Source organism: Carcharhinus amblyrhynchos, chromosome 13, assembly GCF_965287045.1.
Source record: "Carcharhinus amblyrhynchos chromosome 13, sCarAmb.v2.hapA, whole genome shotgun sequence".
Lineage (NCBI taxonomy): Eukaryota > Metazoa > Chordata > Chondrichthyes > Carcharhiniformes > Carcharhinidae > Carcharhinus > Carcharhinus amblyrhynchos.
In genome coordinates, this window is record NC_137336.1 from 22475864 (window position 1) to 22547952 (window position 72089).

Consider the following 72089-nt stretch of genomic DNA (forward strand, 5'->3'; position numbering starts at 1 on the left):
CCAAAAACAAAATAATGTAGACGCTGGAAGTCTAAAATGAAAACAGAATATAATGGAAATTCTCAGTATGTCCTACAACATCTGTAAACTGAGAAATGGAGTTAACAATTAGGTCTCTGACCTTTCGTCACAAACTCATTAATTTTGTCCTTCAATATTCAATAACAGTGGGTCCAATATCAGACTTGGTGCAGGCTGGAATTGCTGATAAACTCGAACTTGAAATGATTATATTTGTGCTCATAATCTTGAAGAATTTTAATAAAAATGTATTTATCAGATTTCTATTGCATGTGCAAAGATTGCTATAGCTTCCTGTGGCGAAGGAAAATAATATTAAATATTATCCATAATAAGAATTTTTATAGAATTATCTGAGCCAAAATAATCCTGGAGACAAGATGCACAACAAAACTCAATGTGCAAACTTATATTAAACTGGGTTTGTAAGGAACAGCTAAAATTAACTGCTTGAGGCAAACGGATGAGACTGGGATGTTAATAAGAAGCAACACCAAAGAGAATTGAGTTTCTTTCAGAATTCAGGAAGAGTTTTTATAAATACATCCTCCCTGCTCTCAAAGAACAGAATTAATATTTCCAACTTCCATCTTAAAAACCTTTGTTGTCCTTTTGATTATTGTCATCTATGGCCTAGTAACCTATTTATTTTTCTTTTATTTTTCCCAGCTATTGACTTAACCAGTTATTTATCAATAACTACAGAGTGATCAGTTATATATTTTTTATTCATTTGTCAGGCATGGGCATTTCTATCCTCCAAATTTCTGAGGAATTAAAATGAGGTTGGAAGATTCGCCTAGCTTGCGCTAGAGGAACAATCTCCAATAATGCTCTCTCCATGAAGAATAGTTCTGGAGTTAGAAGCTACCATAAAGGAAATGCACAGAAGTAAACCACTGAGAGCTAAAAATCATTTTGCACTGATTCTGGGAGAATTGAATGTCTACTTAAAGAGTAGTGTCTGATAATAGATTTTATTGGCTGTGTTAAAAGTTCTGTTCTGCAGTTAAAAGTACAAGTTGCCTATAAAAATAGCATTTAGGCAAAAGTGTTTTTACTCTGTTTGTGACAGTAAATATCTTATAAATTAAATCTTGATGTGTAATTTTTTTGTTATTAATTGGAAATTTGAAGTTACTATTAAAGTTCACTTTCTGCTATGCTAATCATAACAATACGCCTTTTGGCAACACTATACATTTCTTCCTTGAAATCAATACTATGTTTAACTTCTCTTCTTAACCACAGTTGGATGGCTTCTTCCATGTAGTTTTATTAATTGAGGGAATGTACATTCAAAATGAAATAGAATGAATTATTTAAATATTTTCCATTGCTTATCTACCATTATATCTTTTAACGTAGTTTCTCATTCTACCTTTGCCAATTCGCCTCTCATACCTAAGTAGTCCAGAATTAAGCCCCTCGTTTACATAGAAACATAGAAAATAGGAGCAGGAGTATGCCATTTGGTCCTTCAAGCCTGTTCTGCTACCATTCATTATGATCATGGCTGACCATACAACACAAAAGTTTCATATTTATGTTAAAATCTCTGACTCAATGCAAAATTGCATTTCATTATGATTATTCTTCCCCAGAGACTCATTTATCATAAAATTATTAATTAACCTTGTCTCATTGCACAATACTGGATTTGGAACAGCATTCCCTAGCTGAACCTTTAGCTTATTGATCAAGAAAACTGCATTCCTTGCATTTGTTCTCAGCAATGACTGCAAATTTGATTATGTCCACTCTACATGCAGATTAAAGTTCTTTATGAATACTCTATAACCCTTGTTACATGAGTCCTTAACTTCCTGATTTATCTTCTGTCCAGCACTGCAGCTACTTTTTAGGAACCAATAAAGTCCCACCAATATTTTCCATCCTATGTTATTTCTTAGCTCCGCACAAACTGATTCGATATTGCATTATGCCAAGCTTCTGAATGCTTTTTTTTATTGTTAGGGCTATTTATCCTCTTTTGTCACTTTGCCTATCAGTTCTAAAAGTCATGTTTCCTGAAATTTTATTTGTTAATCTTGCTCATGTTGATACAAGGGGGCACTCTTGAGCCCACTCCTACCATCTGCGGGGATGTGGCTGGGGGCTCAAGGTCTCGAAGTCATAGATATCTCCACCCTGCGCCATAACAGGCATGAACCTGATTTACATACATTTCAATACATTTTAATATTATTAACACATCCCTCACTAGATACTGACCATCTCCTGTATTTTCAATTATGTTTGCAACAAGTTCATCCAGACTTGAATCTGTTGTGGGAATTCCCCCCAGGGGTACAAAGAGGAGAGGTACATGGCCCAAGCATTGCCAGTCGGGCAGTAACTATCTGTTCCAGTTGTGCCATGCTGTGGACCACAGTGGGAGCCTCATGGGGGAGGGGGTGTGTGCATTCATTTATATGTGGTGGTGGGCTGGAGTGGATGGGGGAATCTGGTGATACCAGCAATGACCACGTGGAGGGGAAGGGACGAATGATGGTGGGGGGTGTGGGTGCCAATGGTCGCAGTGGGGAAGGGGCCAATGATTGTGGTGGTGAGATTTGGAGTTGAATGCCAGTTCCAATGGGGTGTGGAGAAGCCGGGGCGGGGGTATGTGGGAAGGGAAACCCCTGAGCCCTCTGTGGTGGGCTGGGGGGAGGTTTATTGCTGTTCCGGTTCGGACGCTATTTATACATGGCCCCCTATCTCAGTGCAGCCAGGCTTTGCCAGCATGTTGTCGTCCCATCCACCAACCCCCCTTGCCTCCACCTTCTGTGTGATGGATTGGAACATGCCTCTTTGATCTTTTTTGGCAGAGTGTCATCAGATCTGGAAAAAAATTGGCCTGTTCCTCTAGAGAGAAATATGTCAGTTTTCTCACCAGAAACAACATTGCTGTTTTTTGGTAAGATTTCGCCCTAAATCTCCACAATGATTTTTAGACCAGACCTAATTATTTCAATTGGATATTAATTTGATTTTTTTAAGTATACCGCCTAGATTTGAATATACTGCCTTTAGTTTTTCTTTTATTCTATTTTTTCCTGATGTCACCTTTGTCAATAAAATCCTATTATCTATGTTAAGCTCTCCATCTATTCCTGACTCACTCTGATTATTTTATATAAATTGCTATTCTCCTCTACAGTCATGACATTTCTCTTTGGAATTTGCCTTTTCCAAAACCCACCCACCTTTTATTAATTTAGAAGTCCATCAAATATTCTGATTATTCAGTTGGACAGGCAAAATAAATAGGATCAGAGTAGGGTGATTTGGTCTCTCAATGGCTCCACTATTCGACAAGGTCATGGCTGATCTTATTGTGATGCTGACTTCACTTTTTTGTGTTCCCCATCCCCATTATCTTAAACAAAAATCTATCTAACTCAGCCTTGAATCTATTCAAATAACCCAGCCTCTGTGAACGACTGACACGTCGATGGAAGAGTAGGGGGGGGGGTGTTCAAGTGGCAACTCTTTTCCCGTTTCCCCATTCCCGCTCTCCTTCTTGCCTCCTTCCCACCCCCTCCTTTCAGGCCAACTGCCTGAACCATCTGTACCTCTGCTCTGCCATTCCCACATCCTGATTCTGAATGGACACTTTTATTACCTGTCTCAGTCATCTTTGTCCTCATTTCCATTCCCTTTGTCCCATTCCATAGTATAAATCTTTTCTAGCACTGCTGCCTCACAGTGTCAGCAACCTGTGTTCAATTCCTGGCTTGGGTCTGTGTGGGGTTGCATGTTCTCCCTCTGTTTGCGTGGGTTTCCTCCCACAGTCTGAAAGATGTGCTGGTTAGGGGCATTGAACTGGACAGACACGGAAATGTGATGACTAGGGGAATTTCACAGTAACTTCATTGCAGTGTTAATGTAAGCCTTACTTGTGACTGATACATAAACTTTAAAAACTCTGAGAAGGAAATATATCAATCAATAGGCAGAGCTCCAATGTATTTAGGATGTTATACTTTAGAATTGAAATAGGCGACATATATGCAAGTGTAGCCATTTTTACCCAGAAATCTTAATCCACATACATGGCCAGCATTTGCTGATAACTTTTGTTTCAGCTAGACTACTAATCCAGGTTTCAAATTTCACCACGGCAGGTGGTGAAATTTGCATTCAATGAAAATCTGGAATTAAAAGACCACCAATGTCTATGAAACTATTGTTGATTGTCATAAAAACTTGTCTGGTCCTTTAGGGAAGGAAATCTGTTATCCTTCTCTGTTCTGCCCTACATATGACTCCCGACCCACCACAAAGTGGCCAAATGCTCCCTAAAATGGCCTTTCAAGCCACTTAATATTTAAAAAGTTGTTAAACAGACATCATCTGTGCAACTCATAAAGTTGCCTTTCAATATTAGGGCCTTTCAATATCTCTTTGCAAGATTAAAATAGAGCTTTAAAGTCATTTTTGAAGGAACTTAAAAAAACTTTTATGACGGTATTGTCTCTCATTATCAATTCAAAGGACACTCTGAATACGTACCTCAGCAGATTAGAAAAATAAACCTTAAAAATGTATGCTTCTATAAAAAGGTTAAATAATTTCTCTAGAAATAGAAACAATTGGAGGTAAATCAGAAAGGTATTAAGGGGATATTTTAGAGCATTATGACAATGTCTGGCTTACAATGTGGATACTAAAACCATTTTAACAATTAAATAGTTGAGAATATTAAGAACACTTCTAAGGGGTAGTTCATCAAGGGGGTAACATCTCTTGCTGCTAAGGAGTAATGCAATCTGATTTAGGAAGGTATAATCAGGAAGGTTTGAGGCAGGTACAATTTTAGTCTTTTAAAAAACATTTAGAGAATTACATGGGTAAGATGAGTATGGAGGTATATGGGCCAAATGCAGGCAATTAGGATTAGCATAGTAGTTAAAAAAAGGACAATTTGGGCTGAAGGCATTTTTCCATGCTGTAAATCTCTATGACTCTAACTCTATAACTGTTCTAGTTTCCTTTCAGAACATCAGAAATGGTGTAGAAGGGTATTGGGAAAGGCTCTTCAATGTTTCCAGTTGTTAGATGTTGGATATTGTAAAACTTTTGTGTCCGGAAGACTAGCAACTGATTTACTTGAGGAATTCAGGTGAAATATTACTTTGAATGTTGATGAGCATTCTTAAATCGATATTAGCTTTAAAGTTTTATTGGACCCTGTATTTGAACTAAGACTATGGCTGGAACCTTACCATGCCGCCCGCTACAGGAATTGGAGTGGGCGAGGGATGGACTATGGAATGGCCCGTTGATCTTGAGCAGGATTTTGCAGTTTCAAGATGAGCGAGGCCATAAAATCCCACCCTATGTTTTTTATTTTTCATAGTCTTCAATGTTGTGAAGTACTTATCCACTTTGAAGTGCATTTTATACTAAATGGTTCCGCAAAAACTTGTAAGTCAGTTGGTAGAATATGATGTTTTTTATACGTGTTATATGAACTCACCTTTCTTGTATTTTCTGGAAATGGGAAACTTGAAAAGGGACGCTTGGACCCTTACAATATCCGATAGTTGTCACTTTCTTAGTAGTCACTTTCCTTGAGGGAGAGTTGTTTCATTTTCTCAGATCTGCCTGTGCAATGTGGCTGCATTGAGCCCCGGTGACTGTTGAAGGACTGCTCCTGATCTAGGGTATTGTATATTTGGGACTTGTGTTATAATACTCTTCACCTCCACTGCTCACTGTAGTAGAGAATTCCAAAGTTTGATGATCCTCTATAAGAAGGAATTCCTCCTTTTTTCCACCTTAAATGGGAGACTCCGTATTAAGAACCTGTGCTCCCAGATCAAGTTGCCCTTATGAAGGGAAACATTGTCTCAGCATCTACCCTATCGAGCCCCTTCAGAATCTTATATATTTCAACAAGATCACCTCTCACTCTTTGACACACAATATACAGGACAATTTTTTTCAACCTTTACTCATAAGACAATCCCGTCATTCCAGGAATCAACCTAGCGAACCATCTCTGATCTGTCTCCAATGCAAGTATGTCCTGCTTAAGTAGGATATTCAAAATTGTCCGCAGCGCCATAGATACTACAGGAGAAAGAGCCAGTGACACAGTAGTCATGTCACTGGAGTAGTAATCCAAAAGGAAGAGGCTCTGAGGATATGGGTTCAAATTCCACCTTCAGCCCATTTGATTAACTCCATGTGATACCAAGAAATGACTGAAGGCGCTGGATACTGCAAAGGTTATGAGCCCTGACATTTCAGCAATAATACTGAAGACATATGCTCCAGGATATCTGTGGCCCTAGCCAAGCTCTTGCAGTGCAGCTACAATACTGGCATCTACTCAGCAATGTGGAAAATTGTCCTGATTTGTCCTGTGTACAAAAGACAAATCGAACCCAAGCCAATCAATTATTGCCTTATGAGTCTATACGTTCATTAATAACATGATGGAACAAGTTGTTGACAGTGCTGTTACACAAAATACCTACACAATAATTATGCTCACTAATGCTTAGTATGTCTCCAGCTCATGGCCACTCAACTCTTGACATGGTCCAAAGACGCAATAAAGTCTTGGGGTGAGAATGACTGCTGTTGACATCAGGGCAGCATTTGTCTGAGTGTGGCTTTAAGAAGTCCTCACAAAACTGGAGTAAATGGGAATCGGGGAAAACGTTCCATTTTTTTGGATTCAAATCTGGCACAAAGGTATGGAAGAAGGAAGCAGGAGGCAGAGGGAGATGGTTGAAGGTTGTTTTTGTGACTGGAAGCCTGGGTCCAGTGGTATCCCGCAGGGATTGGTGCTTGGTCCCTTGCTGTTTGTGGTGTACATTAATGATCTAGACCTGAAAGCAGGAGGTATGATCAGTAAGTTTGCAGATGTCGCAGAAATTGGTGGTATGTTTAAAGTTAATTTATTAGTCATAAGTAAGGCATACATTAACCCTGCAATAAAGTTACTGTGAATTCCCCTAGTCTTCACACTTTGGTGCCTGTTAGGGTCAATGACCTGACCAGCATCTCTTTCAGACTGTGGGAGGAAACCAGAGCACCCAAAGGAAACCCATGCAGATACAGGGAGAATGTGTGGACTCCGCACAGACAGTGATCCAAGTCGGGAATCAAACCCAGGTCCCTGATACTGTGAGGCAGCAATGCTAATCATTGTGCCACCGTGCCACTATGGTAAATAGTGAGGAGGAAAGCATTAGATTACAGGATGATTTAGATGGGCTGGTCACATGGACAGAATAGGGGCAAGTGGAATTTAACCCTGAAAAGTGTGATATGATCCATTTTGGGGGGACTAAAAAGGTAAAGAAATACACAATGAATGTTAAGATGCTAGGAAGTAAGGAAGATTAGAGGGACAAAGAACAAGGACAAAGAATAAAGAAAGTTTGAGCACAGGATCAGGCCCTTCGGCTCTCCAAGCCTGTACTGACCATGCTGCCCAACTGAACTAAAACCCTCTACCCTTCTGGAAACTATATCTCTCTATTCCCATCCTATTCATATATTTATCCGGACACCCCTTAAAATTGACTATCATATCCGCTTCCACTACCTCCTCCAGCAGTGAGTTCCAGGCATCTACCATCCTCTGTGGAAAAATACTTGACTCGTACATCTTCTTTAAACCTTGCCTCTTGTATCTTAAACCTATGCCCTCTAGTAATTGACTCTTCCACCCTGGGAAAAGACTTCTGACTATCCACTCTGTCCATGGCCCTCATAATCTTGTAGACTTCCATAAGGTCGCCCCTCAATCTCTGTGTGGAAACAAACCAAGTTTCTCCAACCTCTTCTCATAGCTAGCATCCTCCAAACCAGTCAACATCCTGATAAACCTTTTCTGTACACTCTCCAAAGCCTCTACATCCTTCTGGTAGCGTGGCAGGCGCAGACACAATGGACCAAAGGGCCTCTTTTTGTGCTGTAAAACCATGATTCTATGATAAAGGAAGATAGTTGTGGTTGTTGGAAGTCAATCATCTCAGTCCCTAGACATTGCAGCAGGAGATCCTCAAGGTGGTGTCCTAGAACTTACCACTTTCAGCTGCTTCATCAGTGACCTTTCCTCCACCATAAGGTCAGAACTGGAGATGTTTGCTGACATTTGCACTTAGCTCAGTGCCATTCCTAAATCCTCAAGCACTGAAAGAGTTTGTGCTCATGTGCAGCAAAAACATGAATAACATTCAGGTTTGGGCGGATAAAAGAAAGAAACATTTGTGTCATGTGCATGCCAGACAATGACCATCTTCAACAAAAGTGAATCAAACCATCTCTCCTTGACAATCAATGACATTACCATTGTTGAATCCCCCACTATCAACATCCTTGGGATAACCATTGACAGAAACTGAAGTGCCCCAACCAGCTAGTCCCAATTGCCCATGTTTGGTCCATATCTCTCATACCCATCTTACCCATGTAACTGTCTAAATGCTTGTTAAAAGCCAAAAATGTACCCATCTCTACTACTACCTCTGGCAGCTTGTTCCAAACACTCACCACCCTCCGTGTGAAAGAATTGCCCCTCTGGACACTTTTGTATTTCTCCCCTTTCACCTTAAAGCTACGCTCTCAAGTTTTAGACTCCCCTACCTTTGGGAAAGGCATTGACTATCATGCCCCCATTATTTTATAGACCTCTATAAGATCATCCTAAGCCTTCTACGTTCTAGAGAAAAAAGCACCAGTGTATCCAGCCTCTACTTATAACTCAAACCATCAAGTCCTGTTAGCATCCTAGTAAATCTTTTCTGCACTGTTTCTAGTTTAATAATATCCTTTCTATAATAGGGTAACCAGAACTGTACACAGTATTCCAAGTGTGGCCTTACAATGTCTTGTACAATTTCAACAAGATGTCCCAACTCCTGTATTCAATGTTCTGACAATGAAACCAAGCATACCGAATACCTTCTTCACCACGCTGTCCACCTCTGACTCCACTTTCAAAGAGTTATGAACCTGTACCCCTAAATCTTTTTGTTCTATAACTCTCCCCAATGTCCTACGATTAACCGGATAAGTCCTGCCGTGGTTTGATTTACCAAAATGCGTCACCTTGCATTTATCTAAGGTTAACTCATCAACCATTCGTCAGCCAAATTGATGAAGATCCTGTCACAATCCGAGATAACCTTCCTCACTGACCACTATGCCACCAATCTTGGTGTCACCTGCAAACTTACGAATCATGCCTCCTAAATTCTCATTTAAATCATTAACATAAATGACAAATAACAGTGGACCGAACACAGATCCCAGAAGCACACCACTGGGTCCAGTTTGAAAAACAACCCTCTATAATCGTCTTCTGTCATCAAGCCAATTCTGTAGGAGTGTGATAGATTACTTTCCATTTGCCTGGACGAGTGTAGCTTCAACAACACTCAATAAGCTCAACACTGTTCACAGCAAAGTTTGATTGCATCCTATTAAAGTCACTCTAATATATTGGGTAAAGGATGAATCTGAAACCAGCCAATCTTTGCCTTAATGTTGATTCACTTTCAAAACCACAGAGCACAGATTCCCCTTTTCTTTTCCCCTACACTTATGTACAGTGGTTCTTATATACTTAAAAATAATTCTACAGTCTTTCCCCATTAGTAACAGCTGCTCTCAATTTCAAACAAAAGCGTGCACTTCATTGTAACAGGATTCCAATATTGACAACCCTATCATTGACAACTCTTAAACATTCATTCCTTCCAAGACAATGCACAGTGGCAGCAGTGTGTACCATCTACCAGATTCACCAAAAACCCTTCAGTAGCACCTTCCAAACCCGTGACTTCCCATCTTGAAGGACAAGGACATCAGCTATTTAAGAACCCACCACCTGCATGTTTCCATCAAATCCACACCCTGTCCTGACACGCAATTACATCATCATTCTTTCACATGACAAAATCATGGAAGCCCCTCGCTAACAGCACTGTGAGTGTATTTACACCACATGAACTGTGGTGGATCTAGAAGGCAGCTCACCATCATCTTGTCAAGGACAATTAAGGATGAGCAATAAATGCTGACCCAGCCAGTGACACCCACATCCCATAAACATATAAAAAAAGATGTCTCACAAATGCCTTTTACAGTTCTAGCAAGACTTCTCTACCTTTACACTCCATTCCCCTTGCAATAAAAGCTAACATTCCATTTGCCTTCTTAATTACTTGGTTTATCTGCAAACTGTGACCTTAGTATACCTTTAAATCTGCAGTTATCAGCAGACCTTTTTCAGTTTGGTTTCGTTGCTGCCAAGTTGTCTCTGAGGAGTCATTTTATTGCTAATTCAGCAGATTAAATGTGGTCTGTTTATTATAACTCTTGTTGTTTTATGGTCCTGCATTGTTAGGAGGTCGGTCATGTATTTTTGGACATTTTTCTTTCCTTTCCACTGAGTTTAAAGTTTCATTTCCTGTTTGACTGCAGTTGAGTTTAGCTTTTTAGAAGGGACATCAAGCTGAAAAGAAGTGTTTTCTCTCTCTCTCTCTCTCTCTGTCTCTCCCGGTTTTGGAAATTCTGTGGGTTAGCTGAAAACCTTCCTGGGGTAGAAAATCTGCCTTTGGTGGCTTGACCAGAGTCTACCTGGGGTTCTGGGAAGCTGTTCTGACTTCAAACTGTTCTGGGTGTGTCAAGAGGACTACTAGAACTTACAAAACTGAGAGTTTTCAATTCTCCAACCAAAGGACATAATTGCAGTATCACGTGAGCATTAGTCTTTGCCGTGTTGAACATGTTTAAAGAATTTTGTCTATGGAAGGTTTTGGTTTGATTAGGACAGTTCCTATATTCATTATCGTAGTTCTTCTGTTTTTATTTGTAATTGATAGAAGTTATTGCCAATTTTCTTTCCATACATGTTAACTGCATTCTTAAATAAACTTTGTTTGATAAAAGCTCCCTAGTGGGTCATTTAAATCATAGCTGAAGTGAACCATATTATGCTTATCCTAGCCAAATTCAAGGGGCAAAATGTATGATCCAGGTGGGCTCTATAAAACACTTTGGAGTTTCTGACTTGAACCATAATGATACTGACTAGAGGGCACAGCCTCAAGATAAGGGGGGGCACTTTAGATCAGAATTGAGGAGGAACTTCTTCACTCAAAGGGTGGTGAATCTCTGGAATTCTCTGCTCGTTGAAGTGGTGGAGGCTACCTTGCTAAATATATTTAAGTCACGGGTAGATAGATTTCTGATAGACAAGGGAATTAAGGATTATGGGGAGAGAGCGGGAAAGTGGAACTGATCTACTTTCGATCAGCCATGATCTTATTGAATGGCGGGGCAGGCTCGAAGGGCTAGATGGCCTACTCCTGCTCCTATTTCTTATGTTCTTATGACTTTTTGGGATTCATGTACAAGGGATCTTCTACCGCATTCTATAATCTCTCTTCATTTAGATAATACCCTGTTTTCCTATTCTTCCTTCCAAAATTGGGCACAAATTCTACCACATTATGTTCCATCAGTTAAATTTTTGCCTGCTCACTTAACCTTTCTACAGCCCTTTGCAGACTCTAACCTCCTCAGAATTTGCTTTTCTGCCGGTCTTTGTAACATCAGCAAATTTGGTTACACTTCACTTCCTAGTCATTAATATAGGTTGCAAATAGTTGAAGCCCTAACACTGATCCCTGTAGCACTCTGGTTACAGCTTGCCAATCTGGTAATGACCCATTTATCCTGGGACGCTGGTCCTGGCCTGGTTTAAGTGGAACCCGTTCCAATTAAACCGCTCCTTCTTCCTGCACAACTGGTGCTGATGTCCAGGGATTGAAACGACTGCCTCCCACACCACTGTTTCAGTCAAGTATGTAACCTTCTAATCTGTTTGATCATTTGAGCCTCGGGTAACAATCAAGAGATTGTTACTTATCAGATCCTGCATTTTAATTTTGACTTTTGGTCCTCAAACTCTCTCAGCACAGCATTGTTCATAGTTCTGTCTATGTCTGGGTTTACCAATCAATAAAATTCAATCCAGTAAGTCTGGCCTTCCCCTAAGAACATATGCCATTACAGACCACTCTGTCTACTCTACCCATTTAATTTCTCGAGGAAAAATTATGCTGTCTCCCAAAATAAATCAAGTGATATTCTGAAATAAATATCTTCACTTACATCAGTTATTCTTGACTGCTCAGATTCTTGATGTCGTACAAAATAGATTTGCTGTCAGTATTAAACCTGAAAAACCTATTCAGTCAAAACCTTCCCTTCGCTCAGCCTCTTATCTCTTTTCTGATTCAACTGAATCCTCTGGGATGCTTGTAAAATTTTATACGTGTTTGTTTAGGCTTGAGAAATGGGCTCCAATTGATATCCTTCTTTTGTTTAGCATTTATATCCATCGATAAAATGTACAAATGCTTTCAACAGAGCGTAGGTGTGGGGGGGTGGGGGTTCTCATAAAACAAAAGGCTTGCCCACTGCCCTCCATTCACCACCTCTGACCTTTCGCCCATAATGTAATGTGCGGGATGGCATCAGTTAATGGCCATTGGAAGGCCATATTCCATCTCTGCTGCTTCATGCAGCAGGAGCGAGCAGAAGCAAGACAGTTAGCCCGACAACTTTCACCGTTTGGGCTGATGTTGGGCAGCAAGGGGCTACCCCTTCTGTGTGCCTAGAGACCAACTTGGTTGCACTTGGGAGGATCCACCACCCCTCCAACCCCTCCTCACCAAAATTACAAGAATTAACCCTAACCCTTATGGTCCCCAACACACAGCACCCGCCCTGCTCCCCCCCCACATCCCCCCACCAACCCCCAACCACCTTCCTTCTCTTTGGTGGGGTCTGACCTCTGGGACTCAGGACACTTCCTCTTGGGGACTGCTTGTAGTTCCGGCTGTGCCACTACTCACTCCCGGTGCTGCTGGGACGGCAGAGCTGCGAGTCAATCAGATTGATTGGCAGAATTCCAGGCAGGACTTCCTCCCAGATACAGGGGAAGAAGCCTCACCCTGATCTAATTAAGGCTGTTCCCAGTCTCTTATCAATATGGGACAGTGGGGGTTCTGGTTGGCGTGGTGCAAACAGGCTTTTCAGCCAGTGGGCAGCAGAAGGGCTGTGGACAATCTCTGCATCCATACAATCTATCCCAATGACTTTGATCTTCCCAATGTTTAGTTGTGGAAATTTCTGCTCATCTAGTATAGGTTATCACACTAGCGGCATGATAAACCAGAGATGGCGCACAGGTTGGGAGGGGTGGAGATGAACCGGAGTTGAGCATTATTGGCACATGTAAAATACAAGTTTGTCTTTCTGGTTAATGTTTCCAAGGTACAGCATGTTGGTGACAAATGGGACGGAGCCAAGCATAGTTGCCAGCCAAAAGGAGCATGAGAATAAATGTGTTAGGGTGGTTATTCTTCACATCATCAACATGGTAAATTAACTATCACCGACGCTTGAAACTTCCTATTGGCACGGTGGCACAGTGGCTGGCATTGTTACCTCACAATGCCAGGGACCTGGGTTCAATTCCAGTTTCAGGTGACTGTGTGGAGTTTACACGTTCTCCCCGTGTCTGTGTAGTTTTCCTCCGAGTGTGCCGAGCCTGAAAGACGTGCTGGTTAGATACTTTGGCCGTGCTAAATTCTTCCTCAGTGTACCCGAACAGGTACCGGAATGTGGCAACTGGGGGCTTTTACAGTAACTTCATTGCAGTGTTAATGTAAGCCTAATTGTGACTAATAAATAAATAAAAACTGCCCTGGCTGATAATTCTGAAGTCGCCTTGTAGGAATGAATCACATTATTTTGCCTTGTCATGACAGGGGAAATATGTTTTCATCTCAGTGCTATTTTTCCCTATTAGTGTTACAACATTGAACTGTCTCATGCATTCCCCTTATATGCATGCACATTTAGCACAGAAAACATTTTGGGATTTATCGTGTGGAGAAATTCGCAATGACTTATTCACTTTTCAGCAAAGACTTTTTTCTGAAGTCATGAATAATACTTCAGCTTTGTGGTACCTGCAGTGAAATAGATGACGTGGCAGCCACTGTGGTATGGTCAGGCATTGAAGGTGCATATAATCCTCACACAGAGACATAGATCATAGTGTGCCTCAGAAAGTGCTCAAATGAGCCATGACATCCCATATGGATGGTAATTAAATGACAATAAAGGCACCAGTAAGATTTCCCATCCACTGTTCTTCGCTAATTAGCTGTGAATGATTTTCTTCCACAATTTGACATTGAATGTCTTGACATTGAGGCGTAATTAGACAATGATCTTTGGTATTGCACTGAGGATTCAGTTTATTGCTTAAGTTATCATGTTTTCGCACAGCACTTGTCAGGCTAGAAATTTGACCATGCCATAACTATTTTACAGAATAATGTAACAGGGGCAACAGAAGATACTTTAAAAAAAAGGTAGCATGCAGTAACAAGTCAGAAAGCCTGACTGGAAAGGAACATAGTTTATTACAGAAGGCAAGATGAACTACATATTAGTCCCAGTCTGGGTTAACAGTTCAGCAGGCCCAGTCCTGGGCCTGCCTAATGAAAGGCTCAGGTAATGAGTTCCAGCTATGCTGGCCATTGCCAGGGGAACTCATACCCAATGAGCCCCACAGGGATATCAGTCAGTGATTCCCCATGGACCTTGTGGGGGTTATCACACATGCTGAAAGTGCTGAATGCTAGATAAGGGCCTTTTTAAATGTTTTTAGTGAAATATTTATATTCAGAAGGGATTTCAATATAATGTTCCGATTCAAAGAACTTACATGAAAATATAAGATTTGGACTTGAACTTACTGTCAGTGTAAGTGAAATGATGTCCTGAACATTGTTTTTAATTACTGTTTCAACAATTATTCATCGTAAAAAATATATACAGGCTGTAATATTTAGTCAATTAGCTATCAAAACACTGCTTGTTGATTTACGTGGTAAAATGCATTTATTTTGTCAAATTACACATGGCATTTACGTGGCAACCATTGGTAAGATCACTGTCTGCAGGGAAAAAGTTAAATATTTATTAATCTACATTATGTATGTTACAAACATTAGCACATTGTGCTGTAGTGTTACAACAGCTTTGATAAACTATATAAAACCCTGTGGTGCGAAAGTTGGGATGGTTATTTTGTCATGATATTTTAGGAAACTTGGGACAATCATATTAAATCCATTTCAGCTCATTTAATGAAACTATTATTCTTCCAAATTCCTTTTAAATTAGCTTTAAGAAATTATTTTATGGGATGTGGGTGTTGATGGCAAGGCCAGCATTTGAGTTAAAGTTTATTTATTAGTCACAAGTAAGGTTTACGTTAACCCTGCAATGAAGTTACTGTGAAATTCCCTCAATCGCCAGTGCCTGTTCAGGTCAATGAACCTAACCAGCATGTCTTTCAGATTGTGGGAGAAAACCACAGCCCTGAAGGAAACCCATGCAGACATGGGGAGAATGTACAAACTCTGCATAGGCAGTGACCCAAGCTGGGAATCGAACCGAGGTCCCTGGTGTTGTGAGGCAGCAGTGCGAACCATTGTGCCACTGTGCCTCAAATTAAGGATTTATTTCTCATCTCTAATTGCCCTTGGCTTGCTAGGCCACTTCAGCAGGCATTTAAGAGTCAACCACATTGGAGTCACATGTAGACCAGACCCGATAAAGATGGCAGATTCCCTTCTCTGATAGACAACAGTGATCATGGTCATAGTCGCGTTACTGCGGCCCCTGAATTACTAGTTTAATGACATTACCACAGTGTTACTTTTTATACTTCTCTCAATTAATTTTCGGATGATCTGAGCTAGGAGTGGAGATGGCCGATGTTACAGAGATCTTGAACTTGGGGGCATAGTTTCAGAATATGGGATTACCCATTAAACATTGATGTGAGGAGAAATTTCTTCCCTCAGAAAGTCATGAATCTTGGAATTCCTTACTATTAGAGCTGTGTAAGCACAGTCATTGAATACATTCAAGGCTGAGATAGACAGATTCTTCCACAAGATGGGAGTCAAGGTTTATGGGGAGCAGGCAGGAAAATAGAATTTGGCAAAGATCAGATCAGCCACAATCTTATCGAGAGGCAGAGCAGGCTCATGCAGAAGAACACACGCCCTCCCACCACACGGAATACCTAGTGGTGCCTGATGTTGGAACAAACACTCAGGGCGGGATTTTACGGCCTCCCTCAGGCAAGAATTTATGGCCTCACTCAGCTGGCAATTCCCACCCGAGGTCAATGGAGATTTCCCTTGTCGGATCTTCGCTCGTGCCGATTCCGTGGTGGGTGAAGTGGTAGAGTTCTGGCCTCATTGTCTTGGTTTACACAGAAAGGACATTTGCTTTTGGACTATTAAAGGGCAGCCAGGATCTTTGCAAAACCAACATGAATCTGTGTGGGAGGAATTAAACTCTGTAGCACTCAGGATATTGCAATGTGCATGCACAAGCAATCACAATCGGCGACATGCAAATTATGTGTTTAAAAACTTTCCTACACTTGGAAAAGATTCAATAGTCTACAGGGAGCACTCTGGTTCATGCAAAAGTCCTTTTTAGTTTTTTTCAAAGCTTTTGTTGAGGCAAGTTTCTTACAGACACAGATGGTCTGGTAAATGCTCCTCTTAGAATTGAGCACGACTAGGTCAATGAACAAAACTTACACGGAGCAGCTAATCTGCGAAACGAGACAGTAGGAAGGGAAGAAAGGTTCACAGTAGGAGACTACAGGGGGGAGTTTTATGACCATTCACACCCCGCCACACAAGCAAGGGCAGAGAATTTGGCGCTCAGCCAAATCCCTGTTCACTGCAGCGGGAGCAGAGAATCCTGTTGGCCGGAAAATTCTGGCCAATATCTTTTCGAGATTCTTTTGTGAACCGTTTTCTTAGCAGAGTTTCAGTGAGGACGACTATCTTCACTTTCTTAAAGAAATGGCAATTGAACCCTGTCAATAGCTATGGACATAATAGTATCCACCAATCAGAGCAGCTACTGTATTGCCTATAGTTGTCAAGGTGACTGTGACTCTAAACCTTTATTTTTCTGGCTCCATCTAGGTAGTTGCTTCAGATATAAGTAACATCTTGCAGTTTGCACTGCACTGTTGTACACGGGAGGCCACTGTGCATACAGGGGCAACATCATCTCACTCCCTCTTGCAAGACACAAGTAAATGCAACAAGCATGAGATTACGCATGGATTGCAGGGCCCCAAATGTGCAGGGTGCCATTGAGCCAGCTTGGGTCACTGTCTGTGTGGAGTTTGCACATTCTCCCCGTGGTCTGCATGTGTTTCCTCCAGGTACTCTGGTTTCCTCCTACAGTCCAAAGGTTGATTAGCCATGCTAAATTTCCCTTTAGTGTCAGAGGGACGAGCTAGGGTGAAAGCATGGGGTTATGAGGATAGAGATGTGGTCAGTGAAGACTTGATGGGCTGAATGATCTCCTTCTGCAGTGTATGATTCGATGGATTCTATGGAACACATGCACATGTGTACCTCGCATAAACTTGACAATTTCCACAAGCCACAAGGAATTTCACAGCTTCAGTGTGCTCCTGATAGGTGTGTGTTCCTCTGAGGTATTTCTCCAACAGCTGCAGCGTGGGTGGTGGTAGAAAGTTGTTGATCTTCAATTAAGAAGAATGCAAATGATGTTGGAGGGTGATGGTGAAGATGTCTGAGCCTGAAAAACCTGGCTTCAGACTATACTGTTTTGACCTGGGCTACAGCTGCCTGGGTTGATGGGTTGACTAAAGTTCTGACAGAATGGCAGCAGAGAAACATGAATGTTATCATCCCAAGAGATCCAGGGAGCCACTGCCACTCGCCTCAGCAATTCTGGCAGTGTGTTGGAGAGCAGATTGATGATCTGCTGTCACAACAACAATAAAGGTAGCTTGAAATACAACAGGACAAAGTTCTACGACAATACCCAGACTTATGATGGATGTGATGGAGTTGGAGTTTCCACTCTGCAGTAGTGTGTTTTGTGATGGTCGAGGCAGCTGGCTGGCATTGGGATCCTCAGGTCCCACCGCTGTCAATGGAGTTTCCTGTTGTTTGCACCCTCCACCATTGGGAACCCGCGGCAGGGGCTCACCATTGGTGGGGCCAGATCAGCCCACTGGCAGGGACAGCCAGAAAACCCCAGCACTGATGTCAGGTGAGGCATCATGGTGGGTTCCACAGATCTGCTAATAGAGGTGACCAAGAGCTCCATGTTGGAAAGGATAATCACCAAGCTCAGTACCAAGGTCTGTGCCATGTTCGAACACTTGATTACATAAATCCAACAACCTTCATTTCTTCCATTAACAGCTCTTGGGCATCTGAAATGAAAAAGGGTCAAGTGAGAGCGCAGTGAATGGAAATTATTTATTTATTTATTAGTGTTACACGTAGGCTTACATTACCACCGGAATGAAATTAATGTGAAAATCCCTTAGTCGCCAAACTCTGGCACCTGTTCGGGTATACTAAGGGAGAATTTAGCATGGCCAATGCACCTAACCAGCACTTCCAAACTCTGGGAGGAAACTGAAGCACCCGGAGGAAACCCACGCAGACTCGGGCAACACACAGACAATAACCCAAGCCGGGAATCCAACCTGGGTCCCTGGCACTGTGAGGCAGTGCTAATCAGTGTGCCACCATGCAGCCCAATTAAACAGTAAGTAGCATGCACTGAGTCCATCAGTAGTTTCTAAGACAGAGAAGACTGTAGGATAAAGGAGAAATGGGTAGAGAGACAGTTGAAATACCCTTGTCATTCATTGTTTCAGTCCTGGTACTGATGCCCCTGGTCAGCATCATCCCTGTATTGTATGGGTAGGAAGTACAGGAAACTTGGTCCTCATCCAGTCCTTCCCTGCAGGCCATTGTTTGTGCCACTTTCTCTTGCAAAACAATGGAAGGGAAATCAGTGAGTGTCATACAACATGTTTGGGTGGGTGATATTGTTTTTATGAAGTAGCTGCCAGGGTGTAAGAACTGTGAGTTTAAGAGTGTGAGATTATAACAGGGTATTATAACAAGTACATGAGGGTGAGGTAAAGCATTTGTATTTTAGGGTTGAGTCTGACAGATAGAGATTGTTGGCAGGTGGAAGATGATGTCGAAAATAATGGTAGATGAAACCAGTTATATAATTAGCTGAATATATCAATTGAAGATTTGAAGAGTGGCATGGTGGCACAATGGTTAACTCTGCTGCCTCACAGCACAAGGGACCTGGGATCAATTCCAGCCTTGGTATTCGGTCTCTGACTGTATGGAGTTTGCATGTTCTCCCTGTGCCTGTGTGGATTTCCTCCAAGTGCTCTGAATTACTCCCACAGTCCAAAGATGTGTGGGTTAGATGGATTGGCCATGCTAAATTGACCCTAGAATCAGAGGATGAGCAGGGTAAATATGTAGGGTTATGGGAATATGGCTTGGTTGGGATTGTGGTTAGGCTTATATCTGCAGCAACAATCTAGATGGAGACATTGTAGGGAGTCTATGGATTCTATGAACTCATTCTCCTTCCTGCATTGCATCCACGTTCTAGGAAAAGCACAACTGACAATGACTTCTAGCACTACTTGTTTCCATCTATCTGGAGGAACCTCCTATAGTTCCGCCACCCTGGAAATACAGGACATCTCTTCTTCTCTCCGCCTCTTCCATGAAGACCTCTAGTGTCTCCACCTAGAGATCTTCAGCAGACTTTCTGAAGATTTTGGTGCATGCTTCCTCACATTTATAGCTATTGTGAAACTATCAGATTCAGTTTGCAAATGACTCCCACCTCATCTTACAGCCGCTATGCACTTCTCTTTTTTTAAAGTCGTTCATGGGACTTGGGTATCGCTGACTGGCTAGCATTCTGAAATATTTTTCTAGCCCTTCCAGAGGATAACACAATGTTGCTGCCATGTTTGATACTGTGGCATTTGTGGTATCATGTGCTGGTGAAACTAAAGACGATAATAATTGGTCCTTTTTCGTAGAATCTAATTGTTTCACATCATAGAATCCTATAGTGCAGAAGGAGACCATTCTGCCCATTGAGTCTGCACTGACCACAATCCCACCCAGCCCCATCCCAGTAATCCAATGCATTTACCCTAGCTAGTCCCCCTGACAGATAGAGGCAATTTAGCATGGCCAATCCACCTAACCCGCATATCTATGGATTGTGGGGGAAAACCTGAGCACCTAGAGGAAATTCATGTAGACACAAGGAGAATGTGCAAACTCCACACAGACAGCACTGTGAGGCAGCAGTTCTAGGGTCTGTATGCCAAAGAAGTAAATCCATGTGTTTCCCCAACCCAAAACCATGGATGAATAGGGATACCCACTACTTGCTGACGTCTAGGTCTGAGACACTCAAGTCAGGTGACCCTGACCTATACAAGAAAGTAAGAAGTCTCTTAAGTCCAACAGATTTATTGGGTAGCGCAAGCTTTCAGAGTGTTGCTCCTTCTTCAGGTGAACAAAGACTTGTGATCACAAACAGGGAATATATAGAAACAGGTTCAATTTACAAGATAATGATTGGAATGTAAATCTTTACAAGTAATCAATAGTTACAGGTACAGACAATGTGAATGGAGAGAGGATTAAGCACAGGTTAAAGAGGTGTGTATTGTCTCCAGCCAGGACAGTTAGTGCGAGTTTGCAAGCCCAGGCAAGTCGTGGCGGTTACAGGTAATGTGACATGAACCCAAGATCCCGGTTGAGGCCGTCCTCATCTATGCGGAACTTGGCTACCGGTTTCTGCCCAGCGATCCTGCTTTGTTGTGAAGGTTGTGAATTTCTTCTGGTTGGGATTCTTCCAGACCAGAGCAGGCAACATATGTAACATTTCCCAATCGGTCACCCACAGATGATACTCTTTATGCCTGGAGATAGGAATTCATTATTTACTCCAACCAGAAAGAAGCAAAGGATGTATATGGTTTTGTGAGGATGGCAGGTTCCCCATGGTGGAGGCTGCCATTGATTGCACACATATTATTTTGCTGAATCTAAATGCTGAGATGCACCCCCTGGAAATACAGCTGTTGAGGAACGCCTGCTACCCTGATAGCAGACATAATGTTTTTATTTTGCACCATTCTGCTTCGAATTCTTCCATCAGCTTTGGGTATCATTGGTAAGGCCCTTATTTGTTGCTGGTCCCTAATTGCCCTTTCAACAGGATGGCTTGCTAGGCCATTTCAGAAGGCAGTTAAGAGGCAATGACATTGCTGTAGGTCTGGTGTCACAGGTAGGCCAGAGCAGGTAAGAATGTAAATATCCTTCCCTAAAGGATATTCATGAACCAGATGGGTTCCTACAACAATTGATGATAGTTGTCATGGTTACCATTATTGAGATTTAATAATTGAATTTTAATTACGCCAGCTGCCAAGGTGGATCTTGAACCCATGTCCCCAGAGCAGTGATGTGCAACCTCAGCGAGTGAGTGAGCTGCATGAGTGGCCCTCCTTCATCTCAGTGGGCCACAAGGTTGAAATCGAACTTGTTTGCTAACCATGATCCCATGGCTAAGATCAAGTACGTTTAATACATGCCAAATATTTCATAATGAGTTTGAGAAAATGCTTAGACGTTCATATATTAATGGAACTATCATCAACTGCAAATGGTAAACACAAAGGAACTCTTTCTGCTTTGGATGCAGAGGGAGTAAATGGCTCTCACAGTCAATATTGTGAGCAATCAGCATGAACATCACTGGCCCTTGCTTTATGTTCAAATCACCTCAGCCATACTGGTGGGAAAGAAACTGTGTGGACAGAAATCGGTTGTAAGTAGCAACCCTATCCTGTGGGCAATGAACAACAATACATGACTCTAAAATGTCTCATAGGCCACACTCAGAAGTCAGATGGGCCACATGTGCCCCCCATGCTACAGGTTGCCCACCAATGCCCCAAAGCATTAGCCTGGGCTTCTGGATTACTGTGCCAGTGATATTACCACCATGCCACCATCTGCCCCCGTTTCTGCTGCCAAGTTGAACCAGGGAGTGGCTGCTAGGTGTTTCTTTAGGCTAATAACTCTCGGCAAAGATAAAGAGGAGCAAATTTACTGAGAAATCACAGAATGGTGAAAGGTCCATACTGTAATGGTGATGTGAGATTTTAATTATCCTTCTATATACTGGCATAGCCAGAGAGCAAATGGATAGAAAGCAGCAAGAGTTTCTGACATGTGTTCAAGAGAATTTTTACCATCAACATGTTTCTGGCCCAATGAGGTGGGGGGTGGAGGGTGGGGGGCGGTGTCAGGTGGGGAAGCACATTACCAGATCTGGTTCTGGGGGAATGAGGTAGTAAAGTTTATAAAGTTTATTTATTAGTCACAAGGAAGGCTGACATTAACACTGCAGTGAGGTTGCTGCAAAATTCCCTTAGTTGTCATAGTCCGGCCCCTGTTCAGGTTAATGTATCTAAACAACACGTCTTTCAGAATGTGGGAGGAAACCAGAGTACCCAGAAGAAACCCACGCAGACATGGGGAGAACATGCAAACTCCACACATACAGTGACCCAAGCTGGGAATCGAAGCTGGGTCCTTGGCACTGTCAGGCAGCAGCACTAACCACTGTGGCAATGTATTGCCCCAAGTGAATCAAATAGGTCAAATGGATCAAGGGGGGGATGATTTAGTAACCAGTGTTCCTAGTATCATAATGTTAAGGAGCAATCGCGAGCAAAATATTTCATTAGGGGAGGGCCAATTTCAAAGGATTGAGAATAATCCTGGGTAAATTGGAGTCAAAGATTGGCAGTCAAAACTGAAATGGAACAATAAGCTGCCTTTAAAAAGTTTAGGTACAATTAGGGTACTAGCACATGAGGGAGAACAGTATGACAACAGGCAGAACTCTAGTATGATGTTTATGTATGATTGATATGTATTTAAATTGGTTGCATCTCTTCTGGTATAACATCATGTGATCTATAGTGACAGATATAAATTGTCCCATTGATAAGACACAGCATGGGTTCATGTAGGGCAGTCATGTTTGACTAATTTGGTGGAATCCTTTGAGAACATTACATGTGCACTGGACAATGGGGAACCTGTGGATGTCGTGTATCTGGATTTCCAGAAGGCATTTGACAAGGTGCCGCACTAAAGATTGCTACATAAGATAACAGTGCACGGTGTTACGGGTAATGTATTAGTTTGGATAGAGGATTGGTTAACTAACAGAAAGCAAAGAGTGGGGGTAAATGGGTATTTTTCTGATTGATGATCAGTGACTGGTGTTGTGCTTCAGGGATCAGTGTTGGGATCGCAATTGTTTACGATTTACATAGATGATTTTGAGTTGGGATCAAGTGCAGCGTGCCAATATTCACAAATGACACTAAAATGGGTGGAAGAGCAAAGTGTGCAGAGGGCACTGAAAGTCTACAAAGGGATATAGATAGTCCAAGTGAGTGGGTGAGGGTCTGGCAGATGGAGTACAATGTTGGTAAATGTGATGTCATCCATTTTGGTAGGAATAGCAGCAAAATGGACTATTATTTAATGGAAAAAAATTGCAGCATGCTACTGTACAAAGGGACCTGGGTGTCCTTGTGCAGGAATCTCAAGGAGTTGGTTGCAGATGCAGCAGGTAATTAAGAAGGCAAATGGAATTTTGTCCTTCATTGCTAGAGGGATGGAATTTAAAAAGAGCGAGGTTATGTTGCAGCCGTACAAGTGCTGGTGAGGCCATACCTGGAGTACTGGGTACGGTTTTGGTCTCCTTACTTGAGAAAGGACATACTAGCACTGGAGGGGGTGCAGAGGAGATTCACTAGATTGATTTTGGACTTGAGAGGGTTGGCTTATGAGGAGAGACTGAATAGGCTGGGGCTATACTCATTGGAATTCAGAAAAATGAGGGGAGATCTTATAGAAACATATAAGATTATGAAGGGAATAGATAATATAGAAGCAGGGAAGTTGTTTCCACTGGCGGGTGAAACTAAAACTAGGGGGCATAGCCTCAAAATAAGGGGAAGTAGATTTAGGACTGAGTTGAAGAGGAACTTCTTCGAACAAAGGGTTGTGAATCTGCCCAGTGAAGCAGTTGAGGCTACCTCATTGAATGTTTTTAAGGCAAGGACAGATAAATGTTTGAACAGTAAAGGACTAAAGGGTTACAGTTAGCAGGTGGATAAGTGGAGCTGAATCCATGAAAAGATGAGCCATGATCTTATTGAATGGCGGAGCAGGCTCGAGGGGCCAGATAGCCTGCTCCTGCTCGTAGTTCTTATGTCCTTATGTAAGGAGAGAGATTCATGGGTTTTGTGGCTCTCCTATCTTAGGCCTGGAATAAGCAGCATCTTCTTAATAAACCTGCACTGTGTTTGACTACAACCCACACCTGTAGCACCTTGTTACTCTTCTCCTTTGTGGTAGCTACTGATCGATACATAACAATGATAGAGATTATGTTAATAATAAAAGTGAGACCGAAACTGAATTAAAAAAAGTACAGAGGGGGAGTGAAAAATGAAACCAGAGAAACAAAGAAACAGTCTGAGAAAGGCCTGACAACTAAAATGAAAGGGTGATCAAAACATTTTCTGGCAGTCAGGCAGCATCATAGTCAGCATGGTGGCACAATGGTTAGCACTGCTGCCTCACAGCGCCGGGAACATGGATTTGATTCCAGCCCATTCTACGTTTTCTCCCCGTGTCCGCATGGGTTTCCTCCAGGAGCTCCAGTTAATGGTAGGAGCTAGGATTACAGCAGGACAACAGCTTTCAGTTCTGGCTGGGGTTTGTTTAAAGGCAGATGTTTGCAAGCTGCTGTCTCCACAAAATCACTCTGAAAGCTTCAAGGCCATTTACGCTCATTATAGTAAATATAAATTATAGCAAATTAGATGATTGCTAACTGTATTTAAAGTGGTTTTTGAGTCTGTAAGAAGAATGTTGCTTTTTTGGAACTGAAAGAGTGAGAAGTTAGAAATTAAGGTTGTTTCCTTTCATTTGTTCAATTGTTAAGAGTTGTTACTTCATTTTTGTCAGAGTTCCACTTAAACTGTGTTTTTGAATAAAGTTAGTTTTTACTATAAAGATCTCTAATTTGTCAGTGAAATTACTCCCTGGTCTGAAGCATCCTATCCTCACATTAATATCAAATTAGAACATTTGTTGGGGTCTAGTCTGTCTTCCTTGTGTAAGTTAGGATTCTGGTCCAGGGCCCCAGTGTGGCCAATGGCTCAGAGTGAATGGTAATTCTGCAACTTGCTGGGATTTCATTGTCATGAGAAACCTCTGGGACTGACCTGCTGCCATGTGATCTTTACCAGATAATGAAGAGAGGCAAATGCAAAGGCTCTCGTACATTCCATACAGATTATCAGGGTCTCCCTTGTATTGTCCAGTTGTGCTAACTGTGACTTCCATCCGCCTGAGCAGACTATCCTTCCATCTTGATGTTTTGCAGTTGGACATTGGGGGTATTGCCTTGGTCTGGAGCTGGCTCTGTCTCAGGATGGTACATGTTTCTTTTCAAAATGTTTCCACCACCTTTTACCCTTCTACTGCCACCCAACTTCTCGCAACATTGCCTTCACTCTCACCTCGGTTTCTTTGAACTTCTCCACATCACCCTGGACCCTGTCACTGTTAATGTGCACATGCCTTTGACTCGCTGAGCCTAGCACAGCAACTATTCTTATGTCCACCCTGATCCTCCCAACTCCTGTGGTCCATCTCATCATCCTTGTGCCCTCTGTGATAGCCTGCATGAGAATTATACCTGTGACACCCAGATCCTGAAACTCTCACCTTACTGTATGCCATTTCTCCCTCTCACAGTCACTGCCACCTCTTAATATCAGAGTCCCTAATTTGCCTCCCATGATCCCAGAGTTGACTTGACTATCTCCTCCTTCTGAGGAACTCTGTCTCCACCTCGTCGCTCCCCCTCTCCATTCCCCCTGAGGCCTTCACCCCCCAACTTCCCCTTCATGACGTCCACTTTCTATTCCCCTTTATGCTTTCCTACTCCCCTGCCTGAGATGGGATGGGCTGTTTTGGCCCTTTGTTTTGTGTGTGCCTCTGCCTGGCCTTGTGTTCTAACTCAATAGCTGCAGAATGATTGGTGAAATGACAGCTGACTTCCAATGGGTTAGACTGCAGATGGCCTTGCAGGACGACATCAAATGGCTTTTGGCCTTGAAAGCTGTGCCAACTTGGCATGGGCGATGGTACTTTGGGCTTGTTGGCTAGCAAACAACAACAGTGGCATTGGGGGAGTGGTAATAGTGGCTTCATGAATGCTGTCATCTTAAGAGGCCATTACAGGATGATGGTTCATACCTCTGGGTTGTCCCCTCAGCAACCCCAAAAGGAGGTTCTTCATTTCCCAGCATTCATATCCCTTTCCTAATTGACATGCCCAAAATTCTGAATAAAGTTGTAAAGCAAAATTTATCATCTACTTTCATTTCCGCTTTCTAGAGCCAGCTATCTCTAATACAACTTCAGATGTGATAGCTGACTTCTGCTATTTCCCTCATCAATTGTCCCTTGTTTTTATTACCAGTTGGGTGCAATCGAGTGTTGTGGAGGCAGTAGTATTAGGAACGGAATTGTGATTAGACAGGAAGAAATATCGTTTTCAGTGCTGAAGGAGGAAATTTTTCAGATGTTATTTTATTCTTCAAACGTATTGGGTGGAATTTTATCATCCTGGAGATTAAGTACGGTGTGCAGGTGGAAAGGTCAGCACACATCCCGTTGGACGGCCGGACACATTCAATCTTCTGTGTTTCTGTAATTCCGGAAGATTGACCTTTGAAGAGAGCATTCGTGAAATGCAAATAAATGCAGTTGTGGGGACAAATTTTTTTAGCCCTGTCATGGAGGGGGTGGGACTGAAAACTGCAGTGAGCCATTCCTGTGGAGTGGAAAAATCCGCAGGAGGAAAATTGCACCCATTGTTCCTGACACATATCAGAAGGCAAGTCTTTAACGTGCCTTCGGAATTAGGAGAACAAAATTCCAAACTATTTTCCCACTGGGGGGAAACTGATTTTATCCATCAAGACAAATCTTGAATCTCCCGCCTGCCATGGCTCCCACTGCCGGATTTGATTCCCAGGAATGGATTTGGAATTAATCAATTTGCCTTTATAAAATCTGAAAATTCATGACTCAATAGTCATCAGAACAAAGTAAAAAGCTTGGCAACTGATGTGTGCTGATGTAGGTTTATCTGTGACTCTCGGATGATGAGTTATTGAGTAAATATTCAGCCAGAATGCAACGTGAATAGTTGGTGTCCTTGACAATATAACTTATGAAGTTTGTCTCATGTGCATCTGCCTAACAGCATTACTCTGAGCACAACCACAGTTAATAAGTGTGCTTCAATTACATAAAAGCTACATCTACAACGTGCATGGTTTACTTGGCTTTTTAATTTATTAGTTAAAGGACAATGCAAGGCAAGGGCAGTTCAGTTGGTTTATTTTAGTTTGAAGTTTATTTATTAATGTCACAAGTAGGCTTACATTGACACTGCAATGAAGTTACTGTGAAAATCCCCTAGTGGCCGCACTCTGGCACCTGTTTGGGTACACTGAGGGAGAATTTAGCACGGCCAACGCATCTAACCAGCACATCTTTCGGACTGTGGGAGGAAACCAGAGCACCAGGATGAAACTCTAGCAGACATGAGGAGAGTGGGCAAACGTCACACAGACAGTGACCCGAAGCTGGAATTGAACCTAGTTCCCTGGCACTGTGAGGCAGCAGTGCTAACCACTATGCCAGTGTGCAGTGAAATGAAATGTGAAATCAGTGCTTCAAACCAGCCTGTGATGACTGTCTCTTTGGGGGCAACTAATTGGGATTTGGAGTGTGGGATCACCCCATGGTGAAAGAGGCTGCCAGGCAGAAACATTGTGGGAGCTGCCCGCAGCTGTGAGACTGCTGTACAGTACTTATTAATAAGTACCTTTTGTGTTCACTGATGAAGGCTGTGAAATTGTATCTTTTCACGTGTAGCACATTACAACTGCAGTCAGAGTTATATAATTTTAATGATTGCCATGACACACTTCACTGACAAGAGAAACAACAATAGTTATCCGAGGGTACAGTGGGTTCTATGTTTGATTCTTGAACACAAGAGTTTCTTGAAAAGTTTTGGTATAATTTATATGTGCAATGGTGTGCCAGTTCCTTTGAGGAGCGTTATGTGTAACAGCTAAATGCCATTCTTTATTAAAACATTGCCATGTGCAAATTTCCTCCATCATTTGCACATCTGGGCTATGTCAGCTGAAACTCTCTTCTGTCTATCATTTACATAGCTCTCCCAGGCCACTCAAAAGACCAACCCAAGCAAGTTTCCGAGATTTACACAAATTATATGTTGCTGTCAGCTTACGTTTCAAAGTTTAAATGCGCAAGGTTCTCATGTGTATTGGGAAAATAATAGCCTGATCGTTGCCTGCGGATCTTGGCAAATTAAGACACTACAACACATAATTTGAATGCAATTAGAATTTTCCTCTAATGCAGAGGAGGCCCTTTGGCCCATTGAGTCTGCATCGATGCATGAAAGGCCCTGATCTGCCCACCTAATTCCACTTGCCAGCACTTGGCCCATAACCTTAAATGTTATGACATGCCAAGTACTCATTCAGGTACTTTTGAAAGGATGTGAGGCACCCCACCTCCACCACCCCCACAGGCAGTGCATTCCAGGCTGTCACCACCCTCTGAGTAAAGGGTTTTTTCTTAAATCCCTCTAAACCTCCCACTACTCACTTTTAAGTTGTGTCCCCTTATAACTGATCCTTCAACTAAGGGGAACAGCTGCTCCATGTCTACCCTGTCCATGCCCCTCATAATCTTGATGTGGGTATGCCGGCGTTGGACTGGCGTAAACACAGCAAAAAGTCTGACAACACCAGGTTTTAGTCCAACCTATTTATTTGATAATATACTCACTAGCTTTCGGGGTCTCTAAACTGTCTGTGCTTTATATGCTCTGTCTGAGGCCAGAACTCTCCATTCACCTGACGAAGGGGGTAACCCCGAAAGCTAGTGAGTATATTATCAAATAAATAGGTTGGACTAAAACCTGGTGTTGTCAGACCTCATAATCTTGAACACCTTATCTCACCGTATGGTCAGGTCCCTGAAATTACTAGATTTAGATGGAACAGTGGGTATGTTTGAGTTTAACAGTCACCTTAACTGAGACCATGTCTCAGATCAACACCAGATACAGTGGAGGGGGGTTTTCCACCCCTATTTTCAGTGGGCAGGAATGGCAGAGGGGGCAGAGAATCGAGTAGGAGTCCCAAAACGGCTCAATTATCCCTCCACTACCGCACCCCCCCCCACCCCCCCGCACCAACCCCGCCCCCGGACCCTGTCAATGATGTAACAGGGATCTCGACTTTAAATGTTGGGATCCTCATTTACACCTGTTTTATTAAGCAGATAGATCCCACATTGAACCATTGAACTGTCCATTCACTTTGGTGTGAAGACACATTGATGTGAATGAAGAATTAAGGAGAACAGCAGGGATTCTAAGAGAAGATGCCAGCTTAATTATTATTACCTGTATCCGAGGTGCTGTAGTAGTGCTTATTTTCTGCTGGTTTTTAATGAATGAGCTCTGCAGTCTCCTTTAACTCATTCACCATCTTTATTGGAAAATGCATTGCCATTCCTTGACTGTCGCTCGGTCAAAATCCTGGAATTCCCTCCCCAACAGCACTGTGGGTGTACCTATACCTCAGGGACTGCAGCTTTTCAAGAAGGCAGCTTACCACCACCTTCTCAAGGGCAACTAGGGATGGGCAGTAAATGCTGGTCAGCCAGTGACGCCCATATGCCTAACTGAATTCAAAGAAGGAAATGTGGGCATAAATTTCTTTTGACAATTTTGGTATACAAATTTCCATGTACATTTAGCATAACTTTGCTCCAAGAAGTTTGGGGCCTCGATTTATTCTGACCTCAACCAGGTGGCTGTTTAAATCAATGCAACTATAGATTTTGTAAATTGAGTTAGTGTCTTTATATGTCCTGTTTGTGAATAGAACTCCCACTCACCTGATGAAGGGGCAGCGCTCCAAAAGCTAGTGGCTTTTGCTACCAAATAAACTTGTTGGACTTTAACCTGGTGTTGTGAGACTTCTTACTCATTCAACTATCCCCATTGCTCCATGTGAATCTAGTAATACATATCTCATTAGAATTATGCAAATGAAGTATATTAATTTGTCAAGATATGCAGGTGATGAACAAGCTGACTTGTCTACTGGGACTTGATGGATTGAGTTATAAAGAGAAGCTGAATAGACTGGGATTTTTTTTCTCTGGAGCATAGGAGGCTGAGGTGTGACCTTATAGAGGTCTATAAAATAATGAGGGGCATAGACAAGGTAGATAGTCAATATCTTTTTCCAACAGTAGGGGAGTCTAAAACTAGAGGGCATAGGTTTAAGGTGAGAGGGGAGAGATACAGAAATGTCCAGGGGGCAATTTTTTCACATAGGGTGGTGATTGTCTGGAACAAGCTGCCAGAGGTAGTAGTAGAGGTGGGTACAATTTTATCTTTTAAAATCAATTGGATAGCTACATGGGTACAATGGGTATAGAGGGATTTGGGCCAAATGTGGGCAATTGGGATTAGCTTAGGGTTTAAAAAAAAGGGCGGCATGGATAAGTTGGGCCGGAGGGCCTGTTTCCATGCTGTCAACGTCTATAACTCTAAGTTATTATTTGCTTATATTGATTTTGGCTATTAATTCTATTCTGAATTACCCACATTAAAAGAAATTTTGGTGGCTGGCCGTACAATCTGCTTGCTTGTTAGTAGCGTTGATGCTGAAAGTAGAAGAAAAATCATTTATTCCCCAGGACTGACATGCTTTGTTGAGATAAGTGCAAAATCTAACGCCTCACTCAAATCAGAATCAGGCAATCTTAATGGTTTCCAGTGCTTGCTGCAATCTGATTGATTGAGTTGCTACCTCCCTATCAACAGCACCGAGTGCAAAGAACATACCAGCCAGAAGTAGAACCGGGGGAAAAAGAAACTTTAATTGAGTTACTTTGAAAATAGAAAGCCTACTACTGAATGCAGAATAAAAGATAAGGGTGATAGACTGCCAGGATTGGGGAGCTGACCTCCAGCACCTTTTCATTGAGTTCTCAATCAACAGAATGGCAAAGGCAGATCCTTGAGGATCTCCACTTAATAAACTGTTGTGTTTTTTTCATCTTGTTAATCTACTAAAAATACCATTGTCTATTGATGAATAAACCATCTGTGCTTTTACCAATTTCAGGTCATTATATTCAATCTTTCAAATGGAGTTTGTCTGGGCTTGTGGGTTAAAAGTTATTTATTGATGATACCATCTTAGCACCGCAGGGAACTATTCAATTCCCAAAATATATAGGTCACATTTTGCGAATGATATCTTGCTTTTACTTATCCAAAGCAGCTGTCAATCAAATGCCATTTTCTGCACGCTATGAAATGAATTAAAATTTGGCCAAATAAGTCACTGATGTGACCATGTGCAGCTCACATACAAACCATCATTACGAATAAGAAGTCTCACAACACCAGGTTAAAGTCCAACAGGTTTGCTCCTTCATCACCTGATGAAAGAGCAGCGCTCCAAAAGTTTCTGATTCCAAATAAACTTATTGGACTTTAACCTGGTGTTGTGAGACATCTTACTGTGCCCACCCCAGTCCAACATTGGCATCTCCAGATCATTCCAAATAAGAATATAGGGATACTGCTCAGTCAGTCTATTTACTTTACGGAAGTGGAAATGAGGTTAAGTAAAAAAAAACCTTGTGTCTTTTTCCTTCTTCAGGTTCACTTTTGAACCTTTGATCAGAAAAGGGTCTATTGTCCTTTGTGCACAATAGGCAGTCGATTTACTTTTTCTTTTACGCACATTGTGCATTTTTGTTTGAACATTCAACTGAGATTTGATAGCTGGTACCCACCTTTCCCATTTCTGAAGCCATTGCTTATATTCTTGAATTAAAATAAGTCTGCTGCTGGTTTTTTTGGTTAACAATTTGCCTTCTCTTTTTGGTGATTCTTGCCTTAAAGAGATGAAAGCTACCTTGGTGTACAAGAGCTTGGATTGATGACAGAAGTATTTGGAGGAAGCTCGAGCTGTATCTATCAGTATAAATTTGTTCCTCGAGAATATGAACCTAGATGGGTAAACATTTTCTAATATGGGACACAATAGGGTTATACAGCTGTGAGATTCTTCTTAATCTAACATCCGAGCAAGGAGCTGAGAAGGGCAGAAGATGGGTGTGAGTGGCAGGGTGCAGTGTCCGGTTGGAGGGTTGTAATATCAGCCTTAGTGTCAAAGATGCCATAGAATCCTAATCTATTCAGCAAAAATAATATTCAAACACGTACCTGTGCTAACCTTTGGGACCAAGAATGTATGACATTGGAAAAGACTTCTGATTTGGTGAAGATAAGACTATTGTGGGCTAAAGCGCAAATCAAATGTATTTTTCTCCTAATATGTCAATACATTTGAAAAATGTTTTATTTTTCAAGAAGATTCCAGTAACTATTTGCATACACTTCCTACAATATTCTTGCAATGAAATGTTCATAAGCCCAATAAGGATCCAGGTTAATCATTTTATCCATGACTATCTGCTTTTGTCACAGTAAATCTTACAAGTTCTTTAGTCACTTCCAAGTGAACATTATACGCTGCTTATTCCCAGTGACCCTTTCGGAGACCTTTCACTGAACACTCCTCAAGTTTGAACAGATAATTCCATTGCCAATATACTGCAATAGTTTCAAAGCTACATACTTTGCAATATTCTTTGACTACAGTTATTTCTGTTTCTGGATTGAACATATAAGTCAATATTTGCAGTAGCGAAATGCCGATGTTTTGAGCTCGTGTGTTTTTGCACTTTATCAATATTATCCAATAAAAATCTAACATTTTAAAATTTAAGTTAATGTTGTGAAGGCAAAATCACTTAAATCGCATAGTCATCTACTCAATATCACATTTTTGTATGGTGTTTGGAGTAACTGGGTTTATTTTTCTCATTTTCGATTTATAACTGTCACTAAATTGTCTATCTCTGACAGGATTCAAGGACATCAGATAAGAGAGTTTGGAGAGAGTGCAGTAAGGCTTGTTTTTCTGAAGTTGAAATTAAAGTAGATAGTGGGCTGTGTATAGGGGCTTATTGTGCATTGAAAGCTTCTTTGCTTCAGTCAGATCTTGCTCTGGGATTCAAAAGCAGAATTGATGACCTGCTCATTGACCCTGAGGTCTGCTGACAGTCATTGTCAACAGCAGCCAGTGTTCCCTGGATCATTAGTCCAATGACATAACCTAACCACTGTCATATTATGTACTTACTGAGGGTTCTTTATGTTGCAGTGGGAATGACTCATTGATGAGAATGTGAGGCTTGCGTGTTTAAATATGAACACTTTATAAACACTCTATTCAAGAGGTGGCTAGATATGGCACTTGAGGCAAAAGGGATCAAAGCTTATGGGGAAAAAAAGCAGGATTAGATTTGAAACCATCTCCCTTCTGCATTTTTAATATTGATGCCATTGGGAGGGAATAGCTAATGGGCTGTTTCCAAAGCCTCCACTTCAAGGTGCGACTTCTCCGATCAACATCAGCAGCAGCTTAAGCTCCTGGGCCTTCTCTGCATCCCTCTGATCAGAAATGGATGGGAAACAGTAACCAGACCAGCCCGTTGGCAGTGGAAGGTTATTGGAAGGTACCAAAAGAATGATTGTTTTCCGGAACTCTACATCTCAGGGAAAAGATTTCAGGAAATAGGATGCAAGACTGGGCGGAGATGTGATAGATAGACTTCAATGCGGATAAATGTGTAGTGGTCCATTTTGACAGGTCCAGTGGGATGAAGGAGTACAATATCAAGGGTAGGACTCTTAGCTGTGTTGAGGAGCAGAAGGACCATGGGGTCCGGGTCCATAGGACTCTTAAATTGGCCTCGCAGGTGGACGATATGGTCAAGAAGGCGTATGGTGTACTGGCCTTCATTAATCGTGGGATTGAGTTTAGGAGTCGGGAGATAATGCTGCAACTTTATAAGACCCTTGTCAGACCCCACTTGGAGTACTGTGCGCAGTTTTGGTCACCTCACTACAAGAAGGATGTGGAAGCTATTGAGACGGTGCAGAGGAGATTTACAAGGATGTTGCCTGGATTGGGAGGCATGCGTTATGAAGATAGGTTGAGGGAGCTAGGTCTCTTCTCCCTGGAGAGATGAAGATTGAGAGGTGACCTGATAGAGGTTTATAAAATGTTGAGAGGTATAGATAGGGTGGATTCTCAGAGGCTATTTCCCAGGGCTGAAATGGTCACTACGAGAGGACGCAGGTTTAAGGTGCAGGGGAGCAGGTACAGAGAAGATGTCAGGAGTGAGTTTTTCGCTCAGAGGGTGGTGAGAGAGTGGAATCGGCTGCTGTCGGTGGTGGTAGAGGCGAACTCGCTGGGGTCTTTTAAGAGACTTCTGGATGAGTATATGGGATTTAATGGGATTGAGGGTTATAGATAGGCCTGGTAGGTATGGATATGATCGGCGCAACTTGTGGGCCGAAGGGCCTGTTTGTGCTGTAGTGTTCTATGTTCTATGAAATGTGTATGAGAGGGAAGGAGAGGTTCCTTGGTAGGGGAAGCCTGCCTAAACTTCCCTTGCTGGCGCCTTGAGGTAGGACAAAGAAAATCAAGAAACAGACCTTGAATGACCTCTTAGAATCATAGAACCTTATAGTGCAGAAGGAGGCCATTCGGCCCATCGAGTCTGCACCAACTATGTGCTGCCCTGGATAGGTCTTCTGGTCCTGGGTGCTGCTCCCGCTGTCTTCACCTGAAGGAAAAACCAGAGCTACTTGCCCTATTCAAGTCAGTTAAAATTGATGCTGCCTTATTGAACATTTAAAAAAGGATGATCTGTGCTTATGGAACCTGATTATTTTTACATTATTTAATAGGAAATTTTTCCAAGAACTAGGATAAGAGTAGATTTGAATAGTTTTTTTGTGTTTGAGGTAAATGATATTTTGTCAGAAGGTAGAGGTGGTTTTACGTAATTTATATTTGTTTTGTAGGTATTAAAAATACAAGGTATAGCTTTAAGTAAGCTTAATTTTGTGTTTCAGTATTTGTGTGTTTACAAAAGGTTAATAATTTCCCTTTGGTTCAGATACTTGCATTATAATGGGGGGTTTTATTAGACTGTTGCTTAGCAACCAGTGACCAGATTGAGACAGCAAGAGCACTTGAGTCAGTGGAACCAGGCAACCCAGAAGAAAGCAGCTCTCACAGAAACTGCCAGAGTAAGGAAGACATAAAGAGTGACTGCAGAGGGCAGGTCCCAAGATAAAGAACGGAAAGTTCTTTGGAAACCAGAGCATGGGACAAAAGAGTGTTCCAGGAAGACTGTGGAGTCAAAGGACCGAAGAGCAAGAATCTGAGCCAGGTCCCGTTCAGTGAAGTTAAAGTGATGAGCAGAGTAAGGGCTCTGAAATAGAGACAGCAGCAGCAACCAGATGTAAACTCAGCTTGCAAGAAGCCAGGCATCCGAGGTCATCAGAAGGTTGGCTTCTTATGGTGAATCTGTGAAGCAGTGGTGAACTTTTGGTATGGCTGGGTGCCTGAGAGAGTCTGTGGAAGATGAAGTTTGAATGTACATTGCAATCCAAGGCAAAGGAATATGGAAGGGAGAGTTTGGAAAACCCAAGAAGTGGATCCTTGGTGAAGCCACCTGAGAGAAAACATTATATGGGAGAAGAATCCAAAACATGTTCTTCAAGAGCAGAGTTTGGAAACCCTTGTGTGGAAGTCAGAATTCCAGTGAGGCCAGTTGACTCACAGTGTGATAAGCATCTTGGGAGATCTGATGAGAAATCAACAGATGTTGCGTTGGGTGGGGCATCTGTCAGTTAGTTTTAAAGTGTAGTGTGTCTGGCCACATTTCACCTATTTGTTAACAGGGACTGTATACTTACTGACAAAAGTAGAGTATAAAATAGATTTTATAACTTGTGTTATCCTTACAAATCTGTATATATCTGCAAAGGTATACTTGGGTCAAAGGAGTGGATTATAATTCATCGTTTCTTGTTTGGAAAATGTTTTATTCTTTAGGTAAAAGTTCATTGGCAGTCCGGTGACTCTGTTCATCACTTTATTAAACAACAATTAAAGTTTAGGATCTATCAAGTCAGGTTCCACCCTGGGATCTGACTTTTCCAGTAGTTTTGTTCTGTTGGCATGGCTGAGATCACAATTTCTTTCACTGAGGAAAGGTTAGTGGATCTCAAACAGCAACATAAACACACGAAACTTTAAAGTTTGACTTTTTTACTGAGTAACCTCAATATATCCTTTTAGTTCACTTTAAAATGATTTCCTGGCTAAAGCCAGTGATGAAGGCAAAGGCTATATGGTGGCACATGGTTAGCACTGCTGCCTCACAGCGCCAGAGACTCGGGCTCAATTCCAGTTTGGGTCACTGTCTATGTGACATTTGTACCTTCTCCCTGTGTCTGTGTGGGTTTCCTCCAGGTGCTCCGATTTCCACTATCCCACGCAGACCCTATCCCCATTTACCCTAGCTAGTCCCTTTGACAGTAGGGACAATCTGATCTCCTCCCACAGCCCAAAGATGTGTGGATTAGGTGGATTGGCCATCCTAAATTGTCCCTAGTATCAGGGAGGCTAGTTAGGGTAAATGGGGATAGGGCCTGGGGTGGGATTGTGGTCAGTGCAGACTTGATGGGCTGAATGGCCTCCTTCTGCACCATGGGATTCAATGATTCAACGTGGCATTAAACTGGGCTTCAATTAAACTGCCTCTGATAGCTGCAAGGTGGTTGGCTGCCGGGTGTACCATTTTCACAGTTAAAGAATAGTTGGAGCTTGGGTAAACCATCCATTTAAGAAAAAGGACAAGATTTTCATTTCCATTCTGCCACAGGTGTCAGTAATATGGAAAATCCCAAAATGATAAAATGGCGTGATTCATGTTGCCGGCCACTGGACTGCATATCATGCAACAGCCCATGTTGGCTGTTTGGCCTATGCATCAAGTATCTCAGTGTGCATGCTTATCAGCATTCCCCTGTATCTGGCACCCAATTGAAGTCATCATCTGAGTCCCCTGCGGCAGAGGTTGTGTGTGACCTCGAGCTGTGAAGAGTTGGCAGGTGAGCTATCCTTTGGTAGAAACATAGAAACTAGAAGCAGGAGTAGGCCATTCTCTCCTGCTTGGTGATTCGCTCTGAACAAGCCACTGAGGTATGTGCATTGCCAATAGCTGAGCTGGTGGCCGCAGTGAAGGTAACTCTGTTTCTTCCTTGGAGGTTTGTTGAACTCTCTCTCTCTGTCTCTCTCTGCTTCCTGGGGCTGCTGTGGCTGACCAGTTGGCTACTCTTATTCAAAGGCATCAAATTGCAAGAGGAGCATCAGGTTAAGGGAAGTGGGGGGGGTGGGTGCTTATGGGATGGTGAGGGGCTGGACTGTCATGGCAGTAGGGTGAGTGAGCTGCATGGTCCATAATCATGGTTTCTTCAGTTTGCTAAATGATTTACAGGCGAGGCGATGGCCAAGTGGTATTATTGCTGGACTATTAATCCACGATCCCAACTAATGTTCTGGGGACTTGGGCTCAAATCCTGCCATGGCAGATGGTGGAATTTGAATTCAGTAAAAAAAAACTAGAATTAAAAATCTACTGATGACCATGAATTGATTGTCGGGAAAAATCACCCGGTTTATTAATGTCCTTGAAGGAACGAAATCTGTTGTCTTTACTGGTTTGGCCTACGTGCGATTTCAGAGCCTTAGCAACATGGTTGACTCTCAACTACGGTTTGGCAATAAATGCTGGCCAGCCAGCGAAATCCATATCCCATGAATAAAGAAAAAGGTAAAGGCGAGACAGGAATTGAGAAGGGACTAAAGATGGTAACATATTATCAACCCATATGTTTGGAGTGATACTCTGGGCACAGTTGCAGCCAGCCTCATGTTGTACAGTACCTTTGGAGAAGGAATGAAGCTGTACTTGTAGACCTGCAGCTTGGCTTTGCTCCATTCCAGGGTGGAATACCTTGTTCAGCAAAAGAGATGAAGCGGATTGTTAGGGATTGTGTGACACTGTGTGTGACGTACCCCCTATCATGACTGAATATTTGGAAGTATGTGGACACAGTGAGAGCTGGGTGTGAGGTTGACATCGTTGGAAAGTGAATGAGGATGAAGTTGGAGTGATAGGGTAGTGATAGAGAGTGCTTCCAAATGGGGGTATCTGATTTGAACAATGGTGCCCCATCATTATTATACTACTGGAATTTGTGTCCATAAATTACATGAATGTGCTTGTTGGCTCTCAGTCTTGATCAGTTACCCACCTTACAACAACAATTACACTTTAAAAGTACTTAGCTGGATGTAAAGCATTTTTTGATTCCCTGAGCTCATGTACGGTGCTTATTAATGCAGGTTCCCTTTCTTCTTGCTTTCAGTATCAAACAGCTTATTGTGGCACTCCCGAACAGCAGAACAGTTCAAGGACACATGTCCTTGAAAGTTTAAGATGAGAGAATGTGTCTGCAAACAATGTGGTGCATCTGCAATTGTGCGTGACACTACAACAGATTAGCAAGAGTGCTGAATGCAAGAAATGATTAGAAGTCAAGAGCTGAGCTCCTAAGAATTTCTTTAATCAAGCCATCGCACTCCTGAGCAGCTGTTTTTTTGATGTGATTCAGGCCACGACACTCCTCAGTGAATAAGATTCAGTGAGGCAGTTAATAATATATAGAGCAAGAATATAGCTGTGGAGATGTATGATGAATTACTTCTGCCTAGTTAGGAGCAGTTTATTGAATTTTAACATCCGAAGTAAATGAACCCTTGACTTCCAATAATTGGGGTATATTTGAAGGGAAGAATCATAGGATCAGAACAGAGCTTCGAGAATGGCAGAGTGGCAGAAGGAGGCATCTTGGTTTATTGCATCTGGACCAGGAGGACGTGAAGGCTTTGGAGAGAGTACAGAACAGGATGTTGCCTGGTATGGAGGGTCTTAGCTATGAGGAGACATTGGGTAAATTAGGTTGTTCTCCCTGGAAAGATGGAGGATGAGGGGCGACCTAATAGAGGTGTATAAAATTATGAAGGGCATAGACAGGGTGAACAGTGGGAAGATTTTACCCAGGTCGGAGGTGACGAACGCAAGGGGTCACAAGTTCAAGGTGAGGGGGGCAAGGTTCAACACAGATGTCAGGGGGATGTATTTTACACAGAGGGTGGTGTGGGTCTGGAATGCACTGCCAAGCAAGGTGGTTGAGACGGACACGCTGGGATCGTTTAAGACTTACCACATGAACAGACTGGAAATAGAGGGATACAAATGAATGGTCTAGTTGGGCGCATGAGCAGCACAGGCTTGGAGGGCTGAAGGGCCTGTTTCCTGTGCTGTATTGGTTTTTGTTCTTTGTTCTTTGGACAGTTCTTTTCCAATGTATATGATTGTTTTTCTCTTTCGCGTGTTTATTTAATTCCTTTTTGAAATTTAGCAACGAACCTGTTTCCACGTCTAACATCCTAACCACATGTTGCATTAAACCTTTTCCCTCATATTGCCTCTGACTCTTTTGCCAATCACCTTAAATCTGCTCGCCCATAGGAAGCAGTTTACCTTTATTGATTCTATCTAAACCCTTCATGATTTCAAGCATTGCTATCGAATCACCGCTAAGCCTCCCCTGCTCTTGGGCAACAAACTCTAGGTCTTCCGGTTTATCAACGTAATTGGCAGTCCTTCATCCCTGGAACCATTCTCACAGATTTCTTCTGTATCCTCTCCAAAGTTTTCACATCCTTACTAAAAGAGGAGCCCAGAGTTTGCTCGGAATACCTTGACTGAGGCTGAAATGGAGTTCAAAAAAACTTTAGCATGACTTCCTCACTTTTATACTCTGTGGCTAGAATTTGACCGCCATGCCTACCCTGGAGTCACGGAGGGTGTGGCTCGCAGAACGGAATTCTCCATTGATCTCAGGCAGGGTTTTACCAGTCTCGCCCAAGCGAGGTTGTAAAATATCGGCTTATGACTCTATTTACCTAGCTCAGGATCCTGTAACTTTTATTGTCAGCTTGTTTGTCTGCCTTGTCACCATCAAATATATGTGCCCAAACACTCCCAGGTCTCTCTGTTCTCCAACTCTCTTCAAACCGTATCATTTGTATTATCTTTCCTCACTCTTCCTACCAATATGGATCTTATCTCCCACTTTCCTGCATTGATTTTCTTCTGCCTCAGATCCACCCGTCCCACTAGCCTGCCTAAGACTTGTTGAAATTTACTATTAATGTCATCACTATTTGCTACACTTTTGCTTTTTCGTGCCAAGTACAGGTTTCAGCATCATGCACTCTATTTCCAAGCCCAAGCCATTAAAGTGTATCAAAGACAGCAGCAATACTGTACTGAACCCTGGGGTACACCACTGTACATCTCCCTCCAGTCATAAAACCGTTCACCACAACTCTGTTTCCGGTCCCTTTATCTCTTTTGGGTTTCAGGCTTTTACCCCTTGGTTTCAAACCTGGGTCCCTGGCACTGTGGGGCAACATTGCTAACCGCTGTGCCACTGTGCTGCCCTAACTCCACAACATAGTTAATGTGTCATTAACAAAGGGGCCTGTGAGGGAGGCTGCCACCCCACTTACCTGTCAAAAGCCTGAGCAGGTTTACCCAATTGGGGTGAATGTGCGTGGGCTCACTCACAGCCCATGATATCACGGCAAGGTTAGACGGGATGGCAGGTAGGCAGCAGGGAAGTCACCCATACAATTTTATAGCCCCCCCCACTCCCCCTTCTGAAAACCCTCAGGCACAGAGATGGGAGAAAAATAACCCGCCCATCAATTTGCCGAACATTCTTGTTCCTAGTTTTGGGCATTATTTAGTGATTGCTATCTTGCTTTTTAGCTTCATCCCGAGTTCCTTAAGCTTTGATTGAAAGCCTTCAGCCCTTACTGCAGGATCTCAACTGGAATGTAAATGGGTTGAATTCCCTGCAGAAAACCCAAAAATGCCAAAGCAGACAATAACCCAGCACTGAATCAAGAACTCCCAATAATTCTGCTCTTACACATCTGGCTGTATATAATGAAGAAGCCATTCCAAATAGCATATTAAGTACATTTAGTATGATGCCAAGTTTAATGATGTATGTGTTATGCTTCATTAAAACAATCAATTGTTCCATTACTTGTAATTTATCTACACCTACAAATTTATTACAGACTTTCTGAGGAGTAAGGATTTATTATTCTTGTGGTAATTCTTCTCCCTCTTTGAAGTGCCACCTTCATCAATCAGTACAGCAGGAATGTACCATGGCTTTACGATAGCTAATTTCTGTCAAATGCTCTGCTACTTCTGAATGTTCCTTTTCCCTGCTTTTAATGCTCCTTTTTGTTGAAGGAATGCCCATTCATATCCTCCTTGACACTAACAGGTCCAACTGGCTAGCTAAGAGGAGTCAGGCTAGCTTCAAGATTACGCCAGGCCCAGAGTTTCAATGGACAAGCAGCTAAAACTAGCAATTTGCAGTCATAAGGTCGTTGCAACATGGAAGAAGGAACATTTCACAAATTGGCATCACATCCATTCACTCCCCATATCCTTGCCCATTCTTCTCTTTTTGTCTATTTAGAAAAATTAGAGCATGTAGAAATAAACAGCACAGAAGGCGATCAGTTTGACCATGGCTTCTGCTCCGGCAGAAAAACAAGCCCCCACCCACCACCTCCCCCCCCCCCCCCCCCCCCCCACCATTTCCCAGTACCTGGTCTGAAGCTGTGAAGGATACAGGACTTCAGTTACATATGCAGCCACTGTTTAAATGAGTTGAGGGTTTCTGCCTCTCCCACCCTTTGACAGTGAGTTCCAGGCCCCTATCACCCTTTGCGTGAAAATTCTTGTCCTCATCTCCCCTCTATGTTAGCACAGTGGTTAGCACTGCTGCTTCATAGCTCCAGGGACCTGGGTTTGATTCCCGACTCGGGTCACTGTCTGTGTGGAGTTCGCACATTCTTTTCGTGTCTGCGTGGGTTTTCTTCGGGTGCTCCGGTTTCCTGCCACAGTCCAAAGATGTGTGGGTTAGGTTGATTGGCCATGCTAAAATTGCCCCTTAGCGTCCTGGGATGTGTAGTTGGAGGGATTAGAGGGTAAATGTGTAGGGATTTGGGGATAGGGCCTGGGTGGGATTGTGGTCAATACAGACTCGATAGGCCGAAGGGCCTATTTCTGCACTGTAGAGTTCTATGTTCTAATCATAGCATCACTGATTCCCTACAATGCAGAAGGAAGCCATTTGGCCCATTGAGTTTGCACCACCAAAATCCCACCTAGGCCCTATTACCGTACCTTCTACTAATCACTGTAAATCTATGCCCACTAGTTATTGAGCTTTCTGCTCAGGGAAATAGGTCTTCTCATTCAGCCTGTCCAGGCCCCTCACAACCTTGTACACTTCAATCAAATTTTCTCTGTTTGGAGGACAACAAGTCCAGCCTATCCAATGTCGCAACTAAGGGATTTTCACAGTAACTTCATTGCAGTCTTAATGTAAGCCTACTTGTGATGCTCAGAAATAAACTTAAAGATATAACAGAGTGCATGTTTCTGATGAGCCTTCGCATTGTTCTACATTGCTGACCAAGAAAGCTGGCTTCTGTACTAACATGCTCAGTGAAGGCATTAGACTAATTAAGGCAGCTAATGCTGGCATAATTGCCTGTTACCTCAGGGACGAAAAATATTGCAGAATTTTTGAATTACATTCCTGCCAATATTGTAGCAGCAGAGGCGTACATATAAACCATCTGTGTTACAGTGGTCAGTGTGAGTGGCATCAAATGGACTAGGCTGGCATGCTGTCCATCTCATTGCTGCCAATGGGAGGCTGTCTGGAACTTGTACAATGCAGATGGAAAGTCACAGAAAAGAAATCTAAAACCGGTGTTATTAGTATTAGGAATGGTTCTAAGGTGATAAGAATCTGACCCATTAGCTGACAGTCACAGCTAAGAGTGGAATTTGTCCAATCTTTGCGAGTAGGGAAGTCACATTTCAATTTTCTTTCTCCCTCAAGGGCCCGATGAGCAAGTTTCAGAAGGATGAAATTCGGCACAACATCAAACGTGAATTTCAAAACAAAACAAGTATGAAGAACAAAATAAAATGTTGAAAATGTTGCCAAAATTGACAATTTAAAAAAAGATGAATAAAGAAAGATGACGATTAGCCTATGAGTAAGTTTAAAGCTTGTTTATTAGTCACAAGCAGATTTACATTTACTGTGAAAATCCCCTAATCGCCACACTCTGATGCCTTTTCGGGTACACTGAGGGAGAATTTAGCATGCCCAATGCATCTAACCAGCCCCCTGGGCATGATGGAAAGTCAGTGTGTCTGGCTCACCCCTATCTCAGAGTGCTCGCTCATCGTCACTCACTGTGAGAATGGGTGAGAGCTTGGATTGGAGTGTGAGAGTGAAAGCGAATGGAAAATCCTGAGACTGGAAATGAGTCAGACACACACTCTCTCCCCTCTCCCTCTCTCTCTCTCATGCACACAAACACCCCCAAAGCTGAATAATAATTCCGCACCTTGATATTTGTAGCATTCCAACTTCCGGGTATGCTATCATTGAGTGTCCTATAATACATCGATTGAAGCCAATTAGCTATGAGGGTGGCATGGTGGCACAGTGGTTAGCACTGCTGTCTCACAGCTGCAGGGACCTGGATTTGATTCCTGGCTTGGGTCACTGTCTGTATGGAGTCTGCACTTTCTCCCCGTGTCTGCATGGTTTCCTCCGAGTTCTCCGGTTTCCTTCCACTGTCCAAAGATGTGCGGGATAAATTGATTGCCCATGCTAAATTGCCACTTAGTGTCCTGGGGTGCGTAGGTTAGAGGGATCAGCAGGGTATCTATGTGACATTACGGGTAGAGGGTCTGGGTGGGATTATTGTCAGTGCAGACTTGATGGGCCAAATGGTCGCCTTCTGCGCTGTAGGGATTCTATGAGGGCAAGTTGCAGACCGTCACTTGACCCAATGATGGCTGGAAGATGGGATGTCTCAATGCTGCAGATCCTCCCAGAACAAGGTTAGAGTTAGCACTTTAAAGGGCCACTGGTGCAGAGCAGTGTCAGGCGACGCATCACATGATCACACAAGACCAGAAACTGTGCATTGTGAAGATTTGCGAATTTTCCAGTCTAGCCGGTCTATTTAAATTCAAGCTAATCTTTACCGACCATGTCATTGTGCTCAGGGGTGGCAATGGTATTATCGCTGGAGAATTAATCCAGGAAGTCAGCTAATGTTCTGGGGTCTCGAGCTTGAAAGATGATGGTTTTTGAATTCAATAATAAAAAAAATTTGGAATTAAGAATCTACTGATGACCGTGAAACAATTGTCGCAAAACCCATCTGGATTGCTAATGTCCTTTAGGAAAGGAAATTTGCCGTCCTTACCCAGTCTGGCATACATGTGACTCCAGAGCTACAGCAATGTGGTTGACTCGCAACTGCCCTCTGAACAAGGGCAACTATGGATGGGCAATAAATGCTGGTCAGCCAGTGACACCTATGTCCCAAGAATGAATAAAAAAAAGTGACAAATCAGCAAGCCTCCCACCTTTTGGTATTGAGGAGTTGTATAGTTATTTCATATTTCCATGTATGGATGCCGGTGCTGTTGGAGTGAGGGGAGAGGGATTATAGAAGAGACGAAGTTGCTCCAGATTCAGTGAGGTCACTTTTGATGTCCTTCTGCGTTCAGTACATGATAGACTTGATCACCACTGGGAAACACATCACGCCTCATCTCTCGACTTCTGCTCTTTTGTCCATGTTTGAATCAAGGCTGTAATAAGGTCAGCAGCTTAGTGACCCTGGGTGGAACCAAAACTGAGCGTCAGTGAGCAGCTTATTACTGTGGAAGTGCCGCTTCATAGCACTGTTAATGACCTGTTCAACTGCTTTACTGATAACTGAGAGTAGATTGATGGGGTGGTAATGGGCCAGGTTGGATTTGCCTTTTTGCTATACAGGACAAAGCTATGCAATTTTCCATATTACCAGGTAGATGCCAATGTTATAGCAGTATGGGAACAGTTTGGGAAGGGGTGCGGCAAATTCTGGAACACAAATCTTCAGTACTTTTGCTGGAATATTGTCAGGACCTTTAGTCTTTGCAGTATCTGGTACCTCCAACCATTCTTTGATGTAAGGTGGGGTAAATCTAAACTGGGGTCTTGTGATGCTGTGTCTTCCGTTTGAGGTCATCTGGGAAAAAAAAACAGGAAGTAAACACGATTGTTATCCATTGTTCATTTTATTTCCACAACCATGCTGAATTGACCAATCACTACTCTGATGTGAGGCCCAGAAAGATTTGAAAATTCAATAAAAGAGTGTTTATCTTTGACATCAATTATTGATGGCTCGTCTAATTTTTGGAACTCCTTCTCAGCCCAGAATGAAACTCTTGCTTGCCCTAAGTTTTCCCAGAGTATCTGTGACCGCCTTCAGCCATACCCTGAAGATGTGAGGAGGAGAAGGTAGGACTCTTACCAGAATTAAACCAGCAGTTAAACTGAACAGAATTCTGGGGGGTGATTTTTGCCATGAATTGTTCGATTCACCTAACTTCCCCCTCAGTGATCTTTCACAATTTTGGAGTCACAGATTTATGAAGGTCTAGCTGAGTGACACGACTGCTGCATGATAGAGTATTGCCTTAAGTGGAATGTGTTTGATGCAATGTCAATTCAAATCTGTGCTGCTGAAAATGCCAAGCTTTCAAAATTGTAACCAATTCAAATCAACCAATAACCAAAACAATGCCTGCTATCAGAAATATTACTACACTACAGGATCAGCAGTCTTTTGAAGTTTAAATACAAAGCAGACAGTTGATTAAACAGGAGAGAAGGGGCTGGAATTAATTATTCCACAAAACCGACGGAATTACATTGGTCGCCTGTTACACAAACAACTCAATATTTGGTTCAGTTGAGTTCAGTCAAACTGAAAATCAGGTGCACTCTTTAATGGATGACTCAATGTCCACAGTCCATTCTTGGTGACATGGTGGCATAGTGGTTAGCACAGTTGCCTCAAGCACCCGGTTCATTTCTGGCTTCAGGTGACTGTGTGGTGTTTTCACATTCTCCCTGTGTCTGTGTGGGTTTTCTCCGGGTGCTCCAGTTTCCTCCCATACCCCAAAGATGTGCGGGTTTGGTGGATTGGCCAAGCTAAATTACCCCTTAGATGTATAGATTCAATGAGATTAGTCATGGTAGATGTGTGGGATTATAGGGATGGGGAGAGAGGAGAGGGCATGGGTAAGATACTCTGTCAGAGAGTCAGTGCAGACTTTATGGACCAAATGGCCTGTTGTGCACTGTTGGAACTCTATGATCCTATTCTATTACTTTATTTCCACTATCACACTGAAGTGTCCAGCCGCTACTCCGATGCGAGGCCCAGGAACACTGGAAAATTCAAGAAAAGGATGGTTTATCTCTGAGGTCAATTATTTTTGACTTGTCTAATTTTTGCTTTGCAACCCGACTCATTGTTTTCCCGTTTCTCCGTGCAATTCGCCCGGGACCTAATTGATGCTGAAAGTGTGTGCAACGATTCTGAACGTGATTTTGTTTTTGTGTCTTACATGTTTTGAATAATATAAACCAAAAAAAAGCCTGTTGGCAAAAAAAAACACCTTGTTGTGTTCAAAAAAAAACCCTCCAAAGTGTCAGAAATCCAAAGAACCCAAAGGTAGTAAAATAATCAATAAGCACACTTCAAAAAAATGACGCAGACAAGCCCATCATTCTCTTTCTGCATGGCCTAAGTTATAGATTTAGCAGTTTAGCCAGTGGGCTGATCATCAAGGGGCTTAAAAAGAAATGTAGTAAATGTCAGATTTAATGACTAAGATAAGTGAAGTGATATATCCAGGAGCCTTAAGCTACGCAGCCCTCTGAATGTTTGCTTTTGGAGAGTAACAAAAGTCTATTGTTACCCTATATTTGACAAAGAACAATTTAACTATGGCATCTTCCCATTTTTCAACTGCAGTACGTCCATAATGCGTTAAACTAAATATAATACTTCAGATTTTCATTTATACCGACTTGGCTTGCGGCAGCTTGGAAGATGAAAATCGCCAGGACCAATGTCCGTGGACATCAATTCTACTACCCCAGCGGCAACTCCAAGTTGCAGTGAAACGTTACTCATCGCGCTGTAAGACCGTCATTGCTCATTTTCTAGTCATAGACAAGTAATTTTAAATCCAAGTTGAAAGATGTGTTTTTGGTAATTGGTCAACACTGGCCAGTGACACACTTCACCATATCAGAAGGTACGCAGCTTGAGTGCTTCATGTGGAATGTAAAGCTAAGCAAAATGGGTTGTAAAAAGGCATGGGGCTGAGTTTTCAGGTAGGGGCCAGAATGGAGGTGACTCCATTTCGTCCCGGCCCGGAATATTTCTCTCATGATTGTGATTGTTTTAAATTCCTCATGCCCTTTTCCCTCTTGCTTTTCTGCTATTCTTGGGTTGCCTTTTGAGTCTTCTACTGCGAAAACATTTAAAGCAAAGTTTATTTATTAGTCACAAATAGGCTTACATTACCATTGCAATGAAGTTACTATGAAAATTCCCAAGTCGCCACATTCCAGTCCCTGTTCAGGTACACTGAAGGGGAATTTAGCATGGCCAATACACCTAACTAGCACACCTTTTTGATGGTGGGAAGAAACTGGGGCTCCCGGAGCAAACCCACGCAGCCACGGGATCAATGTGCAGAGTCTGCACAGATAGTGACCCAAGCCAGGGAACAAACTGGGTCCCTGGTGCTGTGAGGCAGCAGTTCTAATCACTATGCCACCGTGCTGTCCTTCCATTGAAGACACAGCCTGAAGCATTTGAACTCTTATTATTGTTGAAGGATACAGATATGACCAGACATTTCACAGTCATTGTTGATGTCCCTTTTCTTTCTTTCATTGCTTCACATCTCTTTTCTTATTCCTCATGAAGTTCACAAATCTTGCTTCAAGTATCATTATTGACATGCTGCTCAAAAAAGTAAACAATGCACAAGTACGTGAAGAAGGACCAATCCATTCTCAGTCAGACAACAGAGCCTCTGCGTTTGACAACTTCTATGCAATGCTCTGCTTGTGGCTTCAGGTGAGATTGTCCTTGACAAGAGACAGAAATAAAAAGGATATTAATCTATCCATATTCCTGTCAGGCTGGCTACTTTGTAAAGTTATTTGTTTACTGCTTTTCAAAATGGATAATTGCTGGGCTGATAAAATGGCTGCAGCAAGTCACAGGCTGGCTTGCTTCTGAGTAGTTGAAAAGTGAACAAAGGTTAACACCTTGAATGTCTGGGATGAAACACTCCTTGCATCCTATGAACATTCTAGCTAAGTCAACACAATGGATTAGTAGACAAGTTGTCTGCCCTAACTAGCTATGGGCAAAGGCTCCTGTGCCAGAATTCTACTGTCTCACCTGTTTGGGGCTCGTAAGATCCCACCTGAGGCCATTGAAGAATGTCGTTCTGCAAGCCTTGTGGCGCGCTGGTAAAATTCCGACTCTAACCTCCAATGTTGTGTTAATGGTCCAATGTTATCTGCTCCAAAACACAGTGGGTTTCAACCAAAAGCCTTGAAACCACCTTGTGTCATGACTGTGACTCAAACTTTCTGAATTCCTTTACTTAATAATCTGTTGGACCTTATCCTCAGTCACTGTTTGACGTCCAAGGAGAAACAGTACTCCAGGCAAACACCCTTCATATATCTACCATCTTACCATCAAGCAGGTGGCAGCAGGAAAAACATTTGTCTCTCATGTACACTGTGAACTAATGGAACATTGGAACTAATGCCTTCAAGACCAATTCAACTCTGCAAGCTTTCTGATCGTCGAAACTATCACTACCAGACAGATAAATCACCCTGCAATAATCAGCAAACTATCCTCTGAGACTAAGGGTCTTTGGACTTTTTTATTCTGGCCTCTGGAGTCTGAACTCACATAAAACCATAACTCGGATTTTATTGTGGTCTTTTCCTGAATACCCTTTCTTTCCCGCATTCCTCTTTTATTGTTCGAGTGCAAAAGGGGAAGACTTTGCAAAACTCCTTTCCTGCATTTTGTGTTTGTGTGAAATAAATCAACACTTTTATTTTACCTTACTTGGAGTTTGCTGTGTGAGTTATTCATTGAAGATTGGAACACTTTAAGGGTTGTGTAAAATATGCAACTGCTTATAAAAAGGGGGAATTAAAAATCAACAAACCTCTTCCTGCTTATGGAAAGGTAGTGAGAGGAGAAATCAGAGTTGTTTAGATTAATAACCCTCCTGTCCATAACAAGATAGTGACAAGTTGACCACTTGTTCTTGCCTGCAGCTGAGATGCAAATGGTGGTCATTCTCATTGTGGAGATGTCAGTGGAGCCATTGTCAGAAGTTGCTGCACCTCGTCATTGTGGAGGCGATGTCTGTCACTGGGCCTGTTGTAGATTCTGTCTCTGTCAGAGGGACCTAAAGTGTTGGCACCTTATCCTCAGTGACTCTCTCAGCCCTTGGCTGGCATTCCAAATGACTGGTGGGGAGAACCAGCTGAAGCACAAGTGACATACCCTCCAGATATCACTGTGCCATTGGCACCCTTGGCTGGCCCATATTGCATTGTGCGGCAAACATGATATGCGTGTCCAGCTACAATTCCTGCGCGAAAGCCAAATGTTGCTGTATATGGTTTTCCATAAGCTTAGCCTGCCTCTCAATGGGGCAACTCATGCACTCAAGGATCTGAGGTATATTGCGGTGTGGTTCAAGAAGGTGGCTCATCTTCTAAGGGCAATTTGGGTTGGACAACAAATGCGGGCCCAGCCACTGATGCTGAGGTTCTGTGAATTATTAAAAAAAAATCTAAGCTGGATGAGTCAATGCCTCCATCCTGCCTCAGGGAACTCCAACATGGCAGAGCACATCTGCTGCTGTTGGCCTAAGTGAGGCCTCCTTTCCTGTAATTCCTGCCTCTCTCTCAGCTGAGCATGGTGGTGACTGTCCTCTCTTCTGTGGGAGAAACTAACCACAGATGCCTCTCTGCTCCTGGCACCTCCTCCTGTATATTAGTGCCATCCTCATCACTGAGTGCTACTCTATGTTCTGTTACTTTCTTTGTCCTATTCAAGGGAAGCTGCTGCTATAAGTTCTGGCAGGTACTCAGCAGCACCATGGCTTTGGGGTCAGTAAGTGGCCTGGGTACACACTCCTACTCTACAGAGACAGCATGCACCCTCAAGCTCCTCAGCTGGTGAGCTGTTGAAGTTGTCCAAGACATTAGTAAAGCTACACTTGGAATACAGTTCTGGTTACCCTATTATAGAAAGGATATTATTAAACTAGAAAGAGTGCAGAAAAGATTTACTAGGATGCTACTGGGACTTGATGATTTGAGTTACAAGGAGAGGCTGGATCGACTAGGATTTTTTCCCCTGGAGCGTAGAAGGCTTAAGGGTGATCTTATAGAGGTCTATAAAATAATGAGGGACATAGATCAGCTAGATAATCAACATCTTTTCTCAAAGGTAGGAGTCTGAAACTAGAGGGCATAGTTTTAAGGTGAGAGGGGAGAGATACAAAATGGTCCAGAGGGACAACTTTTTCACTCAGAGGGTGATGAGTGTCTGGACAAGCTGCGAGAGGTAGCAGAAGAGGCAGGTGCAATTTTGTCTTTTAAAAAGCATTTAAACAGTTAAATAGGTAAGATGGGTATAGAGGGATATGGGCCAAACGTGGGCAACAGGGAGTAGCATAGTGGTTAAGAAAAAGGGCGGCATGGACAAGTTTGGTTGAAGGGCCTGTTTCCATGCTGCAAACCTCTGTGACTTTATGAGTCTGTGAAAGACAAATGAGGTCTCTCCTGTTAGGTGTGGCACTCACCTTGTTCAAGTGTCTCAGATCATGAAATCTCTTCTGAAACTAGTTTCAGTTGCTGAGCACTATAGTCTATCTGCTGAGTGTGTCAGATATCTCCATCCTTTTCCTGCCATCCTCCCTCATCTCTCTCACAGTCAAGAAGGGAACCTCCTGGTCCACATCAGTGAATTGAGGGGTTTTCCAGGTCTCTGTCAGTCCTGCGCCATTCTAAGTTGCTCCCAAACTAGAATTTTTGAATTATTCAGCCATTCACAGCCCACTGCCAGCTGCCAGCGAGAATGGAGAATTTGGCACTCAGGTGAATCTCCACTCATTGCAGTGGGACTGGAGAATCTCAGCTGAGAGCGAACTCGGAGAATCTGGTCCATGAGTCTCATTAAAGAAGTGTTCGAAAGGTGATGATTTTACTCTGGATGATGTGAATTAGGGGAGATCTGGGGTTTGAGTGCAAAAGATAACTGCAATTGTCAACTTACTGTTCAAATGTGGCTGCACAATTGAAGTCTTCCTCACTGTGGTTTTATGGTTATACTATCACAAGCTATTACTCATAGGTCTAACTATCCATTGATTTTGTTTGGGGATCTATTAGGATTTTACAGTGGAGAAGTAAATTAACTTTCCTGCAATTATCTACACATAATGGCAATAATTCATTGGGCGACAACTCCATAAAAAAGTATTCTTATTAACCTGTTAAATTCCATAGATTTCCTGTATCAGCCCCATATATTTTTTCGTTCTTATTCTAATTTATGAACAATTAATCAGCTTGTGTTTATTTGTTCAGCTCATAGACACACAAAGGCCAAGCTAGGACTACAATCAGAAATTGCTAATACATATAAATTGCCTCTTACACTCTGCAACTTGCCTCCGACTTTCAACTGATTGGAAAGGATTAGAATTTAGCAAGCTGCGGATTTTGATTTCCATCTTCTGGGTTAATGATGCTGAGCCTGTGATCAAATGGAAAAAAAAGACTTCCCTTTCCCCCATCTCCCTCACGCTAAGGATAACATAAATGGCATGCTAAATGCTCACCTATCCACCCCACCATTTAAAATTGAGTGAAACTGGAGGGTAGATGAATGATCAGGATTAGAATTTGAACTCACACCCCTTGCAACTCATCTGTAGAAGAATGCTGACAGGGTGTTTCTGAGCATGCAGAACATGAGTGTTTTAACGAAAGCTTCCTGCTAAGAATTTTAGTATCCTGTGCTAAATCCGAAATTAGATGAGCAGCGAGGGTCCCACAGGAATACAATAGCTTCTAATTAAGGATTGGAAATTTGCATGAGGGATAAAGGTGTTGCAAGTCCTTCAACGAAGCAATGATGTGCTTTACCAAAGCGTATCCAGAATTGCTATTTGATCGTATTTTTATGAGATCATTTTTAAAACTGGAGTGCTCCTTCTTTAACAGCTTGGGTCCTTCTGACAGAAAAAGTGAGTGGTTGAAATTTGACTAAATCTCTTTCAAGGTAAATATATATAACTTATAAGCAACAGCCAGTCTACTTTGACGTTCTCTCAATCTGTGAACACCTTCTTTACTTTTGTCCCTTTCTCCATTCCTCCACCTCTGATTGCCTATCTCTCTCCTTCAATTCTGCTTCGCTCTCTCAGCAATGTCATCTTTGACTCTTCCAGTTATTTAAAAAAAACTTATTTCTTTCATTTATGCTTTTTTTATAAGATATATTAGCCGGAATTTTACCACCTTGCCGACCCGAGGCTTGTAAGATCGCGTCCAGGCCAACAGAGAATGCCGTTCTCACCTACCGCAGAACAAGGATTACTTCAATGTGCAGCACAGAAAGAGGCCATTCAGCCCAGCCAGCCCATGCTCACCTTGAGCTTCCTCTCATCTATTTTCATCCAAATCTAGAATTGTCATCATCAATTCTGTGGTGATTGTCCCTTTAAGGGTCACATGACCTGGGAAACCAATCAGGGACCAAGTTGGGTATTCACCCCAGCAGACAGAGGTTTCTATTTTGAAACCACCTCAGGAGCTGGCTACAACCACGAGGCTGCAAGCCTCTGTATAGCCTTTACCTGTAAATAAACATATTGTTGTCTTTCCTTCAACTAGTGAATGAGAATTATTGCAAATTAAATGCTTTCTGGATTATTTCCCTTAAATACATCTGCGCCATTGTCTTCAAGTTGCCTATGCAACTTGGGTAACATCAACACCAGGACAAGTAGACAAGTTAACAGTCATCACATTAGGATCCAGGTTGGCAAATGGAGCATAGCACTGACTTAGGTGAGGAAGTATGACTGACACAGGGTCCAGGCATCTTTAGCTTCAACTTTTGTAAGTCATTTGTTTCAAGAGGGGCTAATCTAATGCAAAAGTCGTAGGCACCTGTTAGCCTGCTATGACTAAAATAAAGTAGAATCCTGACAGTGCAGAAGCGACCACTCAGCCCATCGAGTCTGCACTGACTCTCTGACAGAGTACCTCACCCAGCCCCACTCTTCCACTCAAGTCCTGTAACTCCACACATTTACCATGGCTAATCCATCTAACGTAAACATCTTGGAATACGGGATTTTCCAGCCACATTCAGCCAAAGACCGGAAAATCCCACTCGAGGTCAATGGAGCTTTGCATGGCCGTGTCCTGCCCTCTACAGTTCCCACGATGGGGGTGGGGTGGGAACATTCCACCCCTAAGGATAATTTAGCATCACCAATCCACTTGACCTGCTCATTTTTGGGCTGTGGGAGAAAACTGGAGCACCCGGAGGAAACCCACACAGACTTGGGGAGAACATGCAAACGCCGCACAGTCACCAAAGGCTGGAATTGCTGCCAGGTCCCTGGCGAGGTGAGGCAGGTAGTGTTAACCACCGTGCCACTGTGCTATCATGCTTTTGCCAAAAAAAAAACCCACAGAACTGACTGACAAGATGCTGAAATTCCCACAGCACCAGCACCATATCTATAGTTTCTGCCAGTGTTCTTTGTTGGAGCGAAACACTTTTCATTAATAATATTCACCTCAATTACATAAAAGCTTTGATGGAAAAGAGTTTGTTCAAAGGTCGCTTTTGTAGCCCAAAGAAAATTGGGAAAGACTAAATTCTAAAGCAAAACCCTGTATGGGGGTGCAGGAAAATCTGACTCAATCTGGGTAGCAGATATCTTCTTAGCAGATATGACTAAGATATCTTCATTCTATGGTCTTTTTGGAATATATTCAATCAAATCCGAGGCAGTAATTAGAAATGATAATTAAGCTCACCAGTTTCTTTTACTATTATTCTTCTATTCAATCTGTTGTTAAGAGCGCATCATTTTCAAATTGACTGACTTTATCTTGATCATGTTTTTAGGCTGAAGTTAATTAAGGAGTGCTAGCTCTGTTTAATGGGATACTTTTCTAGACCATGAGCAACTGTTGGGGAAAGCTGTCCCAACTCTTTTAATAATAATGCCCATAGCCCCAGCCACAGAGCAGCACTGGTGCAAGCTATGCATTTGCCATATCCTGTAGTCTATATGAGTGAAATTGCTAATATAATGGCAATTAGTGCCAAATGTGAGCTGAGGGTCCAAGACTATTAGAAATCAGGTTGAAGCTGTTCAAATGAATTTTACACAGGTTCCTTCCAGCAAACAGAGAGAGGAGACTTTAATTTTCTTGAGATTCAGCCAAACAGTGCTTTGTAATTAAAATCCCCTTCAGTGGTTATTTGTATTATTGTGCTGTCCTTATACCACAAAGTGAGCCTGTGGAAGTCTTGTAATTAGACAATAATCCTCATACTTTCTTTTCATATTAGCTGCTATTATATTCCTGGCATGGTGTGCAAATGCATCTCAAGAGCAGTGGGAGTTAATTTGGAAGGGTAGGATCGAATGAGTCTCACGCTCGCTGTTTATTAAGCTGATGTCTAATTCCCTGTGTTATTTCTTAAGTGGCAAACACAGAAGTGTGGTTTGCTTTGGAAGCAATCCTTACTGGACCCATGGCCATGCAGCCAGAGACTCACTGGATCGTATTGCAGAATGCTCCAGCTTGATTTAATAAACCTTCACGCCTATGTCAGGTTAAGAGATGGTTCTGATAAATGAATTGATCTTGTTCTAGTTCTGCTAAGTTGGGGTCAGGAAAGAGTGCACTGTCAATGCTCAGTCTTTACCTTCAAGAAGCCACCAGGAGACTTGTCTTTTTGGGTTAAGAATGCTAATACCATGAAGCTCCTCATAACAACTGGGGGAGAGCAAGCAGACATGTAGCGTATTGTACGAATAGAATGCTTCCCTTCTGATGCACATCTGGCCATTGACGGAGGGATGCCATACATCATCTGGATATCCATACAATAATATTATTAGTGGGTGGTATGGTGGCATTGTGGTTAACACTGCTCCCTCACCAGGGTCCCGGGTTGAATTCCAGCCTCAGGTGACTGACTTAGTGGACTTTGCACATTCTCCCTTGCCTGCGTGTGTTTCGTCTGGGTGCTCTGGTTTCCTCCCACACTCCAAAGATGTGCAGGTTAGGTGTATTGGCCATGGTAAATTGTCCCTTTGTGTCCCAAGATGTATAGGTTAGGGGGATTAGCTGGTTAAATACATGGGGTTACAGGGATAAAGCCTGGGTGGGATAGACTGTTGGAGAATAAGTACAGGTTTGATGGGCTGAATGGGCTCCTTCTGCACTCTAGCAATTCTATGATACTTTGAACCCTAAGAAACACTGATGCTCAGTGAAATTCCAGCACCCTATATGTTGAATGATTGTCCATCTAGAAGTTCATGAACTTGCTGGTTTGGGATTTTGAACTCTGAAAGCTTTCTGATTGCTGTTCTGCCACAGCAAGTCTCTCTTTCAGATCTGGAGTGACTGAGTTTTCAGCGCCCACACTGTACTTTTGCGTAAAACATCCTGATTCCCCGTACACAGCCTTACAAGGAGTTGGACTGTGCCAGCACTGTGACTGGATCCTATTTGAGTGCACCTCAACTTGGATAGTAGTGCAAGTCTAGTCTGCTCTGCTTGCCTAACAATTAGGCAGCAGGGTGACAATTCAGATTATAACGTTCTTCCTGTTTTTGCCGTTAGAGTAGATAACCTCACATTTATCCACATTATATTACATTTGCCAGGTATTTGCCCACTCAGCCAGCCTGTCCAAAGTTATCCTGCAGCCTCTTAGTACACACTACCACCCAGCTTAGTGTCGTCTGCAAATCTGGAGATATTGCTTTTGATTCCTTCGTCTAAATCATTAATGCATATTGTGAGTAGCTGGGGCCCCAGCACTGAACCAGTTAATAATGGAATATTGAGTCATTTATTCAATGTTTATTTGTATACAATGGGCCTGATTTTACCATCAGGTTGCGCACATTCTCGGACGCGAAAACTTGATAAAGTTGGGCATGAGGTGAGTAGCGTGACCCGCGCCTGCTTCAGCACCGGTTCCCCCTTTACCGTGGGATGGAAAAGGCCGCCTTTGGGACCGTGCCTGAAATGGATCCGCTGGCCTTTTAAACATAGCTGCATGCATTTAAATTGACTTAGTGGGCTGCATGCTCAAACTTACTGGCACTTCCCCCTATGGTCGCCCGTCCAGATTCGGTATGAAACAGACAAGGTCCACAATGCTCCGATTTGGGCTCTCCAGCTTTTGAGGAGGTGAGTTCTGAGCATTCGGTGGCTCTCTGACTCAGATCAGTTGCGGTGGGGGGGGGGGGGGGGGGGGGGGGGGAGGGGAGGTGGTCAGATGGCTCCACTCAGATCGGTGGGGGGGGGGGGGGTATGTGCGGTGGGGGGGAAGGGGTTGGGCGAGGGGTACGGGGGGGGGTGGGTTTGCTGCCATTCTGCCTCAGCTCAGTGATGGGGAAGGGGGGGTCCACTGTCACTTTGCACGTGATTGCTGGGATGGAAGGGGGGCAAGGGGGTTGTGATCGGTCTTGGTAGCGGCAGGTGGAGGGATAATGGGGTCAGTAATGCTGTGGGGGTGGGCCAATGTCTGTGGGAGCCAGGGGGAGGCATTATCCGGCCCAGGAGTGATGTGGACGGGGTACTGCATTCTATCCTTTTTTTTTAACCGTGCATGCACAGTTGGTGGCTTCGATCGGAGCTGCAGCATTTCGGGTGCGTTAAGCCCCACCCACAGGCTTCTGCAGCACGATTCAGAATTGCTGCTATTTTTTTTCAGGCAGAGTGCGTAATGGGGGTGCTTGAAAACGGATCTAAAAGTCAGATCTGAAACACTCCCAATTTCAAGTCGGCCCAGCACTTAGAATGAAAATGGTAAAAGAGGGCCCAATGTGTTCTTTTGTCTTTACTTAGTTTACTTAGTCTGCACGTTCTCCCTGTGTCTGCATGGATTTCCTCCGGGTGCTGCTCTTTCCTCCTACGGTAGTTGGATACATTGGCCATGCTAAAATTCTCCCTCGTTGCACCCAAAAAGGCACCGGAGTGTGGTGACTAGGAGATTTTTATAGTAACTTCATTGCAGTGTTAACGCAAGCCTATTTGTAACAGTAATAAATGAACTTAAACTTCAACTTAGTTCCATTGTCTATCAGGGAAGGTCTAACACCTCTCTTCCACTACTGAACAGGATAAAAATAGAAGATCCAGATCCCAAACTCCCACTGTGTGGCAAACATTCTCATCTTTCCCTTTTGTCCCTTTGGCTTTTCACACTTGTTCTTTCTACTCAGAAACATCAACTCCTCTTCTTGCTCCTTGGACGCTCTCTGTTGAAATCGGAAGCAATTGTACGATGTTCTACTCTAACTTGTCCCTTCCAAAATCTTCTTATGTTGCTCAAAGCCTTTACCTTGATCCTGAGAGCTTATAAGATACAGGTTTAGGCATTACTTAAATACTACTTTTTTTGCCTAAACTTGTTTTCTCTCCTATTTTTTCCATCTTTTTAAATTAACTTTTCATTTAGTTTTCTTCCTTACTCTACAGACAGGCCATTTTGAACGCTCCCACCCCTCAACTTTCTCTCCTTATAGGAGAAGGGAGCTCACAGTTTGATGAGAGTTACAGATCTGGAGAGGGACAGGGCGTGCTGGCTTTACAGTGACAAGCACTTGCTCAGCTACTGACAATCTGAGCCTGCCTCAGACTGCACTGGGAAGAAGGTCTTCCTCCAGGAAACTGCGGATGTCAGTAATAATCTGCTGATATCCTGAGCCTCTTCGGGTGCTGGCCGGAATTCTCTGGCTGATCACACCGGCGGGAACCTCTGGCCCTGCCGACAGCACACCCCTGCTGTGGGTTTCCCGGCTGCACAAGGCAAAGTCAATGAAAAATCCCATTGACAGCGGCGAGATCAGAAGATCCCAGTGCTGGAGAACAGGCTGTCACCTCCTGCTGCGAGAAACAAACTGCAGGGAGGCCTGATGGTCACTCCCACTGGCTCACACATGTTGAGAGGCTGATTCTCCACCCTATATTGAGGTCTGGCCTCCTTCCAGTTGTATCTGGATGGGGTTCCCATACTCTATATCCTGTAGAAAGGTTAGGAAGAAGACTGCTGCTGGTGTCCCCGCTGTTGTTGATGCTACTGGCAATGGTGTGCGTGGCTTCTGCTTTTGTCTCTCAGTAGATGTGGTGAGTGGAGCTGCTGTGTAAGCTGTTCTCATGTTGTAGTGAAGGCAGAGAGCAGGGCATTTCAGCTGAACGTGAATGAAGTGCAGGGCAGGTGAAGTGCCTGGCAATCATCTGTTAAAGTGAAAGAACTCTCAAGAGAGAAGAAGTGCTTTGAACAGCAGCTCCCCCCATGGGCATGGCTGGAGTTGCACCGTGTAATTAATTAAAGCCTTCCCACTTGTCAGTTTCACTGTCGAAGGCCCTCCCATTCCTTTTCCACTCTTGACACCTGGAGCCCATCTCCACCTGGCTGGGAAAATTCTGCCATTAATGTGTACGGAATACATTGGATATCAGTTCTCTTTGTATCTGATAGCAGGCTGTCCAATTAAACTTGCATTATTTGTCTTTAATTAAAAAGCTTTCATTAATCATGGACGTATACATCTTGATGAGCATGGTCCTCTGAGTTGCACGCAATGAAATATCCCTGATTCTGAGAACAAAGGTCTCTACCTCTCTCAACTTGAGAATGTAACTGTTTCTAAATATATATGTGGTGACCTTTTTGTATTTGAATATAAATGAGGGTGGTGATGTTTGCTTTCCTTCTATAAAGAATATACAGGGGGTGTAGTGAAAGTCTGTTCTTTGTAACTGACTGTGTAAAGAAGGTAGCCAAACCTCTGGAAGGTTCGCAACATCAGCTTTCTATTTGAGTCAGGGCATCGAGGGAGGCAAAAAGTGTGAGCCAAGCATTCTCTCACTGGGAGCTTGTGAAAATTAAAGAAGAGTTGTGAGGATTATAGAACAGCATTTCCTGAAAGGCTACTCCCAAGCCTTTTTCTGGCTGGGAAAGTATTTGATGCGCAAAGATTATAAAGTTTGCATTCAAAAAAGTAATTAGAAATTTCCCCCAATGCAACTCTACATACTGTAGATTATTGTAATGTGTCTCACATATGTGTATAAGATCTAATGGATGACAACATGTTGAAATTCCAATTATGAACAATATTGCAATTACATGAACAGTAATTGGATATGGAAGAATTGTGCAATGTTGTGAATTAGCTTGTTAGTCTTAAAGCTTAGTTGTAATTATGTAATAGATGAGCACCTACATTTTGGGAGACAGCCTTTTATGAGTGTTGGTATAGGAGGTGACAATATTCAGGCTACTTTTTTATAGTGCATTATTATTAGATGTTAGAAAGAAAAATTTGCATTTATGTCCCACTTTTTACAATCACTGGATATCTCAGAGTACTCTATAGCCACTGATGTACTGATGTAGCCATTGTTCTAATGTTGCAAGTATGGCAGCAATTTTCACACAGCAAACTTCCACAAGGAGCAATGTGATGATGCTTGAGAAAGCAGCTTACACTACTTTCTCCAGAGCAACTTGGGATGGGCAATAAGAATTGACCCAGCCAATGACTCCAACATACCGCAAATAAATTTTTAAAAAGTGACTGGATAATCTGTTTTTGTGATGTTGATTGAGGGATACATATTAGCCATCACTCTCCTGTTCTTTTCCAAAAAAGTGTCATAGGATGTTTTGTGTCTACATGAGAGGGCAAATTGGGGTTTGATTCAACATATCATCTGAAAGGCGGGCCTTTCACTGGACTGGACAGCCAGCCTTGATTTTTCTGCAGAATCTTACTCAGAGTTATTGTACTGAACCACAGCTAATACCACCCTAACCAGAGTTAACAGAATTACTGATTATTAGTCTTAGTGATACTGCTGCAGAGAAGATGTCAATAACAACTCAATATTCAGACGGGATGCCACCAGATTAAAAAAAAATGCCGATAGCAAACTTCTTTAACTTCTGCTTATAACTGCAGGTTATAAAAATCTTTTTTTGTAAAGTTTATTTATTAGTCACAGGTAAGACTTACATTAACACTGCAATTAAGTTATTGTGAAATTCCCCTATCCACCACAGTCCGGCGCCTGTTTGGGTCAATGCACCTAACCAGCACGTCTTTCAGAATGTGGGAGAAAACCCACATGGACATGGGGAGAACATGCAAACTCCACACAGACAGTGCCCCAAGCCGGGAGTTGAACCCAGGTGGCTGGCGCCGTGAAGCAGCAGTGCTAACCACGGTGTGACCATCTATTGATTGTCTTGCTGGGGGAGAGCTATAGCCTCAAAAATTTGAAGTTTCTTGCTTTGAACTAGATAATATGAAATAAACCAAGTGCAAGAGAGTTAGAATTGAATTCCGTTACGTTCTGTGGAACAGACTAATTAGATAAATAATCTATATTAATATATATTATATTTTATATTTATAATTTAAATTAAATAATTTATATTAAGTCTGGGAGACACTTACTTTTAGTTTCCCTCTCACAAATAAAATATTTAACGTGTCAATTTCCTTACATTGTGAAATAAACTTCCATTTATAGAATCTTTGGTGAGATTCTTCGGCCTCCCAGATATGTGTTTCTCATTGGTGGGAGATGGCGCCTTGTTTGCTAGCAGTGGGATTCTGGTCCCACTTCTGTCAATGGGAATTCCCACTGATGTCACCCCATGCCGGTGGGAAATTCACGGGTGGGTGTGCGCTGCCAGCGGTTCCGGAGAATCCCTGTGGCGTGAACGGCCGAAGAATTCCAGTCCTAACGTCTGTTGCTGAACAGATTCAAAACAGCAGGATTAATATTTGTTTCTGAAAGAAATGAAGTTTGTAATGATACATAAAGACGTAGATGATCAAATAATTTGAAGGACATTGTGATGCAATTTCTGTTGGAGTGACTAAAAATATCATTTGAGGGATGTAGCTGTCAAAAATAATTGACACCAGGTGATGTTGAGTTAATAACCAGGAGATTTTGGGGATAAGAGATCTAAAACTGCAAAGGCTCTTCTGGGCTATTTTATTTGTGATGACCCACTTCCCTCAGGCAATTAACTATGTTGTTCAGAATCTATACTAATGGAAGTTGGAAAGGTTGCGTTCGAAAATCTGGGCTTGATGGGCCATGGACATTTTTCATCTATCAATTCTGCCCGAAGATCTACCTTATTCCTCCATAAAACAGGAGCATACTGATAGCTGAGGAATGTTGGGCAGAAATCTTCAAGGTTTCACGCTGCGTTTTACTGCACTGTTACACAGGGGCGTATAAGTTTGACGTCTCTTCGGTGGATTACTTTATGCTTTTGTTTCAGAGACTCATACCTTCATTCAAGGTTCTGCAGGGGGACTTTTTAGTATGGGAAAACTTAATTAAAAATACAGCCTGAAGTATGGGCTTCCCTAGATAAGTTATCTTCTTCACAATAACTATGTTGAGGAAAGAAAGGGAGGACAGCCAGAATAGTAGACTCCAGGATACAATTTTACAGGTAACGTTGCAGAATTTCCAGGTTTATTTGCGAATACCCACTTGTACCTGGATGATTGTATTTGAACATCTCCCCGAGATTTATGCAAGGACATTTTTGTTTCATTCCAGAAAATCTCGAAGAAAATTGCACCATTCCACAGGGGGAGCTGGAAACTTCCTCGAGAAACATAGTGGCACCTACTTTGACTCAGAAAGTTGCATCAATGCTTTGTGTATTGCCATTGGACTCATTTCAAGGGACAACAAACAATTTTATCCAGGACAGTCAATCTGCTGTCCACTTGTTTTCAAGTTACTAATGCTCTGCTTGCCCAGGCATTACATTGCATACAGTAGGGTTTTCGGGAGAGCTTGGAGGTACATATACATGCACATGTGACCATATAGGCCCTTAATGTCAACCCACATCATTATATCAATTGAAAGGGAATTTGTGTGCAAGTAATGTCTGGCACAGTTTCTACATGTTAAAGACCAATATGTTACTCTTTCAATTGGCAGAAAATCACAGCTTGCAATTTTTCACAACCTGAATTTACCTCTCTCTGGGCATGTCACATCATGAAATCAGCCTTGAGATTTGTGGCTTACAGCTGGTACATGTGGGCAATTTTCCGAAGCCTTTGGCACTCTCAGAGATCAAATGTGTGAGATAATGGGACCTTCTTGTACTTAAGAGCTGAGATTTTGGCTAGTTAATATTTCTCTATTTCTGGCTGTATGGTGCAAACACATATCCGAAAATGGTAGTTTATAGAAAGTTAGTCAGCTAAGATATGGATGTCATAGCCATCTTATGTTTCTGACACTTCTGAATTGTGACACTCAATGGTTTACTTCCTATTAACTGCTTTGCCTAAGCGTGTATTGTCCCTCTGTCTGATGTTTTCCCAATGTTACTGGAGTATATATTGAACTGTTTCTATTATTTCATTGCGCTTATTTAAGCCACTTATTTAGTTTGGTATAATTGAAGATTGCCTGGGATTATTTGTCTGGTAAACGATCATGACTAATGGTAGGAGCCTTTTATAATTCTTAATAGTTTCTAGAGCAAGAATTGGCCGATAGGAAGTAATGGAGCAGAATGTTCTGCAGTAACTTATAGTGCAATTCATCACAGACCATTATAAGGATCCAAAAATATAATTTATCAATGGGTGAGCTAATAAAGATAACATTAGCAATATGCTTATCACATTACAAAATAGACAAGAATTCCTCCAGTGTTGAAGTTTACTGGTGCTTCTCACAGTACTAGGTTTCCTGCTGTTATTTGTTTATATGTCAAGGTTCTGTACATCATGTGTGGATGACAGTACACTATCTTACATTTTATGCTGTTGCAGTTGCAGAATTTACACATTTCAAGGTATTAACATGCGTAAAAGGATCAGCAGGAGCTCACTGTATGTACATAGAACATAGAACATAGAACATTACAGCGCAGAACAGGCCCTTCGGCCCATGATGTTGCGCCGACCAGTTAAAAAAAAACAACAATGACCCACTAACCTAAACCAATCACTTTTCGTCCATAAACCTGTCCACAGACCTCTTAAACGCCCCCAAACTAGGCGCATTTACAACTGCAGCAGGCAGGGCATTCCAATCCCTCACCACCCTCTGGGTAAAGAACCTACCCCTGACATCTGTCCTATAACTACCCCCCCTTAGTTTAAAGCCATGCCCCCTCGTGCTAGATTTTTCCATCAGAGGAAAAAGGCTATCACTATCCACCCTATCTAAACCTCTAATCATCTTATATGTTTCAATAAGATCCCCTCTTAGCCGCCTTCTTTCCAGCGAAAACAACCCCAAATCCCTCAGCCTCTCCTCATAGGATCTCCCCTCCATACCAGGCAACATCCTGGTAAACCTCCTCTGCACCCTCTCCAAAGCCTCCACATCCTTCCTGTAATGTGGGGACCATAACTGCACACAATACTCCAAGTGCGGCCGCACCAGAGTTGTGTACAGTTGCAACATAACGCTACGACTCCTAAATTCAATCCCCCTACCAATAAACGCCAAGACACTGTATGCCTTCTTAACAACCCTATCTACTTGATTCCCAACTTTCAGGGATCTATGTACACATACACCTAGATCCCTCTGCTCCTCCACACTATTCAAAGTCTTCCCGTTAGCCCTATACTCAACACATCTGTTATTCCTACCAAAGTGAATTACCTCACATTTCTCTGCATTAAACTCCATCCGCCACCTCTCGGCCCAGCTCTGCAACCTGCCTAAGTCCTCCTGCAAACTATGACACCCTTCCTCACTATCTACCACACCTCCGACTTTGGTGTCATCAGCAAATTTACTGATCCACCCAACTATACCCTCATCCAGATCATTAATAAAAATCACAAACAGCAGTGGCCCCAACACAGATCCCTGAGGCACACCACTTGTAACCGAACTCCATGATGAATATTTACCGTCAACCACTACCCTCTGTCTCCTATCCGCTAGCCAATTCCTAATCCAGTTCCCTAGATCACCCCCAATCCCATACATCTGCATTTTGTGCAGAAGCCTACCAAGCCTACATATAACTGGAAATGATTGAACATGCCTTCTCCAATTCAACTGTCAAGCAGGATGAATTAATTAAACACACACACACACACACACACACACACACACACACACACACACACACACACTGCGTGCACATACTTCTGCAAGGGATCTGGTACATGATTTGACACAAATTCACAACAGATACACAATAGAGATTGATGTTCTTTCTTTTTCATTTTACTTAGAAATAGCTTGAGAGTTTGCACTTAGATGGGAATAATGAAGCTGAGTAAAGTTACTCACCCTTTGATGTTTTGAATTTAGTGCGTCTAGACATTTTTGCTGATTGTGCTATTTCACTTCTGATGAAAATGCAGGATGTGTGATTTGTACCTCTTGTCATCCCATTATGAAATGAGGCAGCCAAGAGAATCTTGAGAAAAGAAATTGGATAATTAGCCAGGATGCCATCAGGTATTTTTGTACGGACTATCTCATTTATGGGTGGGGAAGGGGAGTGGTAGGGGAGGGGAGGGGTGTGGAAGGGTAGGAGGTAGTGGAGCATTCTTGTTCATAACAACAATAGTCAAGTCCCAATGAATCAGCGAGGACTGCACGTGTGTGTGTGTGTGTGTGTGTGTGTGTGTGAAACCTAAGCTTCCTATGATGATCTGCCGAGAGAGTGGTGATCAGAAGGATTGACAAAGGTGACAGGGACACACCTTGACACCAAAAAAAGTCAATATTGGGTGGGAGGTCAAAATGTTAAAAAGCCGAATCCCAACCACAACTTACATTAAGCTCATCAAATTTGACCTTTAATGAGGATGTGATGGGAAAGGGCTTGGGGCATCCAGGAAGTGGGTTTGCAATTTAAGTGGTATCAGATAACATTGGCCTTGGGAAACTGGCAGCTATAGGAAGAGGATGACTGCTGTACCCAAGACATAGGTATCTTACCACTTACCTGTTGGATCCAACATGGCTGCTCACCATCCTCCCATGATCAGACACACATTTGACCACCTGATCTCTGTGCAGCATTTCCTATGATGCCTCTGACCACCTCTGTGATGTCCCTGATATCAATCTGGAGGCCTTTAACCTCCTACCCATCCCCCTTTGTCTCCAATCTTGCAGACCTCAAACCTCTGACTCCACTCTTAAACCAGCGACCCTGCGTGTCTGACACCCCTTCCAGACACTAATTCCTCAGGCCTCCAATCTCTTATCCCACCCTATCTTCTGATCATCGACAACTCCCACTGGCTCCTGATCCCTAACCCTCTCTCTCATGTCCATTTATCCCTCAACCCTCAACACAGTTTCCAATCCCTTGGGTCATTGATCTCTGATACCTTACAACCCCCTGGCCTTCTTCTCAAGCCTCTGACCCCTGGTCTGTGTGTGTAAGGGCAGTGTTTGTGTGTGGCAAAATGACTACCGTTAAGTCCGACTGAATTCCGACAGAATGCAATGATTTCCCTGGACTCAAATCAGAAATCAAATGTACACAGCACAATCCCCAACAGCAAATTAATCAATTAATCTGTTTGTTTGGTGGTGGTGTCACTACAGGGAGAAATATTGGTAAGGACACCAATAAAACTCTGTCTTCTTCAAGTAACGCTATGGGATCTCCCATGTCCACCTGAATAAGCAGACTGAGCAGCATTAGCCTAGGATCATGGGTGGAATTTAATGTTTGAAGTGGGGGTAATGCTAACAGGCTGGTATACCACTAAAATCGTTGTAGCTAACATTTTCGCAAGGCCCATAAAAATCAGGCCTGGGCAGCATTGGGCTTCCCGTTGAATTATGCCCCAATCAGGCTGGAAATATCACCCACCCCCAAGAGCTACTGACCAATCAGAAGATTGTATTTCTTCAGTACTGGCAATGCTACCAGGACTGGTAGCCACCACCAATATTGCACTCAGTCCTTAGATCATGGACTCCTGCACTGCAGAAGGAGGCCATTCAACCCATTGAGTCTGTACTGACCACAATCTCACCCAGGCCCTAACCCATAACCCCATGCATTTACCCTGGCTTGTCCTCCTGACACTAAGGGACAATTTAGCATGGCCAGTTCATTTAATCCGCACATCTCTGGACTGCGAGAGGAATCTGGAGCACCCTGAGGAAACCCACAGACACAAGGAGAATGTGCAAACTCCACACAGACAGTGACTCAAGCCGGGGATCAAACCCAGGTCCTTGGTGCTGTGAGGCAGCAGGGCTAACAATTGCGCCACTATGTGATGTCACTCAGTCCTTCACCAAAGATCACTCATGGATCCCTGCAGAGGTGTAAGAATGTGTGGGATTCAGATCCCATGGAGGAGGGTGCTAATGAGGAGAGTGCTGGGCTGGTGGGAGACGGGGGGGGGGTCAACAATAAGGGCAAGTACGTGCCTTTGTGTGGGGTCCCTCCATCCTGATGTTGAATATCTCAACCAGGCACTAGAGGGAGGGGCCACTTCCGCCGCCCTACTCACCTCCAAGTAGTCTGTAATAACCAATTCCTTGCTGATTACTGGCTGCCAATTGCAAATGCAATGTTAGCATTTGTGTCGAGAGGGCTAGAATACAAGAGCAGGGATGTATTTCTGAGGCTGTCTAAGGCTCTGGTCAGACCCCATTTGGAGTATTGTGAGCATTTTTGGACCCCATATCTAAGGAAGAATGTGCTGGCTTTAGAAAGAGTCCAGAGGAGGTTCACAAGAATGATCCCTGGAATGAAGAGCTTGTCGTATGAGAAGTGGTTGAGGACTCTGGGTCTGTACTCATTGGAGTTTAGAAGGATGAGGGGGAGTCTTTCTGAAACTTCGAGGATACTGCGAAGCCTGGATAGAGGGGATGTGGAAAGGATGTTTCCACGAATAGGAAAAATTAGAACCAAAGGGCACAACTTCAGGCTACAGGGACAATCCTTAAAAACAGAGATGAGGAGGAATTTCTTCAGCCAGAGAGTGGGGAATCTGTGGAACGCTTTGCTGCAGAAGGCTGTGGAGGCCAGGTCATTGAGTGTCTTTAAGACAGAGATAGATAGGTTTTTGATTAATAAGGGGCTCAGGGGTTATGGGGTAAATGCAGGAGAATGGGCTTTGAGCAAAAAATTCAGCCATGATTGAATGTTTGTGTTCTCTTCCTGCCCATGATCAGCCAGGTGAGGAAAGATGGTGTATGTTTTTCCCCTCAGAGTGTGCATTTCAATTAAACAATTGCATCTTTTTGTGTGTTTCAAAATAAAGGTTATTACTCTTACACACTTACCCCAAACATAACTTCTCATTCACACAGAACAGATACAGATCATAGAATTATAGAGTCCTTACTGTGCAACTACAATCCCACCCAGGCCCTATTCCCATAACTCCCATATTTATCCTGTTAATCCCTGACACTAGGGCCAATTTAGCATGGTCAATCAACCTAACCTGCCTGCCTTTGGACTGTGGGAGGAAACCGGAGCACCAAGAGGAAACCCACGCAGACACAGGGAGAATGTGCAAATTCCACAACGTCAGTGATGCAAGCCGGGAATCAAATCTGGGTCCCTGGCACTGCGAGGCAGCATTGCTGACCATTGTGCCACTGCACACTGTCACAGTTTACAATTATCTCAGCCTCTTGCTTCTTATCCATGTAGCAGCCCTGTAGTTTCTTGGATGATTTTGATGCTTTCAATTTGAAGCATGGCTCTCTGAACTGAAAAGGAGTCATACAGACTTAAAAAGTTAACTCTGTTTCCCTCTCCACAGATGCTGTCAGACATGTTGATTTTTCCAGCAGTTTCTGTTTTGATTTCAGATTTCCAGCGCCTGTAGCATTTTGCTTTTTGCTGAACTAGATGCTGATCAAAGCCTAAGAAATTCTCAGACCAGTCTTGAACTATGAACTTTGAATGCATTTGAAGCTATAAAAGTTTCTGATGTTCTTTTTTATGTTTGGGGAAAGGGGTGAAGAATATTTTCCACTGGTTTGCTCACCGATCAGCTTACTGCAATCCCTCGAGACTGGCTAAGGGACAAGCTGACTTTAGATCTTGAGAATTCTGAAGCATTTCACAATGCAAATATCCAGTGACTGTTTTTCCAATTTTTCCTCCCCTCAGAGTAAATAGCAGAATTCATTTTTCCAATCTTCCCAATTGAATAGCTGAAATCAGGACCCCACTGAATGAAGATCAAAGATTCAAACCCATTTTCTGTCACTCTGTGCCAAAGTGCATCAGGGGCTGCTCTTTTAAACTCTGTTGGCATATGTGAGGGCGAACAAGACTATAATCTTAATCACTTTTAGCAGGACTGCCAGTCAAATATTCAAATGAACAGCAGACCATTAATTACGATGATATGATGTTCAATTATTTGAATTTTTAATATGCCAGATATGTTTGAACAACCTCTAGAGCATTATTTTTAAATCTTTTGGAAAGAGCCAAGCCTCACGCCAACGATGTAATTCACTCGCAATACTTAGGAAGGAGATGTGGCAGATAGCAAGCTACATGTCTTGTATGGTGCACTGTTTCATTATCTCATGCTACCATGATATTCAATAGGGAGCTGAAAATTAAATCGGTTGATATTTTTCACGCATGTTCTCCTACATGACTCAGTGATTTGTGGAGGGGTTATCATGGAGCTAAGAAACACTCTGGTTTATCTGCCCCACTGGCGATGAATCAGAATCTTGGGGTCATTGTTTCTGCTCGAAACAGATCAGAAATTAATTGGAACAGGCTGCTAAACAATTCTGCTCTTTCTGAAATTCTATCAGATCCTCTCTACCTACATGTCTTTCAGAGAGCATAGTGTCTTTCCTTGATGATAATGTCAAGTTTCCCTTCCAAATGCACTACACTAATTTATCCAGTGCGATCACACTCTGATATAAATACTAGCAATATAGAATATAATCAATAGAAGCCCTTGCAGAATAATGAATACATTCTGAGATACCTATGCACTCAGCTGCAAAGCTGTGAGGGTTATTATTACTCATCTTCAGTAGTTATTAATGAGGGTAGGAAATACTTCTTCTCCCCTCATTTTTCACTGATCAGCTTCCCCTAGGTGGCAGCAGGGAGGGTGAGTAAGTGACCTAGTCTCAGTGCTACTTCCCAGCTGGTCACTAAGCAATGTCTTGCTAATGAGCGAACATCCAGTGAATTCTTCATTACTTATCTACTGAAGCGAAGCATGGTGGCACAGTGTATAGCACTGCCGCTTCACAACTCCAGGAGACCCAGGTTCAATTCCAGCCTTGGGTGACTATCTGTGTGGAGTCTGAACGTTTTCCCCATGTCTGCGTGGATTCCCTCCAGATGCTCTGGTTTCCTCCCACAGTCTGAAGATGTGCAGGATAGGTGGATTGGCCGTGCTAAATTGACCTTTACAGTTCCAAGATGTGTAGGTAGGTGGGGGGGGAGGGGCTCTGGTTACAGGGATACAGTGGGGGAGAGGGCCTGGGTAAGATACTCTGTCTGGGAGCTGGTGCAAACTTGAAGGCCAAATGGGGCTTTTGAATTTGTATTTAAATAAATGGGTGGTGGGAGCAGAAGTTTTATACACATAATATATATATATATTCAACTAAAGGATGCCAGTGCTAGGGAATTGAACATGTTTCCATTTGAAACAATCATTATTAACATGGTGGCACGGGGGCACAGTGGTTAGCACTGCTGCCTCACAGCGCCAGACACCTGAATTTGACTCCTGGCTTGGGTGACTGGCCATGTGGAGTCTGCGCGTTCTCCCCGTGTCTGCGTGTGTTTCCTCCGAGTCCTCTTGTATCCTCCCGCAGTGCAAACACGTGCTGGTTAGGACTGTGCAGGTTAGGCAGCTGGAGTATGACAACCAGGAGATTTTAACAGTAATTTCATTGTAGCGTTAGTGTAAACTTACTTGTGACACTAATAAATAAACATTAAAACTCTCAAGTCAGATGTAGCCAGGACAGAGCCAACATAAAACTTTCTTAATGTTGCCCCAGCACATATAATTTAACTGCATCTTATTCTGCACAAGTGGGATGTTTTCATTTATCACATTAGTCAGGTCTTTTTGTGTAAGGCCACCCATTATGTCAATGTGTTATATATGCCATGTCTTCACACTCAGTAAGAACTAGTTTGAGTCTGGGGTATACAGAAAAAAGTAAGATTTGCATTTATATAGTTCCTTTCACAATCAGATGTTCCAAAGCACTTTACCATCAATGAAGTACCTATGAAGTGTAGTCACTGTTGGGATATTGGAAACACAGCACCCAATTCGTGCACAGCAAGCTCACACAGATAGCAATATGATAATAACTTGATAATCTATGATGTTGATTGAGGAACAAAATATTAACAAATTTGCAGGGATGAAAGACCCCACGCACCCGGACATTCTCTCTTCCACCTTCTTCCATCAGGAAAAAGATACAAAAGTCTGACGACATATACCAATCGACTCAAGAACAGCATCTTCCCTGCTGCCATCAGACTTTTGAATGGACCTACCTCGCACTAAGTTGATCTTTCCCCACACTCTAGCTATGACTGTAACAATACATTCTGCACTCTCTTGTTTCCTTCTCTATGAACAGCGTGCAAGAAACAATACTTTTCACTGGATACTAATACATGCAACAGTAATAATCATATTAAATCAAATTCCTGCTCTTTTTTCAAAATTGTGCCCTGGGATTTTTAACGTCAATTTGGGATGGCAGACAGAGCCACAGTTTAAAATCTCAGCTGAAAGACACCATTTCTGACTGTGCAGCACTCTCTCAGTATGGCACTAGAGTCCAGCTTAGATTTTTCTGTTCAAGTCCTGCGATGGGACTTGAATCTACAACTATTCTAGTTGGAAAGGAGAGTGCTCCAACTGAGCCACCATTGTTAGTGCTAGGGGAGGCATGGCATAGTGGTGTTGTCACTGGACTAGTAATCCAGAGACAAAGTAACGTATTGCGGACCTGAGTTCGAATCCCACCGTGGCAGATAGTGAAATTTGAATTTAATAAAACTCTGCAATTAAAAGTCTAATGAATACCATGAAACCATTGTGGTTTAAGCCCACCTGGTTCACTAATGTTCTTGAGATGAAGATTACCTGTTGCCTTTGCCTGCTCTGACCTACATGTGACTTCAGACTCAAAGCAATATGTTGACTCTTAAATGCCCTCAGATGTGGCCATAAATGATTGGCAATAAATGTTAGCCCAGCCAGCAATGCTCACCTTCCATGAAGGTGAGGAAAGTCAGTGTCCTTACTTCACGTCTCACCCTTTCTTGATGCAAACATGTTTAACCTGCAGTCCTTTGTTTAAAATTTCCTCAACATGCACATTCGCAGAGTTGAGTTCAAAAGAAGGAGAGTCTCTTTTTATCATGTAGAATGTATCGCAACCAATTCCTCCGC